General features: G+C 38.4%; 4 protein-coding genes across 4 annotated transcripts in view; 1 reads left to right on the forward strand and 3 right to left on the reverse strand.

Moving 5' to 3' along the window:
- Window positions 1-17,748: 17,748 nt before the first annotated feature.
- On the reverse strand, window positions 17,749-26,019 carry LOC311304781 (stonustoxin subunit beta-like; the record flags this gene model as incomplete). Its single annotated transcript, XM_084432015.1, has 6 exons — window positions 17,749-18,390; window positions 18,476-18,522; window positions 21,061-21,152; window positions 21,257-21,259; window positions 21,363-21,448; window positions 25,989-26,019. The coding sequence occupies 6 exons, from the start codon at window positions 26,017-26,019 to the stop codon at window positions 17,825-17,827; spliced, it is 825 nt and encodes a 274-aa protein (XP_084288141.1). The 3' UTR covers window positions 17,749-17,824.
- A 1,398-nt stretch (window positions 26,020-27,417) lies between these two features.
- Window positions 27,418-52,318, forward strand: LOC311304859 (uncharacterized protein). The gene is made up of 8 exons (XM_084432204.1): window positions 27,418-27,659; window positions 37,804-37,907; window positions 45,901-46,025; window positions 47,088-47,216; window positions 47,688-47,881; window positions 47,968-48,115; window positions 50,436-50,651; window positions 50,945-52,318. Exons 4-7 carry the CDS (start codon window positions 47,112-47,114, stop codon window positions 50,457-50,459), a joined length of 471 nt encoding a protein of 156 aa, XP_084288330.1. The 5' UTR covers window positions 27,418-27,659; window positions 37,804-37,907; window positions 45,901-46,025; window positions 47,088-47,111; the 3' UTR covers window positions 50,460-50,651; window positions 50,945-52,318.
- LOC311304851 (NLR family CARD domain-containing protein 3) lies at window positions 29,167-30,969 on the reverse strand (the record flags this gene model as incomplete). Its single annotated transcript, XM_084432195.1, has 1 exon — window positions 29,167-30,969. The coding sequence occupies exon 1, from the start codon at window positions 30,940-30,942 to the stop codon at window positions 29,167-29,169; it is 1,776 nt and encodes a 591-aa protein (XP_084288321.1). The 5' UTR covers window positions 30,943-30,969.
- Window positions 52,319-68,664: 16,346 nt separating the features above from the next.
- LOC311304838 (NLR family CARD domain-containing protein 3-like) overlaps window positions 68,665-72,089 on the reverse strand; it is a gene marked incomplete at its 3' end in the record, with an annotated part of 50,443 nt that continues 47,018 nt past the window's right edge. Inside the window, exons 6-7 of the mRNA XM_084432166.1 lie at window positions 69,400-69,446; window positions 68,665-69,319 (exon numbers count right to left, since the gene is read on the reverse strand). Coding sequence (XP_084288292.1) covers window positions 68,787-69,319; window positions 69,400-69,446 — 580 coding nt within the window. The remainder of the gene's footprint in view (window positions 69,320-69,399; window positions 69,447-72,089) is intronic.

Genomic DNA, 72,089 nt, shown 5'->3' on the forward strand with positions numbered 1-72,089 from the left:
TATCATCACTAAGTATATAAACAAAATGTAACTAACATCTGTAAAATAGTAGGTAAATATGTACTTACTCTTTCTGATTTCTGACTGTGTTGCTAAGCGCACTCCGAGTTGCAGGCGGAGGTAGTGATAAAGCTACATTCCTTTTAAAAAAAGTTGAAGAATATTATTACATAAATATAACTATAGTAGCATTAGTCTATAATGAATAACTGATGTAAATAATTTTAGACGCGTGCAATAAGCCTATATGCGTGTCAATGGGCCATTACCGGAGAGGCACACCGCAAACATTAGCCTAACACATTTGTGCACTTCATTAACTGGGTATATTTACACATTTCAGCACATTTACACACATTTACAACTGATATTTGCGAGCATGCATCGTTAATGATAATGAGGCGGCATTTATATAGTCAAAATATAATCTAAACACCTACTAGGCCTCCTTTCTAAAATAATCTAAAATATCTTTCATACATAATGATCTAAACATATCATTTAGGCTACACATACAAATACAAATTTCCTAACCAAGGGGTGTAGCATATGTACACAAAAAAAAAAAAAAAAAACATTTTTGACGTTGAAATGGTACGATATATTAAATTCATGGTATAGATATGCACTTTCATTAGATCTGTTGAATATAGGTAGATATCAAATGTCAATACTCTGGATGGCAAGTCCACCCAGTATAATATGTAAGCTCATGTTTTGAATAGCTTGTCAACTAATGCAAGTAAGAATAAATACTTACTCATCCGAAATTCTATCCACGGCTGGATCAATTTGCTCTTCAAAATACAAACGGTCGTCATCAGAGTAGTCGCGCTCCTCTTCTGATGAAAATCTGGACTCTTCGTCGCTAGTATCCAGGACGAACTGAAGGGCTTCCGCACCGGTGTACCGTGTCATCTTCCCAACGCGCAGGTGACTGAATGATGAAACTTGAAGCGTTTAAATGCATTTGCTTGGGGGCGTTTACCTGTTTTGCATAGATGGCTTAGCACATTATCTTGTGAATAGCGCGCTCCGTGAGTAGGCGTGAACGAATTAAAGTCAATGAGCTCGTAATGAGCTCGACTGGAATCGCTCTCTTTTTATACAGATTACAGAAGCTGATAATATTTGTTTTTTATATAAATGACTTCATTTAAAAGCTGCGATCTCAAGCTTTATGCCCGTGGGTCTGTTTGCCTGTTTGACTGCATTTTCGCGGAGTTATAGATCATTTTCGAACGCGTTTCAAATGGGAGTTTACTGACAGAGAGAAGGCAGAAATCGCATCATGTTAAAGTTTCTTTATTTGTCAAAAAGCAAAACACTTTATTTTTATTGTGAGTATACAGAAAAAAAATAGAAACTGAACAGGATCGATTGATGTATAACACGAAAATTAAAGATCAAAATTAACAGAGCATTTTGTGTTTATTTTTCATTGCAAAAAAAAAAAACGAGCAAAACGCGCGGGCGCGTTTTTGGTCCCCAGAGGGTTAAAGACATTTAAACCAGTTTTCATTTTTGTTTTGTACTTTATATTTATTTGCAATAAATTTCGACAAACATTCAACAACACTCTTGGATTTTCTTGGATTCGGGCTGTGAGTCTGACCCTGTACTCGCATTCTCCAGGTGGTTGGAAACAATAACAGGGGGTTACAGGAAAAACCCAACATTGTTTTTGCCACTACATTTCGTCAAAGACTTGCTGTGAATTTATCAAAGACGGATTTATGTTGAAACTACGCGATATGAAGACAAAGGAAACGTCGGTCTAAGCGTGGCAAGCCAAACAAAGAAACACTTCAATGGAGGTATGTGCTTTCAAAGTGAATAATATTTGAAGGATATAGAAACCAATCTCACCGCAGATTTGTGAGTTGGTGAACTGTGACAAACAATTAAGAGTGGTGAAAGGCAGTTTGCCGTGGTGAAAACACAGCCAAATTGGAACGAATGAAATGCAACGGTATGTTGATTTTTGGAAAGAATATGAACTGCTTTCTACATTTTTGAGAACTTTTGCATTGATTGAAGTAAGATAAATACTTTCTGAGTTTTTTTGAGAATAATGGCTGATTCTAACGAAGAAGAAACAAACCCTGTTAAAGACATGAGTGAAACTGTCGCGCAATTTCGCTCATCTAGAGGAGGAAAAATGTCACATGTAACACGGAGAATGAACATTGTGGATGATTTAATGACTAGTCCGGAATTTCTGGATGAAGTTAAACAAAACATGATTAAGTTTAATGAATTTCTTGAAGAGTTCAAAGCCGTGCATGCCTCCTATAGTGAAATGTTGGATGAGGAAGCAAATCAAGAAGACCACAAAACATGGTATCAGCCTAGATGTGTACAGATAACGGCTTTTATGGCTAATGTTGAAAATTGGATTTCAGCCATAGAAAACCCAGGTTCCCAAGCCATAGTTGAAGCCACCTCTTCTGTCACCCAAGTAGAAGATTCTGATATTGATACTGATGCACAATCATTTAGATCACATACATCGTCTGTATCATTGCGCATTAGTGCAGAGGCAGAGAGAGTAGCTTTAATGGCTAAAGCTGCAAGAAAGGCATGCAATTGAGGAGCAGGAGCATATTCTAAGAAAAAAGAGAGAAACTTTAGAGTTGCATTCTGAAATTGAAGCCACTACTGCAAAAATTAATTATCTGAAAGAAGCTGAAATAGAAATGTATAAACCTGCCCAGTCTGATGTCACAGTTCAGATGCCTTTGTTGGGTGCAGAAGCAGATGAAGTGAAGACAAAATCAACAGTGACACATGTACCATTGGATGAAAAGCTTGATAGCTTATTTATTTCCATGACAGGACTTCCCCAGTAGTTAAAACCAGGCCAGGTGTTCAGGTTCAATTTCCTCTTCACAGCAGACCTGTTTTCCAGCCCATGGCTAGCAATGATATCCAGCCACAACTACAGCAGACCTCAGCTCACAGTATTCCCCCTGTCATTCCCCAGCCAGCAAGGTCAGTCCCAGCCATTCAGTCCACTGTACCTCAAGGGCAAATTCCTACACAGGAATTTCAACACAGGAAAGCCACATGATTAAAATTCTGGAAAAGCAGAGTGAATTAACAAGGATTCTTATGAAACAGCAACTTCTGTCTACACTACCGCAAGGTAGCATTCCACTCTTTGATGGACAAGTTCTTGAGTACAAGTCATTCATTCACTCCTTTGAAAATATGGTTGAAAGCAAAACTGATAACAATAAAGATAGATTGCAGTTTCTTATTCAATATACTAGAGGCCTAACACAAAGGCTAGTCAAGAGCTGTGAGTACTTGTCACAAGATAGAGGCTACAAGAGAGGAAAGGAGTTGCTAAAGGAACATTTTGGAAATGAATACAAGATCTCTTGTGCTTACTTGGAAAAAGCCATATCCTGGTCCCAAATAAAATCTGAGGATTTTAAATCACTACAGGATTATGCCATGCTCCTTAGGAGCTGCTGCAATGCTATGGAGGAAATGGAATATATGGAGGAGCTGGATACAGTATCCAATATGAGAAGCATTGTGCTCAAGCTACCATACAAGCTTCGGGAGAGATGGCGTAACAAGGCTTATGAGCTGCAAGAACAACGTAGTCGTAGGGTAAGGATTTTTGATCTATTCTGCTTTATTGAAAAACAAGCTCGCATAACAGCTGATCCAGTATTTGGTGATCTTCAAGATCAGTCGGCTAGTAGAGGAAAGGCTAGATCCCCAGTCAAACCACAGGCCTCGAAGTCATCTGGCAGTAGTTTTGCCACTAGTACAGCTATTGCCCAAAAGCAGATGAAGTTTGATCTTTCTTGCCCTTTCTGTAGCTCAAGACACACATTGGACTTGTGTAAAGACTTTTTAAAGATAACACATAGAGACAAGCTCAGTTTTATAAAGACTAAAGGCATATGCTTTGGATGTCTCTCCACAGGCCACATTAGCAGAGACTGCAAAAGGTGTCTCAGCTGTAAAGTATGTAAGCAAGCTCACCCTAGTGTCCTACATATTGAGGCCAAAGATAGTATCATCAAAAAGGCAGAAAGATCCTCTGATGTTACAGGCAATGCATCAGCAGGGTTATGTGGTCATATAGGGGCCGGAGACCAAGAGAGTGTGCTGTCCATTGTCTCAGTTCAGGTTAAGGCAGCAAAGGGCAGCCAAGTCTTACAGGTGTATGCTCTCCTGAACCCTGGATCCTCCGCCACCTTCTGCTCCGAGGATCTTATGTTTCGGCTCAATCTGAAGGGAAGAAAAACAAACATTCTTCTACGCACAATGAATCAAGAAAAAACTGTTCTAACTCATGTCGTCTCTGAAATGGAAGTTTCAGCACTGGACAGCAATAACTTCTTACCTCTTCCTGATCTCTTCACTCAAAAAGAAATGCCAGTTACCACAAACAGCATTCCCAAGCAGAAAGACTTAGCACAATGGAAGTATCTAAGTCGAGTCAAACTTCCCAGCATTAATTCAAAGGTGGAGCTGTTGATTGGCACAAATGCTCCAAAGTGCATAGAACCATGGGAGGTTGTTAATAGTCAAGGTGGGGGCCCCTACGCAGTGTAAGCTCCAATCACCGGCCCAAAGACGGTGTCCAGTGTCTTGGTTCGAAGGGAATTCAGCGTGTATGTTTTTTCGGGCGCTTCTGGAAAAATCACTTTAATTTATTAAACAGTGGATTTCCAATTTTAATTTTGACTCCATGAATAATTTAATCTGACTCCAAATTTTAAGTGACTCCTTGTTTATTCCAATTGTCTATCTTAACAGCTGATCCGCAGATTAGTTGTGATTTAATTTAGACCAAGAATTATTCTAGGCATCTCATACTTTCAAATATTCGCTCATTACGGACCTAGTGTCACTTTGAGACGTCACGTCGCGACTGCGCGCTCACGATCACAAACTAGCCAGTCCTGAAATAGTCAGAGGGTGCAGTACAAATATTTTACCCCATGCGGCCGCACATTACAGACCCATAGGCATAATTTATATAATATTTGCAGCATACAACATGCTAAATCAGGGAATAGTCAGAAATCAGAAGGACTTTCTAAGATGTGCCCCATGGTCCATTCAAAGTGCCTTCAGTTTGATCTATTCTGGACAAAGTTTTGCGGAAACACCAGACTACACATTAATCTACTGGAAATAATGATTTCAGAAGAATGCAGAATAAATCAAGGTTAACATTTATTTTGCCAGGCAGAATTAAACATCCAATAAAAAGAATTAAAAAGAATACATAATACACAACTGATCAGCATATAATAGAGACAACATTTAAAATGCAATATAAATAAATAGTTTCAAAGAGTCAGCATACCTGGCAATAGAGACACACAGCAACAGTGTGGGAAGTTCTGTTTACAGATGCTTCCTTGAGTGGTTTGCCAATTCCCTTTAAATACCCAAGTGGAATAAAAGAACAATAAACATCTAGCACCCAAATATTTATTCAGCTTTTGCTGGACCCTTTCACGTGCCCAAGTGGTCACGCCTGAGTTTGGGGGATAAACACAAATGGTTATCTATTATCTTTATTGGGGCATCTTCCCACATCAGAAGAACAGGCATTGTTTTCTTTGTTCTGACTGTTCTGCTGCTGCGGGAATGAAACTTCTTTACCATTCGCACCAGAAGTATTTATTTTGACCTCTCATAAAACAACTGGAGACAGTAGGTGTGTGTGTTTTGCATGACTGAATGAGACCTGGGGGGAGAAGATAGTGTGAGGAGTCAGGACCCCAGCATGGGGGGAAGAGACGAGATTGGAGAAGTTGTGTTGTGCTCTCTGTCCCATAGATCTCTTCTTCAGATTAGTGAGTTTTATTGTTTTATTGCGGTTTAGGATTCTTGAATTCAGTCTTAGTAAAAGTCCATCCTTACAGCAGTTAGAACCTTATTGGGGTGGGTTGTAAACGGGCCACTGAGAAGTGCTAATGGCAGTGCAGAGAATGTGACTGTGAATAGGATATCAGTTACAAGTCTAGAACAGCTTCTGATCTCACAGTATAATCAGGATTTCAGTGAAGTAGCATCTGAGGAGAAGACCGAAATGTCAGTTGAGGACAGAAGGTTTTTAGAGATAGCCAATGAGGCGGTCTTACAAGATGGACATTACTATCTGAAGTTGCCCTTTAGGAAAGCTGATGTCAGCATGCCTAACAATCGGCAAGTTGCAGAACAGCACCTCCAAACTATGAAAAGGAAAATGAAAAAAGATGAACAATACAAACAGGAATATTTTGCCTTTATCAATGACATCTTTGAAAATCATTATGCAGATGAGGTCCCAGAGGAAGAACTCACACAGGCACCTGGAAAGGTATGGTACATACCACACCACGGAGTGTATCACCCCAAAAAGAAGAAACTTAAGAGTGGTGTTTGATTGTGCAGCTACTTACAAAGGTGTATCCCTCAACACAGAGCTACTACAGGGTCCTGATCTGAACAATTCTCTTGTCGGAGTCATTTGGAGATTCCGCAAAGAACCCATTGGAATTATGGCTGATGTTAAGTCAATGTTCCATCAGGTGGGAGTAGAAAAATAAGGTGTGGACTACTTGCACATTCTGTGGTGGCCACAGGGTGACACCAGTCAAACCCCAAAGGAATACCATATGCTTGTGCACATCTTTGGTGCAGTGTCCTCCCCAAGTTGCGCAAGTTTTGCATTACGAAAAACTGCTGATGACAATGAAAGCTTTTTTCTCCTTCAGTTAGCTGAAACAATCCGGCACAACTTTTATGTGGATGATTGTGTTAAGTCTGTGGTTGAAGAGTCTGAAGCCATCCAGCTAGTAAAAGACCTCACTGCACTATGCTACAAAGGTGGATTCCAGCTGACTCAATGGGTCAGCAATAATCGTGCAGTTCTAGCATCCATTCCAAAAGAAAAATGGGCAAAAGAAATCAAAACACTGGATCTTGACAAAGACAGCCTACCAATGGAAAGAGCCCTGGGATTGCAGTGGTGTGTGGACTCTGACCATTTCCAGTTTAACATCAATTTAAGCCAGAAGCCACATACCCGCAGAGGCATACTTTCTGTTGTAAGTTCCATTTTTGATCCCCTCAGGTTTCTTGCTCCTCTCATTTTCCCAGCCAAGCAGTTGCTACAGGAGCTCTGCCAGAGAGGCTTTGGATGGGATGAACCTTTGCCCCAAGCTGTAGTAGACAGGTGGGAAGGGTGGACAAACAGTTTAGAAATAATAAAAAGCTTCAGTGTTGCACGTTGTTTGAAACCAAAAGGCTATGGAACAACAAAGTGTGCAGAACTACACCACTTTGCTGACGCCAGTGAGAATGGCTATGGCTCAGTGAGCTACATAAGACAAGCTAATGAACAGGACATTGTACATGTCATTTTTCTAATGGGAAAGTCCAGAGTCCTTCCTTTAAAGAACATCACAGTACCACGTCTGGAGCTGGCCGCTGCAACATTGTTGGTAAAGGTGGACAAAATGCTAAGGAGAGAACTACATCTACCCTTAAAGCCCTCCATTTCTGGACTGACAGCCAAACCGTAATTAAGTACATTAGAAGTGACACTGCAAGATTTAAAACGCATGTAGCCAACAGGGTCTCGCTGATTCGGGATAACTCGGAGCTGTCTCAATGGAGATACGCAAGAAGTAAAGACAATCCAGCTGATGATTCCTCGAGAGGATTGAGTGCAGGTAAATTCATGGAATAAAGGAGATGGATGCATGGCCCAGAGTTCCTATGGAAACCTGAGGAAAGTTAGAGGTGGAGGCATTGGGCTCAGTGTTACAGGATGATCCAGAGGTCAGGAGAAACACTACTGTGTTTACAACAGTGGTTAACACTGAAACACCCACAGACCAGCTTATTTCATACTTTTCAAATTGGATTAGGCTACTTAAAGCAGTGGCATGGTACATCAAACTGAAAAAGGCCTTGATACTGAGAATCAAACAACAAAAGAGCTTTCCATCGTATCAAGTCACTACCCGCTCCCACAGCCAAAAGGTGAGCCCAAACCTTGAGGTTTTCAGGACCAAACCCGGTGGACAGCTCCTCACAGTGGAAGATCTCTTACAGGCAGAAAGGTCAGTTATCTCTTATGTTCAGAGGCAAGCTTTCCCAGCTGAAATTACAACACTGCAAATTACCCCACCTAAAGTGAAAAGGAGCAGCAGGATCTGTAGGCTTGATCCTGTGCTAGATGAAGGCATCTTAAGAGTAGGTGGCCGGATGCATAAATCTGTCATGCCTGATGAAACTAAACACTCCTGTATCTTGCCCAAAGATTCACACATTTCAGTTCTTCTTTTAAGACACATTCATGAACGTTGTGGTCACAGTGGCAGGAAGCACATGCTCTCAGAGCTCCGTAAAAAAATATTGGATTATTAAGGCCAACTCCTTAGCAAGAAAGGTGCTCTCAAGATGTGTCATGTGTCGACGTGTGAAGGGCAAAGCAGGTGAGCAAAAAATGGCAGATTTGCCACTAGAAAGAATCCTACCTGACCTCCCTCCCTTTACCAATGTCGGATTGGACTACTTTGGCCCGATTGAAGTGAGGCAAAGAAGAAGCTCCATCAAAAGGTATGGAGTTCTGTTTACATGTATGTCCAGCAGAGCTGTTCATTTGGAAGTAGCTTTCTCATTAGACACTGACTCATGCATTCACGCTTTGAGGAGATTTGTTTGCAGAAGGAGGCAGATTAAGCACATAAGATCTGACAACGGAACGAACTTGGTGGCTGCTCAGGTGGAGCTCAAGAAAGCTCTGATGACTCTGGACAAGTTGAAGATCCAGGATGCCCTGCTTCTTGATGGAATCGAGTGGAGTTTCAACCCACCAGCTGCATCGCACCATGGCGGAGTCTGGGAAAGGCTTATAAGATCTGTTCGTTATGTGCTGTACTCCACACTCCATCAACAGTCCATCGATGATGAATGTCTTCAAACTCTATTCTGTGAGGTAGAGGCTATTCTAAACAACCGTCCTCTCTCCACAGTGTCCTCAGACCCATACGACCTAGAACCGCTGACCCCAAACCACCTCCTCCTGCTGAAAACTCAGCCCATTATGCCTACTGGAATCTTCCTGAAATCAGACCTTTATGCTAGACGCCGCTGGAAAAAGGTCCAGTATATGGCAGATCTCTTCTGGCATAGATGGACCAAAGAATACCTTCTTCTACTCCAGGAAAGGCAAAAATGGACTGTAGTGAAGAAGAACCTGAATGTTGGAGATCTTGTTCTGGTGGTTGACCCCACTGCTCCTAGAGGGTCATGGCCATTAGGAAGAGTTCTAGAGACCAAGCCTGATCGAAAGGGGCTGGTCTGATCCGTGAAGCTCCAGACACAGACTTCAATCCTTGATAGGCCCATTACCAAGCTGTGCCGAATTCTGGAAAATGAAGAGTGTCCGGTGCCCCTTAAAGATCACCAATAAGGAATGTAATGTATACATATATACATATTTTTATGTATATTTTTTTAAGTATTAAGAGATTATTTGATTTCTGGCTCCTTTTTGTATTTATTTTAAATAATTGATTCTATAGAGAACAATTAGGGGCCGGTGTGTAGGAGCAGCATTTGAGTTTATTTTTGGTTTAAAAATTTACTTATAATTGTCTTTTCTATTGCATTTGAGTGGTACACCTTCTACAGCCAGAGAGGGCGCTATCCTATAAGTTGGAGCATGTAGCGCAGAAGGAGAGACAGAAGGAGAAGGCGTGCCAGCAGATACAGTCTTTGACCTCGGCCTGGATCTGCATTACTGGAGCTTGGCCTGTATGAGAAAGCTGAACTCCAAGCGCTACAAAGGAATGTTTAAAGACATTTAAACCAGTTTTCATTTTTGTTTTGTACTTTATATTTATTTGCAATAAATTTCGACAAACATTCAACAACAACACTCTTGGATTTTCTTGGATTCGGGCTGTTGATACCGCCGACCTCAGGGGGTTAACCAAATACAAGTCTCAAATACAATTCTACATGACTCTTTATCTATTGCTGAAGCATTTAATCATCATTTCTCTTCTGTTTGTTCTACCGTAATACCCGAATCTGATCTGGGTACTGGTTTTTTTAAATAATACTTTGCCCAATCACAATTCTTTTTATTTTAGGAAAATTCAACCAGATGAAGTGCACAGTGCCATAAATGAACTAAAAGGGAACAGTGGTGCTGGACTGGATGGTTTAGATAATAAGTTGATCAAACTAGCATCCCATGTACTTATGTATCCACTTACTGATTTATTCAACCTCTCTTTGTCTTCATGTGAGTTACCAGCTATCTGGAAGTGCGCACGCATCACTCCAATACATAAAGGAGGAGATGTACTAGATCTTAACAATTACAGACCTATATCTATTATATGTTCTATTGCTAAAGTGTTTGAAAAACTCATTTATAATCAACTCTCACACTTTTTTAGTGCAAACAATATATTATCACCATTTCAATCTGGCTTTAGGTCTAACCACTCTACATCTACTGCCCTTCTTAAATTAACCAATGATGTCTTTTCTGCTGCAGATAATGGGGAACTTACAGGTGCAATATTTATTGACTTGACTAAAGCCTTTGACCTTGTTGATCACTATCTTCTTTTAGATAAGCTCTATGCTACTGGCCTGTCTAAAAATGCTGTATTGTGGTTTAGTGCATACCTCCATAATAGAAAACAATGTGTTATCCTACATGGAAATAAATCTAATCTGCTAACTCAGCAAAGAGGTGTGCCCCAGGGCTCAACTTTGGGACCACTCCTTTTTTCTATTTACGTTAATAACTTACCATCAATTCTTAATAACTGTTGTGCTCAACTTTATGCCGATGACACCGTTTTATATACATCTAAACATGATCTTCCACAAATTCAAGCGTGCCTTCAGTATGATTTCAAAATTTTACAGGATTGGCTTTTTCATAACAAATTATTGCTCAACAAAACTAAAACATATTTCATGATTTTTGGTACCAGACAAAAACTCAAATCTGAAACCAATTCTTGTATAATAACTTGTTCTGACCGTACTCCTCTGCCTCAAGTTGACAAATTTAAATATCTTGGTGTATGGCTAGATTCTGAGCTTTCTTTCAAAATTCATATTGGTCATATCTTACGTAAAGTCAATTATGGAATTAATGTTTTATATCGATCTCGTAACTGCTTCACTTATAGTGTGCGCAGGAAACTCGCTTCTCAACTTATACTTCCGATTTTTGACTATTGTGATGTTGTTTACCAAAACTCTGTAAAATCAGACCTTTCCGTCTTAAAACAGCTTATAATAGACTGTGCAGATTTGTCCTTGGATGCCCTTTTCTCACGCATCATTGCACAATGTATTATGCCCTGAATTGGCCATCTTTAAATATAAGAAGACAAATGCACTGGCTTCAACTAATATTCAAATGTATCCATTTCAATTACCCGTTTTATTTAAAACAGTATTTTGTTCCTATTACTTCAAATTATCATTTGAGGCACTCTGTTCAGCTTTATTTTTCTGTCCACCGAGCCAAGAAGACAGTTGGCAAAAGAGCTTTTATGTTCAAAGGCACTTTAGATTGGAATAACTTACCTTCCGATATTAGATCCATCACTTCTTTTGGGATGTTTAAGCATACCTTGTCTTCTTACTTTGTGAGTGACTGCTCTTGTAATGTATGATGCTGACACAATGTGAATTTTTTTTTTTTATATTTAAATTAATTGTATTATTATTTTGTGATCCAAATACATATATATATACTTTATACATTCATTTCAAATGTATTTCTGCCAATTTGATCTAGTGGTTGTAAAGTGCGGTATATTTCGGTTAATATTATTATTATTATTTTTATTTTTTTGTGTGTGTTTGTGGTTCTGTATGTATTTGTTTGTCCAATATGTATAATTGTATTTTTGTTTATTCTATTATTGTTCTTTTGTGATGGTTGTGATGTATTTTAGGACCCCCTTGAAAACGAGATGATGCATCTCCAGGGGTTTATCCTAATAAAATAAATTTGAATGTACCATTCTACAGACTGAATACCAACGCAGCCAAGTGCAGGTGGAAGCAAACCCGGCCAAGAGGGTCATGACACCCTGTCCAGCTGCTGCAGCATCCACACATTCTGCCATGCTTTCATTTTAATGTTCAACCTGTCTTAATGCTGTTATTTCAGGTGACTGGATTCCTGCAACAATCGACAAACACTGCAAACTACAGTGGTCAGCCTATGAACACTCAGAGAATAACACTGAAAATGTGGAAACAGGAAAATGTCCAAAACATGTCCCCTTAGGCCTGATCTAAATCTGTCCCAAGGGTCGATCGCTACATCGGAGAGAGGGCTGTTATACTCTGAAAATTATGCTGAGTTCCTACTGTAATGGTGTGTTCTCATGCTGAAGATTCAGACTTGACAGCCACACTTCCTGGGTCTAAAGTGCCTGGATGCGTGTGGAAATTTTTGGCAGTATGGATGCATTTTGGTGCCAATATGGCAAGCCAAACATGCCTAAATCTGCAGAAGTTTTTCCTCTCTCACTACCCCTGCACATTCAGTGCACGTGGGTAGTTCTGATTCGGGGTGGAGCTGTGCTTAGTGACTGACCGTGATTAGTCACAGCGCTGGCCCTCGGTCAGACGATGTCAACACTGGTGGTCCAGAAGCGCCTCAAAACCGCCCGCTCGGAGTTCGTTTCCCCCACGCAAAGGGTAAGGGAAACGACCCTGAGAGGAGCGACCCGGAGTATGTGATGTCTGCTCTTCGGGAGTGTGTCATCACCACTCCTTCCCCCGGGGGAGGGCCGGGTGGAGAATTTCATTTCTGTTCCGCCGCTGGTCATCCAGTCAGTGGTACCCAAGTTTGAGCAGTCCACTTCCTCTGAGTCACTCACGGGCCCCAGTGTTCACACTGTAAAAAAGCCAACTTACTGAAAGTTCTCCAAATAAACATAAAACAGTCAAATGAACTGAGATATTTTTATTGGAAGTGTTCATGCATCATACTAAGTTGATTCAACAAATTCGTTACTTAAATGATGAAAACGTACAATGTTTTGTTGTTCAAACTAAATCGTTTTAGTTTTCATTGAAGTCCGCGTTTTTTGTTAGCGTGTGCGCAGTTTGAACCCTGAACGCATGCACAGTTTGAGACTCGGCGGTTAGGTCTCTGTCTGCAGCTGGTGAGAAGCATGGACGGGTGAGAAGTCGGTAGCAGAGTGCTGCCTTCAATTCAGCGTTTCTGCAGAATCACTGGTATGTATTAATCATTTTTATAATCGACTGCATGTTATTTGTCATATATGATGTATTGTGCTCTTCCCAAACTGATGGCCTGATGTAATTCACCAGTAGGCCTACTGCCGATTTCGTACACTTTTGGGTGCTTTTGCCAATGCTGATGTTATCCTGCTTATTCAATCCAGCGTTTCTAAAGAGTCACTGGTATGTATTAATGACACACTGACGGGAATATTGCTCTTTGTGTTGTTTACTGTATCGCTTGTTTATATAAGGGGTTTGTTACCGCCGGCGCTCTCTGGAAGACTACTTTACCAATCACTGCCTAGAACTACAGCAAACTACGGCAGCTCAAATAGCTCAAAATACACAGCACGTTTAGTTTTTTTTCTTTTTTTTTCTCGTGGTGACTCTCCCTGCATTCCAAATGGCATAATGTTATGTATTTTTAAAATAATATTTTTTTATTGTGAATACAATTTTTATTTTAGTAGAAATCTGTTTTGAAAGTTTAAAACACTGTTAATTACAATTACTAGGTTAGCTGAAAGAAATATTGTTAAAAAAAAGGTACAAACTAAGACTTGACTTGGCCTTTAGGGACTTGAACATGTCTGGTATTTATCATTTTTATAATCAACTGTATGTTTTGTCATATCAAATGAGATGTTTGCTCATTATGTATTTACACTAGTTGAGGAGTTCAGAGAGAGATGGCCTGCCACCTGCACTTTTTCTAAAGGATGAGGTAAACCATTTAATACAATGTTTTTCTGATGTATTAGTAATAGTTTTAATTTTTTTCCAGAATTGTTTTGGATTCTTAAAATCATTACTGAGGCTATCCTTATAGTAGTTGGATTTTGCATTACGGGTTTTTGTCTTACTCATATTTCTCAGCTGCCTATATATTTCCCAATCTACATTAGCCCTTGTACGCCGAAAAATTGACCATGCTTTATCCCTCTGCCTAAAAAGACTAATAAGTTCAGGGTCAATCCAAGGGAGGTGTTTACCCTTGACCAGGACAGATTTCCAAGGAGCATGTTTATCCAGAACATCAGAAAACTCGGTATAGAGGAAATCCCATGCGTCTTGAACATTAGGTATAAGTTGGTATCTGTCCCAATTTATAGCGATCAGATCATTAAAAAATAAATCTGAATTCAGTTTCTTATATTGTCTAATTTTGATAAGTCTTGGTGGTGATTTGGGTAATTTGATCTTCCACACACAATATACTATCGAGTGATCACTAAAGCAATCAGATATAACACCTGCCCTTAGAAATCTATCTAGATGTGAAACAAGTATCCAGTCAAGCAGGGATTGAGAAGTAGGAGTGATACGAGTTGATTCCTTAATTAATTGTGAGATATTTAAATTACTAAATAAATTTTTCACTTTATGAGATGATTTATCTAACCAGTTTTTATTGAAATCCCCAAGTAAAATAATTTCATTATTACAGGAAATGGAATTAATGGTGGATATCAGGTAATCAAAAGTTTCAGCTGGCGAAGAGGGTGGTCTGTATATGCTCCCGATATTTAAGCTTTTATTTTCATGAAAAATTACTTTTACAAAAACACATTCAAAGTGTAGAGGCTCAACTGTAGGTATGGTAAACTCAGATTTGAGCTCAGAGGAAACATATATAGCCACACCCCCACCTCTGGAACACCTATCAGATCTATATAGGATATAGTTTGGATGATTAATTTCAGTATCTGATATATTACTATTAAGCCATGTTTCGGAAAGAGTAATTATGTTAGGTTTATGTAATGCAACCCATGCACAAAGTAGGTCAATTTTAGGGATAAGACTCCTAATATTTAAATGTACAATTTTTATTCCTTTAGCATCACTCATAGAAAAAGCAAATTTTAGTACTATTACTACGGTCACTGCTGCTCAAACATAACTGTAAAAGTAGTTGGATCCAAAAAAGTAATACATAATTAGAGAGGTTGCAAGAATCATTTGATACAATAAAACAAAAACACGAACACACATTACATAAACCCACATACAAAACTAAACACAAAAAAACATTACCCAAGCAAAGCCCCGCAACCCCAGACACCATGTTCCGGGGAAATTCTGTGAGTAAACAAAATTATGTTGGAAAAGAACATCTATTAGTCTCAAGACTCAGTCTGCATTAATATAAAATAATGGAAAGTGTAGCTCAAGGAGTACTTTACTGGCAGCATTTAAAGTCAGTATAAGGGACAAGAAAAGGAAAAGCAAAAGCAAAACAGTTAGCATGATGTAAACCAACAACAACTGAAACTGAGAGCAATCACCTCATGTATCTAACTATAACACAAGAAGAGTGTCAACACCTCAGAAAAAAAAAAAAAAAGAAAAAAAAAAAAGAACCTTGGCAGTCGCGTTGTCCATATTATGAATAGGAAGAAAAATAAATAAATACTTGCGACACCAAGATGTAGACAAACAACCACTGAAAGCAATCACCCGTAGCATCTAACAACAAGTATCAACAACACCTCAACAAACTTAACAGTCGCGTTGTCATCTTATGAACAGAAAAAAAATAATAATAATTCCTTGCAACAGCAGGATATAAACAAACAACAACTGAAAGCAATCACTCGTTGCATCTAACAACATCAAAAAAAAAAAAAAAACTTTACGGTCGCGTTGTCAAATAAAGAGAAAGAAAAAGAGTGCTAATTTGCCGTTCAACAGTTCTGTTGGTATGCTCGTGCAACAGCTAGCTCATGCATGCCTCACCTCATCAGGTAACTTATGGAGAAGTTAAATTGGACATGAAAGCAGCATCAGCGTCTTTGTGGCAACTGAAACGCTGTTGTTTTCCATCAACAATAACACACAGCGTACAAGGATACCGGAGAAAGTACTTCATATTGAGATCACGGAGCTTACGTTTGACAGGATCAAAGTTCCGACGTCTCCTCGTCAGATCGGCACTGAAATCTGGATAGATAAAGATGCGACTCTCGCTATATTCCAGCGTCTTTTTCTCTCTAGCAAGGCGAAGGATTTTGACCTTATCCTGGAAGTTAAGCAGTGTGATCATGATTGACCTGGGACTGGCTCGATCGCTCTGTCGGACAGACGGAGTGCGGTGAGCCCTCTCAATGATCGGTGTCGTAGGGAAGTTGCTTCGTCCCAGGAGTTGTGTGATCAGCTGAGACATGAAACCGACGATATCACCGCCTTCAGCGGTTTCATGCACTCCCACGAAACGAAGGTTGCAGCGACGGCTCCGGTTCTCCAAGTCATCAACTTTGTCCAGCAGGTAAGAATGACTTTTCTCAAGTTGCTGAACCCGAGCCGCGAACTCCTGTAGATTGTCCTCGTTAGCTCCCACACGCTGCTCTAGTAAATTAACTTGTTCTCCCAAGGTGGTTCGAGAATCCTGAATGCTGCTCAGACTACTTTGTATGGGATCCACTTTAGCATCAAAGCGTGTCAGCATATCAGTCTTGATCTGTTGAATGGCGTCCCACAATGTTTGTAATGAAATGTGGCGCTCCTCCATTGTGGCAAGGAAAAATAAAATCTCTTAACTGTGTAGAACAGCTTTGTTTAATGCTTGACTTGTTTAGATAGAAGTCAGATCACAATCACATGGATCAGTATAAAGGATCACTTAAAAGGCTACTATATCATGAATAAACAGACTTGTGCTTGAGATGCGTTCACTCACGCAGCAGCCATCTTGGATTATGATGTCCTGTTTGTTGATGTCTCACTCCTTTAGACTTTAAAGTCTGTGTAGAGAGAATGGTGTCGTCTTAGCGGCCCCTAATTTAATAACAAATGAACATTGCAATGGAAGCGAATCAATCAAAACTAACTTTAGCTGGAAAATAACTTTATTAAAGAACCGCTATAAAGCCAAAACAATCTCTGTTACCATAAATTATACGTTTATCTCTGTAAAGCTGCTTTGAAACAATCTACATTGTTAAAAGCGCTATATAAATGAAGATGACTTGACTAGGATTTATAAGCTTTTTAGTGCATTTTACCACGCCCATTTATAAATAACCCCATTACAGCCACCCAAATGCAAAAGTTCAAATTTTTTTCGGTAACTATTGATCTAGAGAGTCCAGAGAATTGTCCTAGACTGGTCTGGTTCCGATCGGGCCAAAAACCAGGGACTAGTTCACAAAAGTAGGTTTTGGACAAAATTCGAAATAGCAGAAAATTTCAAACGGTCTAAGAGTTATGAGCGATTTTGTACTTTTGGTTGCTGTAGCGCCACCTATGGGCCAATCGGGGTCATACTCTGATAGATTGTCCCCAAATTGAGGTCTACCATGTGGCCAGGTTTCAAGTCTCTAGGCCTTATGGTTTGGCCTGCACGATGCGTTTTATAAATCCTAAAAATTACAATAGGGTTTCAGAATTGCATGCTTGAACCCCTAAAAAACATTTACAACAACAACAATTATTTTACAGCATAAGTTCCACAATAATGAAAAACATTAATTAAAAATGAATTAATGAAACGGTAATTATGTGAGATTTGATGACTCTGTGTGCATGTGGACGTTAGAAAGAGGATTTACAAGTGTGTGTGTGTGTGTGTGTGTTGTTTAATCTGACACAGAGACACTGAGGAATCATAATAAAGTCTAAATCCAGCATAGAGGGGTTCAGTGAATGTGGTGTTGAATGTGTGTAAGTGTGTGAGTGTGTGTGTGTCAGAGTCGCTGTAGAAGGACAGAGTGCCGGCCGACACGTCCACATACACTCCTGCTCTCTTACAGGATGAACGGACGTCTGGAATATCAGTGACTTTATTATTGTGACGGACAGTGAATCTGTTATCAGAGCAGAACAGACTCCAGGATTTATTATTTAATCCAAACTCACAGTCTTTTCTCCGTCCTTTCCTGCTGATTCCTTTATATGTCACTGATATTTCAGCATTATATCCGCTCCATTCAGCCTCCCAGTAACAGCGTCCAGTCAGACTCTCTCTACAAAGAACCTGAAGATACTCATCAAATCTCTCTGGATGATCAGGATACGGCTGATCCTCAAACACACGCGTCACTGTTCTGTTCTCCTCAGACAGAATGAGACGAGTGTGTGCTGTGTTTGGATCCAGTGTGAGATCACAGGCATCTGAACACAAGAAAAGAAGAGAAACATTTCACTAAATGACACAAATCAACAATAAATCACTAGATGATTGTGTGTGTAGACCTACATTTGTGTAATCCTGCTGTCATTCTGAACTCTCCACAATTATCCACACTATAAAACACAAACATGATTCATATTCAATTTCTAAAAGAAACACAAGAAACAAACACACACACACACACACACACACACACCTCGTATATTTTCAGGTAAAATGAAGCATCTCGTATCAAATCAATAAGGGTTTGTTGGATTTGTCCTGTATTTTACATAAAGGCCCTTTCACACCGGACGCATAACGAAAAAAAAAAAAAAAAAGGGAATAGTTCGCGTCAAAACCATTCCAGATTACAGTGAGGAAAATAAGTATTTGAACACCCTGCTATTTTGCAAGTTCTCCCACTTAGAAATCATGGAGGGGTCTGAAATTGTCATCGTAGGTGCATGTCCACTGTGAGAGACATAATCAAAAAAAAAAAAAATATCCAGAAATCACAATGTATGATTTTTTAACTATTTATTTGCATGATACAGCTGCAAATAAGTATTTGAACACCTGAGAAAATCAATGTTAATATTTGGTACAGTAGCCTTTGTTTGCAATTACAGAGGTCAAACGTTTCCTGTAGTTTTTCAGCAGGTTTGCACACACTGCAGGAGGGATTTTGGCCCACTCCTCCACACAGATCTTCTCTAGATCAGTCAGGTTTCTGGGCTGTCGCTGAGAAACACGGAGTTTGAGCTCCCTCCAAAGATTCTCTATTGGGTTTAGGTCTGGAGACTGGCTAGGCCACGCCAGAACCTTGATATGCTTCTTACAGAGCCACTCCTTGGTTATCCTGGCTGTGTGCTTCAGGTCATTGTCATGTTGGAAGATCCAGCCTCGACCCATCTTCAATGCTCTAACTGAGGGAAGGAGGTTGTTCCCCAAAATCTCGCAATACATGGCCCCGGTCATCCTCTCCTTAATACAGTGCAGTTGCCCTGTCCCATGTGCAGAAAAACACCCCCAAAGCATGATGCTACCACCCCCATGCTTCACAGTTGGGATGGTGTTCTTGGGATGGTACTCATCATTCTTCTTCCTCCAAACACGTTTAGTGGAATTATGACCAAAAAGTTCTATTTTGGTCTCATCTGACCACATGACTTTCTCCCATTACTCCTCTGGATCATCCAAATGGTCATTGGCAAACTTAAGACAGGCTTTGACATGTGCTGGTTTAAGCAGGGGAACCTTCCGTGCCATGCATGATTTCAAACCATGACGTCTTAGTGTATTACCAACAGTAACCTTGGAAACGGTGGTCCCAGCTCTTTTCAGGTCATTGATTGCTCCAACAGTGGACCTTTTTTCACCAAGCTGCTTGGCAATTTCCCCGTAGCCCTTTCCAGCCTTGTGGAGGTGTACAATTTTGTCTCTAGTGTCTTTGGACAGCTCTTTGGTCTTGGCCATGTTAGTAGTTGGATTCTTACTGATTGTATGGGGTGGACAGGTGTCTTTATGCAGCTAACGACCTCAAACAGGTGCATCTAATTTAGGATAATAAATGGAGTGGAGGTGGACATTTTAAAGGCAGACTAACAGTTCTTTGAGGGTCAGAATTCTAGCTGATAGACAGGTGTTTAAATACTTATTTGCAGCTGTATCATGCAAATAAATAGTTAATTGTGATTTCTGGATTTTTTTTTTTTTGATTATGTCTCTCACAGTGGACATGCACCTACGATGACAATTTCAGACCCCTCCATGATTTCCAAGTGGGAAAACTTGCAAAATAGCAGGGTGTTCAAATATTTATTTTCCTCACTGTAGGGGCATGGTTTAAAGAGTATAGAGCGGTCATGTTCAACTAAAGAGGGGAGTGTGTTACATTCCCGTTGGAGGCAGTCATTGCGGGTGGATTTTGTGAGAAAAGTGTGTGTTTTCGGGCATCATGGAGAGGAGATAGTGCTGCTTGGTTAGCCTCTCATTAGCGGGTGTGTCCTTTGGCCTACGAATGCTTTCTCAAGTTTTGAATCAGACTGGAGTTTTGTAGCGTACTCCTAAATGAGAGGCTTGGTGGAGCAGGGAAAAAGATAGGAGCAAGATGGGTTGACACTGCCGATGTTCCCGAGTCACTCTTGACCACCTGTGCTGCCAACTTGGTCAGTGTTGCTATATTACCAGACCCGAAATTCATTAATATATACACACACACACACACACACACACACACACACACACACACACACACACACACACACACACACACACACACACACAGTGCCGTAGATTTAACAAGTGCTAGTTTTTCTCTTGTTTTTTTTTTCTTTCTCTCTCTCTCTCTACTTTTTGAACTTGAAGATATATTGCTACTGTGATTTAAAGAGTGTCGATTAATTAATAAGATTGTTAGATCTTGATGTTGAATTGCCACATCATGTTAATAATCAGATTAAAAGTTGTAACCACTTGACAGCCCTATTCAATATATTGGTAATTAATACATTCTATGAGAATTTATATTTCAAGTTTTGACTGTAAATGTCACATCCAAAATGCTGGAATACCTCTACATCCAAATGAGAGTAACCGACTTGTGGTCAGATTACCTGAGACAGATCTTAATACCAGGTGTAAACCGGGCCTCTTATTGTTCCACATACTTGAGTATCTGCAGTGAGCAGTTTGGATCCTCCAGTTTGTCAGAGAGCAGCTTGACTCCTGATTCTCCTGGGTGATTGAAGCTCAGATCCAGCTCTCGCAGGTGTGAGGGGTTTGAACTCAGAGCTGAAGACACATAACCACAGCCTTCCTCTGTCACCATACAGCCAGACAACCTACAGACACACACAGTCAGACCATCTACAAACACACATCAACATTATGAGTGGCAGACTGTAAATCATCTCTCATGTGTTCTTAAATACCTTAGTATTTGCAGGTGACAGTTTGCGCTTTTCAGTACTTCAGAAATAATCTTCACTCCTGAATCCTGCAGGTCATTGTTATTCAGATCCAGCGCTCGCAGATGTGAGGGGTTTGAACTCAGAGCTGAAGACACATAACCACAGCCTTCCTCTGTCACCATACAGCCAGACAACCTACAGACACACACAGTCAGACCATCTACAGACACACATCGACATTATGAGTGGCAGACTGTAAATAATCTCTCATATGTTCTTAACCCCCTGAGGTCGACGGTATCGCCGGCGATACCAGCTCGCTTTTTTTTTATCAGTGTAAAAGAAACTCATAAATACTCTGTTGACTTTGATTTTCCATAGGAGTTTCATACATCAATCGATTCTGTTAAATGTGTATTATTTTTGTGTATACTCACAATAAAAACAAAGTGTTGTGCTTTTTGCCAAATAAAGAAAAATAAACACGAAGCGAGTTCTGCCTTCTCTCTGCCAGTAAAGTCCATTCTGAAACGCGTCCGAAAATGAACTGTAGCTCAGCGAATACTCAGTCAAACAGACATACAGACACACAGGCATGAAGCTTGAATTCTCTTCTTTTAAATGAAGTAATTTATATAAAAAACAAATATTCTCAGTTCATGTAATCTGTAAGAAAAGAGCGAGATGTCAGTCGTTCTCATCTCATCTAATTACTTGTAATGTGACTCCGCCCTCGGAGAGCGTGCGCTATTCAAACGCAAATGGCTGAGGCAATCCAAGCGCAATCCTGTGAACGCCCCCATCAGCTCGAGAAAACACACAAGTTTATTCAGATCATTACTTGTTTACACCGTCTTGCAGCGCTGTGAGGAATAATAATAATGGAAAATGTCCCTCAGAAGTGCGGGTATATCGAGGAGCGAGCTGAGGAATACTAGTAAGTTTTTTCCTTCTCACGTGAATTTCTTCACGTGGGTTTCTGGTTATGAATGAATAAACAGCAGAGATGCGCGCTGTTTACCACAGCTGGCAAAGACAGTTTCAATTTAAATCGCGTGTGTGAATGAATGATGATGTTTTAGCAAACTGTATTGCTATACTGAGATGAGTAAAAATCGACTGAAATATGTTGAAATAAAATGTAGGCTATTTGTATAAGCAACGTATTAAACTGCAAATTAACAATATGCCCTAATATTTCATGAAAACAACGTTACAGTCAGGCGAAATATGAAAGACAACATTTTGTTTAGTAGATTTGGGTACAGTTTTTACTGTAGAATATACTGCCTCGTCAAATAAGCTTTTGTTTAGCAATTTCTATATATAAAATACTATTTTTGTCAAAAATAAAGTCATCAACTAAGATGTTAGCTGTTCCAATGTTGGCTATATTCAAACTAATGAATACATAGATAAAATGTAGGCCTATAATAATTTTTTTTACAAAGAAAGAGTACACTTGAAATATTGTTGAAATTGTAATTATTGTTGTAATTGTAACCTTTTTAATAAAATAGCAAAACATATTTACAAGATAGATGTAAGCAAAATCTTAAATGGTCAATATAAGTCTTCTTCTAAATATATCTTTTGTCCTTGCATTGTGGCTCAGTCAGAGTCACACCTGAATGAATGGCTAATTATGCAGAGTGGGTGGGACATTGTATTCTCAGGTGTAAACCACTCCTCGTTCACACCCCCCTCGCATATTGGCTTTCCAAGCAAAACCTGTTTTACATCAATTTAAATCAATGTATGGTTTTATGTGAACGATAAAGCAAGACTATTTTCACATAATTTTGAAGAAAAAACTATAGGCGACGACATCCATTAGTCAAAAGTCTTATTGCCACATATTTAGTATGTGTTTTGTGGCCTTATTTAAAAAACTTTAATTTTTAGTTTTTTCGATAACCACGCATAAACATTATTCTCTCAAAAATGAAAACATGTACATACATGTGGCTCACATATTATTGTAGTCCTGTTTGTGCTATATAGAGTGAATTTACACCTTTGCCATTAATATGTTTATAAGCAACTGAAAAAAGCACAAATGTCAGAGCATGTCAGAACACCCCCAGGGCCCAGAAAACCGCTCAGACTCCAGAGGGTTAAATACCTTAGTATCTGCAGCTGACAGTTTGTGCTTTTCAGTCCATCAGAAATAATCTTCACTCTTGAATCCTGCAGGTCATTGTTACTCAGATCCAGCTCTCTCAGGTGTGATGTGTTTGACCTCAGAGCTGAAGACACATAATCACAGCCTTCCTCTGTCAGCGTACAGCCAGACAACCTACAGACACACAGAGTCAGATCTGATCAAAGCTGATGACGCAATTTCACAATCCTGACTAGTGAGATTACAGCCAACAAGACTAGAAGAGAGTAAAAAATACTGCACAATAAGTTTGGGTTCAGGGTGCTTTTCTTTAAAGGGGCAGCAGTAGCACCTTAAAAACTAGAAAAACAGATGAATAAATAATTGGCAATACAAAGATAAAATAAAGTCAAATATTGTGAAATATGTGGTCGTTGTGGAGAAGTAGTCCACATTGGTGGATTAACAGCTTGACATTCACTGTCCATAGGGTTCCCTTGTCCATAGCATAGTTATTCTAAACTGAGGTAGTATCTATTACAAAAAGGTAAAAACAAATATATCACAATTTCAAGTTAATAAAGGACTGTCAAGATATAATGTAGATAGAATCTGTTTCACATGGAGTTGGGCCATGAGGTCAAAGACTGTCACTTTCGGCTCTGACCACACCCCCAGGTGAAGTCACAGGTCCATTATTCCCAGAGGCCAACCAGAGAATGCTTAGCTGGATGGTAAAGTCTCTCTTTCTTTCTTTCTTGCAGGTGATGAGATGGAGGATCGAAGAAGATGGCTGGCTGGCAGGCAGGCAGGCAGATGAATGGGGATAGCGTCTCAGGTAAGGAACCAGGTAAGTGTTTAGGGAGTCTGTGAGTCTTGAATAGTCTTGAATTGTCGTGAATAGACGAGACCAGACGATGACTGAAGGGTGAGTGCTGAATATAAAGGGGTGAGATGATGAGGTACAGGTGATGATGAATACTCAGGGGAGAGTGAGTGCAGGTGTGAAGACACGAGGGATGCTGGGAAGTGTATTGAAGTGAAGACAGACGGTGAAGGTGGTGAATGTGACAATTCCTTATATACTACGATTTTATGAAAACAATTTTTATTTTATTTTAAATGTAACTCCATTTTCCTTAAATCATCCTGGGGACCCAGGGTTTGAAGACATGTACTCTAGGGAACTGAGTTTGGCACCCCTAGTATAAGTGAACCTCAAGGAATATATTAAAACAATTTATTACATGGCTTGGTTGAATTCCAATGTAGAAAAAATACACACTGATAAAATAAATAAATCTTTGCTGCAAAGTTAACACACCATTGCCTTGAAAAACAGAGCGTTGCTATGGAAGCAGGATCCGTAGAGACGGAACGGACTATTTTCTTTAGCGGAAGCAATACAATCGTTTTTAAATCAATAAACTCCTTTTTAAATCAATATTTTGTGTCAAATTATTGATTTATTTGGTGGGTAGCCATGTAATAAGCGGGATAATGTAGAGCGAGGCGGTTGTTATAGCGAATACAACCCCTTCAGGCTGATTCAAGGCTTCGTGTGAATTCGCTATAAAATATTCGCTATAACAACCGCCTCGCTCTACATTATCCCTTACGTAAAAAATCCATGTCATGACTGCCACCTTCAGTGAGGCGAAATAAGGGACACCCATACACGAACCCTGTGAAAAATGTGTCAAGAGCTTGGAGCTGATTATTTCAACATGACACATACATTGTCAGAGCTTGATAGACAGGTAACTATTATATTTCTAGACGTTATTAGACAGATTAATGAATATATTATAAATAATCTTATTTATTAATTTAGCGTTTATAAATATTAATCATATCTATGCATAATAAATCGTGATCCTATCTGTCATACACAATTTATGGCATTTTAAAAAAAGTTTAAAAAGTGCAAAATTATTTAAATAAAAATGGTACAAATAATGAAATAATAATTAAGTCACATTTTAAGTAGTAAATAAATAAAATAATAAATAAAATCATCCCATCCATGCAAAATTGTCAAAAACTTGACTACTGGTTTAGAATGTTTTTATTATCTATATTTATAAATAAATAAAATAATCAAATGTAAAATAATCATATAAAATGTTTTCTGTTGCAAGTTCACATACTTGATCCCAATAGGCCTAACGTTATACCTTTAAAAGCACAGATTTGTCTGTCATGACACAATGCTTTAAGTCAGTCCACCGCGTGAACAAATGAAACTGTGCATTTCGCCTTACGTTCATCATTAGTTACAGGACAGAACCACTGATACCTTTTTCCCATTCAGATATCTGGAGAGATGAGTGAGCTCAACATGTTTTTATAAAACTGCGCATTACGCCTGTTTATGGCGCATGTTCTCGAAACTGTCGCTATGGGGAAAAAGACGCTAACATGCAATCACGCGCTATTGAGCTTCTTTACTATATCTTGTGAAATTGATTTCATTAATTACTATTAGTATTATTCACACTGAAAAATCCTTATTTGTTTACTTAACTATGTGGGTCTATGTAATATACGGGACAAATTGCGTCCTGTATTGGTTTGATACGGGACGCATTGTAGCGGAAGGACAATCTCATGGTGACTTGTAAATTTTAAGATTCAGAAAAAGCTTTTAACCATTTAACCTCATAAATGTAAATTACAGCTTAGCGCCGAAAAGTCTGAATCAAATTGCCCTTTTTTGACACTTTTGTTGCCGAATGAAGTTTGGCAGAACCATCGCCAAGCTCCTCGCTTGCAGTTCAAAAAGATTGTTATCGATTCTCCCCCCTCTCTCTGCAAGCAGGAATCCAGATGGCCAGGAGACCTCCACACACACACACACACACACACACACACACACACACACACACACACACACACACACACACACACACACACACACACACACACACACACACACACACACACACAGACACACAAACTCCTTTGAATCTAACACAGAATATAAATAATTCTGAAATGTATATCCCTGTATGCATGAAAGTTTTATTCCTTTATATTGACATAATTGTGATTTCCTAGTATGTAGTTTGCCTATTTTAAAGAATGTATCCCTAACAGAACGCGGTCCTGTTACCGGACCCCGTTTTAGACTGATAAAAGCTTTACGACCCCAAAAGGAATCTGCAGAGAGCTGCAACAACTTACTCCATTTCTTGTTGAGGATTTTATATAAACCATGTCAATCCTATTAAATATCCACTTGAGGAATATATCTAAACATGTATCTCATTTTTTCATCTAATGATTTGTTTTCTATGTGGTTTGGTCTTTGTGTCCTTGTAAAATTTTGGACTAATGTTTTAGACCCGTTGACATACTAGGGTTAGACAAATCACATGTGTACTGTGTTTTAGGCTCTATAAAATCCATTTCCATTCCCCATTTGTTAATTCACATCAAATTTTGTTAACTTCATGACGCATTAGGATTATAAGCATCTAAAAGATTCATGTGTTAAACATCCAATCAGATTACATGATTCAGAGGTCTGCCCGAACAATGGGTCATAAAACCGTTCCCACCAAAGGAAAATGGTTCTTACTGGTTTGCATACGCCTAGAAGTGTGTTAGTTTCACACTTTAAAGGGGTCATGACATGAGAAACCAAATTTGCCTTGATCTTTTGGTATATAAGAGGTCTTTGGACCATTAAAACGTCCTGCAAGTTTCATAGCTTAAGACGTCCTCCCCATTATAAACGAAGCATTTATTTAATCAAGCTCTAAATACAGCTCGTTCTGGATCCATGGTATGAAGTGACGTCACGGTACGAAGTGACGTAGCAGTCGTTTGCATATGACCGCCTCCAGCGTAGACAACTACGCTTCAAGCGCAAGATAACTACGCCGCCTCATTTCATCATCGCATTTGTCACGCGCTTCACATGTGTTCAGTCGACGTGCAGCAAGTGGGTCTGTTTTTACAAGAAGATTGTGATGTCACGACACGCAGATGTGCTGTTCCTGGCTGTGGACAAACAACATGTTTGGATAATATACGCTGCTGAAAGATCCAGACGTCAAGATGGATGCAGTTTATTTTTCGTGGACGTCCCAGTCACGGCAGTGTTAATTTAAGCGTGTGTTCTCCACATTTCAAGGATAAGTGACAGTTGAGAACAATCGCAGTATGAGGCTGGGTTTGCCAGAAAACTTTTGTACAAAATAAGGCCGTGTGGACTATTCTGGGCTACACAACGACAACGCAAACTGTAAGTAATGTAGGCTATTTAAAACTTCAAACTTTTTTAAAAGGTTAATTGCAGTTTAATTCATTAGAGTCTCGTCTTCTCTCTGTTTTGTTTTGGGTTTTACTTCGCTTTTTGTATTAGTCGTATCTCCGACTTCTTGCTTGATTTAGTCTCGTGTTCATCCAGTTACACCTACGAGTGAAACAAACTTTAAACCAAGTTTCTAGCAACTCTTAAGTAAATCATTTGAACTTCCCACAACTGCGCGAGCTCCGGAAGAATCGCAAGAACATTTCCAGCTAAAAGGACACGCACTGAAAAGGACACGCGCATGTTCAGCTGCAAAGAGCCATGCAAGTATTCTTTCACCAAGATTTAAATTTGTGAATGTTATCTGCCTCTGTTAAGGTGATTGTGGTTCCTTTGCTGGTTCTCCAAGGTTCATTGTCTGTTATTTGTTTGCAATGCTGTGATCTGTTTTCCTTCTTTATGTACTTTCGTTATTATCATATATGTATTCTTTGTTAGATGCAGTTGTACATTTATAATTTCATTTATTAAAACTCCATTATACGCTTGATTGTCTCGGTTTGCTGCTCACGAAACAAAAGCCTTTTAAATGTGTATGATCTTAGCTACGAGCTTTACAAAGTGTGATCAGCTTGCAGGTTAATAATCTCTTAAACAAGAGAGTTATTCCTTGTGGCCAGAGGAATAGACCTCCTTGAGAGTTGATAAGAAAATCGCATGGTTCGTTTAGCGTAGACAATTTTGTGGGCATTCACACATTTGATATATAGCCCATCTGTATATTCATAATTAATTGTAATTCGTTGTGGTTAATTATTTATATATAGATATTGTCATGTGGAGTGCCCGCGTGAGCCACTGGAGGGCACTCTCTCCCTGTATTATGTTTCACCATGGACTCATTATGTTTCAGTTGTGTTTGATTACCGGTTTTTGAGTTCCTTATTTAAGCCTTAGTGATCTCTGTTCTCATTTTGTGAAGTCTTGTTTTACCTAACCTCTGTTTCAGTTTGTATCTCTTGCTACTCAGTATTTTGACTTGATCTCGTGTATTTGAACTTGGACTCTGTACTCGTTTGTGAACCTTTGCTGCCTGCCTCTGACTACTGCTTGTTTGACTACGATTCTGGATTGCCCCTGACATCTTTTGAGTTTGATATTATCTTTAATAAATATCTGCAAATGGATCCGACCGTCTCTGCCTCTGCGTCACAGATATACATCTATATGGGCTTTGTATTCCCTTTTTGGGTGATTTAAAGTGTGTAAGTCATAACCAGTATTATTGGTTATTGATTATTAATAATTAATAATTGATAATTAATAATCAATAATTGTCCCTTCCCCTCATTTGAGCTGGTGTTTACAGCATCATTTTACCTTTAAATACGAGACGATTGCGAATTCTACGGGACGGGTGGCAACCCTAGTTATGACCCCTTTAAAGATGTAAGGTGCATTATTAAAAAGGATTCTTTAGCTATTAATGATTAAACACTCACAGAGCTTTTCTGCAGTTGATCACAGCTGGTACCAGTCTTCTTATACCCTCAGCTGATGTGTTGTATTTCATGGGGTTCAGCTCATCCAGCGCCTCCTCTGAGATCTGAAGCATGTAGGAGATTGTAGAGCAGTGAGACGGAGAGAGTTTCTCCTCTGAGTGTTTGTCTGATTTCACAAACTCCTGAATCTCTCTGGACAGAGTCTGATCTTTCACTTCCAGCAGACAGAGGAACAGATTGATGGATTGATCAGATGAGAGATGAATCACCTTCTTAAAATCATCATCATCATCATCTTTGATCATCTGTTTAATGTACTGTGTGATTCTCCTGATGTCCTCTGAGCTGTTCTCTGTGTGTGTCAGTAGATCCTGTAAGAGTCTCTGATTGGACTCCAGTGAGATGCCCAGCAGGAACCGCAGGAACAGATCCAGCCGTCCATTCTTACTCTCAAGGGCTTTATCTACTGCTGATGTTAGTAGATCATACAGAGGGTCAAATATGGAAAATCTGAATTCATGCAGTTGTTCCTTGTTCTCGATCACATGTGAGTAAAACTGATAGAAAGCAGCGAGAAACTCCTGGACGCTCAGATGAATGAAGCTGTAGACTTTCCTCTGATGAATCACAGATTCCTCCTTAAAGATCTCAGTGCAAATCCCAGAATACACTGAGGCGTCAGTGACGTCTATGCCGCTCTCAATCAGGTCCTCCTCATAGAACATCACATTGCCCTTCATCAGCTGATGGAAAGCCACTTCAGCAAGTTTCACAATCACTTCTCTTTTGGACTGCAGGAGTTTCTCTGGATCTCTCTCTTCATACTTCTGATTCCTCATGTTGATCTGAATCAGCAGGAAGTGGATGTACATTTCAGTCAGAGTTTTAGGGATTTCTGCACTCAGATCTTCCAGGAGCTTCTGAAGCACAGTGGAGGAGATCCAGCAGAAGACGGGTATGCGGCACATTATGTGGAGGCTTCTTGCTCTTCTGATGTGTGAGATGATTCTGCTGGCTTGATGCTTGTCACTGATTCTCTTCCTGAAATATTCCTCTCTCTGAGGCTCATTGAATCCCTGAATCTCTGTCAGACGGTGGATGTATTTGGAGGGGATCTGATTGGCTGCTGCTGGTCTGGAGGTGATCCAGATGAGAGCCGAGGGAAGCAGATCTCCTTTCATGAGCTTTGACATCAACACACCCACTGATGAAGTCTCAGTCACATCAGAAACTTCCTGAGCGTCTGAAAACATCAGTGTGATTCTGCTTTCATCCAGACCATCAAATATGAACACAACTTTACACTCCTCATAAATCTTTGAGTCCAGATCTTGAAGTTCAGGATGAAAGTCCAGCAGAAGTCTGTGAAGACTGTACTGATGATCTCGGATCAAGTTCAGCTCTCGAAATGGAAGCACAAACATGAAATCTACATCCTGATTGGCTTTTCCCTCGGCCCAGTCTAGAATGAACTTCTGCACAGAGACGGTTTTCCCGATTCCAGCGATGCCTTTAGTGAGAACAGTCTTGATCTGCTCTTTCTCCTGGCGTCCTGGTTCAGGAGAGGCTTTAAAGATGTCATTGCAGTAAATTGGAGTGTCTTGTGAGTGTCGTGTTCTGGCTGTTTTCTCCATCTGTAAAACCTCATGTTCTTCATTCACTCCTCCTCTCTCTCCCTCTATGATGTAGAGCTGTGTGTAGATCCTGTTCAGGAGGGTTTCATTCTCTTGGAGTTTCAGTCCCTCAAATAATCTCTCATACTTGTTCTTCATGCTGGCTTTGTGTCGGTCTTTGACTCTCTGTAGTTTATGAAGACTGAAGACTGAGGCAGATCGGTCTCTATTTATTCTGCTGAAACAACAACAACAACAAACAGATTAAAAAAATGATATAAAGGATTTAAATGTATAAATAAAATCTAGATATAAACCATATAGTAAAATAATATATATGTCAATCTTGTATGACATTAATTATACAGAAAAATACATTTAACCCCCTGGGGTCGACTATCGCGCCAGTGTGATAGGCTCGCTTTTTTCTTATCAGTGCAAAAGAGACTCAAAATACTCTGTTGACTTTGATGTTGCATACAAGTTTCATACATCAATCGATCCTGTTAATCATTTTAATTTGATCCTTTAATCATTTTTGACTTTTCAGTCTTAGTTAAATCTCTTTTTTGGCTTATTTTATCTGAAAAAGAAAACTTGCCTAATAATTCTGCACACCTGAAAATAAGGCATTTTTAATTTCCAGCCTTCATGAACAATTATATATCACTTATACATGATTAAATACAAAATTAATAGTAGTTATTAAGATTAATATGGTTTGGAATTGGCAAAATGTTCCTGGGAATAAAATATGATCAGAAAATCAACGTGCCTAATAATTCTGCACGGCCTGTATATATATATTTATTTTTTTTGCTATTTTATTAAAAAGGTTATACAATTAAAACAACAATTACAATTTTAACAACAACAATTTTCCAGTGTAATCTTTCTTTGTAAAAAACTAAAGTATACATTTTATCATATTAACAAACACTATAACATCTTAGTTAGGGCTGGGCAAAAAGATCTATTTTTCGATTAATCGTTTTTTTTAAATGTGGTCGATTCAAAATCTATTCTCAAGCGCCAAGAATATATTTTTTTCCCATCTTTATGTATTAGTTTTCCTCCACTGCACATAGGCTTGCAAACTCAATTTTATAGCTAATGCTGTAGATTTTATGGTAGCTTTATCTAAATCATAAAATAACCTCAATTAGTGCTGCACGTTTAATCATATCGCAATCGCTATGACAAGCCTATAAGCAATTAGGCTATATGACCAAAATTCTGCCAAAATGCTGTTGTGACTGTGACACAGAAAAACTTGCGATGATATCGTGCGTGTGCACAAGACAGCCCAGAATAGAGTTATCTTTCGCGCTTGAACGAACAATCAACACACACAATTATGCCAAAATGTCTTTTTGTTGAGTATTTTCATAACATAAGAGCAGTCTTATGACGAACGTGAAGAGTTGTGACTCGTGACAGAATGAGGCGCGTGAGTTCCGCGTCTCTGTCAACAGCGGCTGGTCTTAAAGGGACAGTACACTGTAGCCACTAATTATCTCTGTCGTTTAAGTTAATCAAAGAACAAAGGGAACAGAGAAAAACACTCACTGCTCTTGACTAAAGAACTTTTGTAACTTTGATTAGTCTATATATAATTTATAATTAATGCAGCACAGACTGTTTGATAATTTTATTCAATTTGTGTATATGGCCTAGCTGTTAGACAGGAAGGGCACAGATAAAAATTATATGCAACGTTTTTATACGTGGGTTTATGTGAGGATTGTTAACCAGGGCCCGGTTTCCCGATAACGCTCACTCTTAGCCTGCTAAGAAGACTCGAAAGATATATCTTACCAAATTTGTTTATTTTCCTAAGTGTGTTCCCCGAACTATACCTTAGGAAGCCGCTTAAGATATACCTTCTTACGTGGGACGTGACCAGGCGCTGTCCGTGCCAATGGTGCTGAATTGTTTGAAATCGATGGCTCGAGAATCAATTATTCTCTCGTGCAGGGGCTGTTTATGTGAAAAAGCGGTCATCTTTATAAAAGAAGCACTTCAGAAATAGTTGAAATTTCAATTTATTATGATTATTGGATATTATAAAAAATAATTCAAACTATAATAGCCTATAAAAGCGTAGCCTACATATTTTAAAATTGTAACATATAGCCTATTGCTGCCACAATAACCTTTTCAAAAATTTACGTGCTGCCTTTTCTTTCCCATTTTTGTTCGCTGAGGTGGAGCTGCGATGAAATATTGTTCTTGTGTAAATACTTTCCAGAATTTCAGTAATAAAAGTTTACATCTTGCGTACGGTGCTCGGCAGTGATCAAAAAGGATTTAAACCATGAATTTTGAATCTCTTGTAAACTCGGAGATGTGGATTCAGACGGCAATTAAATTACCACACGACCTGTTTGTCAAAAAACAGAAGGTACTAATTTGGCCAGGGCCAAAATTAATTTGGCCACTGATATTATGGATTCGGACGGCACTAAAATCACCGACTTACCCCTGTAAATGTTTAAAATACCGGACGAGCCCATGAGAAACAATATTAGCGTCCGAATAGGACTTAACTGACAGTAGCCTATGCTTTCACTGGCCTTTAAAAGAGCGTTTTAATTCAATTAATAATATTGTATAATAATATAATTAAAAATCTAACAACAATCAGTGTAATGACAATTTTATTCTTTGCATGAAAACACTTGAATTAGCCTAATGTAATACTGTCTGGGTGTATTAAAACTTCAGAATTATATTCATTTAGACCTGCAACAACGCTAAGAGAGAGCTACGAATGGTCTAGACCAACCTTACGAAAGTGTGACTTACAAAAGATATACTTAGCGTACGAACGTTTCGGGAACCGTCCCATAAGGTTAAGAGAGAGGTTAAGGAATAGGTTAAGAACTACTTAGAGATAAGAACGCTTTGGGAAACCGGGCCCTGTTTGATCAAGACATGCGACTGTTCTGACTTGTCCAATTTTCAGCATTCATTTTTCATCTTGCATCAAAATCCATTCTATTCATTGTATGCATTTGAAATATAGAGTTGGGTTCTGTTTTAATGTACCCAAGTGTACCTAAAATAAAAAGTTTAATATACAGGTTTGTAGCTCTTAATTTCTTTTTATTAATTAAACACTTGAAAACTTATGTTCACTTTTTTTCTTTTCTTTTTCTTTTTTTTTAATAAATATAGGATTTGTATTTAATATTCATTGAGTCGAATCGAAATCTAATTTAGAATCGAAATCGAAAAATCGAATCGAGAATCGAAATTGAAAATCGAATCGAGAATCGAAATTGAAAATCGAATCGAGAATCGAAATCGAATCGAATTGAGAGCTTGCGAATCGAAATTGAATCGAATTGTAACATCTGAATCGATACCCAGCTCTAATCTTAGTTGATGACTTACTTTTTAACACATAATATATATATATATATATATATATATATATATATATATATATATATATATATATATATATATATGAACAGAAATTGGCAACATTATAAGCTTATTTGATGTGGCAGTATTTTACAGATCTCTCAGATTTGTCTAGTCGATTTTTACTCATCTCAGTATAGCAATAGAGTTCGGTAAAAGCTGTTCATTCATTCACACACAAAAATGCGATTCATTTTGAAACAGTTTTTTTGCGTGTACAGACACTATTGCGATTAGAACAAAGCAAATATATAACTGACCAGGATTTTATTATTTTCCAGGATTATTATTAAGATAGTATTATTCCTCACAGCGTCATAAAGTACATGAGTCTGAAAGTGAACTTGCGGTGTGTGTTATCCAGCTGATGTGGGTGTTCACAGGTTTGCATGGATTGCCTCAGATCATTTGCGTTTGAATAGCACGCGCTCTCCATGGGCGGGGTCACATTAAAACATTAAGAGCTTAGATGAGAACGACTGACATCTCTCTCTTTTCATACATATTACACAAACTGTGAAGATTTGTTTTTTATAAAAAATTACTTAATTTAAAAGAAGAGAATTCAAGCTTCATGCCTGTGTGTCTATATGCCTGTTTGACTGAGTATTCGCTGAGTTACAGTTCATTTTCGGACGCGTTTCAGAATTGACTTCACTGACACAGAGTAGGCAGAACTCGCATCATGTTTTATTTTTCTTTATTTTTTCAAAAAGCACAACACTTTGTTTTTATTGTGAGTATACACAAAAATAATACACACTTAACAGGATCGATTGATGTATGAAATTTGTTTGTAAAATCAAAGTCAACAGAGTATTTTTGAATCTCTTTTGAACTGATAAGAAAAAAAGCGAGCTGGTATCGCCGGCGTTACCGCCGACCCCAGGGGGTTAAATCCCCCACTACATGTTTACCCTCACCTGGGGTCAGAGGTCACTGCTTCATCACTGAATTTAGGAGGATAATCCATGGATGTGTCACTCTTCATAGACATACAACTGGGTTCTGGAGATGAAGATTTCTCTCTGCTCTCTCTGTTCTCCATAATGAGAAACTGACTTCAGACCTGCATATGGAAAAATAAAGAACAAATCATATATAATATTGTATATTGTAAGCCGGTCTAAATTGGTCCAATGGCAGTTTCTGATAGAACGGGTGAAGGTCTCTGCACGTTACTGTCTTTTCCGTGTGGCAAAGTAATTTAGTTCCAATTAAACTTATCTGACTCCATTTTATCATGACCTCAAATTTAGGTTAGAATGCCAATCGGCTAATGGTCATTTATATAATAGTTTACCAGCACATTTGATTATTCTTTTCAACTATTTACCCATTTATATTTGGAAAAAATGTCGCTCAGAGGTCCTTACGCCTTCTGTTTAATGCTGGTCTCACGATCACAAGCTCGCCAGCTTCGGTCAACAGAGGTAATTGGCTATATACCTGAGATGGTCACATTCACGCTTATACAATCAAAGATACTTTTGTACAACCCCCATGGCTTTGCATACACTTGAATTTAAAGTAACGTTTACTTCAGTAGAGGCATGGCCACTACTACAGATATAAGTCTACTAACATTACTTCTCTTGTAATAGCTTTGGATTGGCCATGCCGTGGTTTTCCACATACACTTATTTAAAGTAACATTAAATTAAAACAGAGGTCAGACACACCCATATTTAGATTGGTCAAGCAGCATTTGCTGTCCTAAATGGAAATTCACTTCTTCTCTTTGCGAACCAAGTACACTTGAATTAGTGCCAAATATTAGTTGTCACTAATCTGACGCAGATTTTGCGGTAACATACGAATCCGTTTAATCTACCTGGGAAAACAATTTCAGAGCAAGTCAGAATAAAATCAAATGTTTACAATTTTATTATGTCAGGTAAATGTATCATGCCAATTTCATAATTAATACAATAACATCAAAATGCTCAGAGATAAAGAGTAAAAGATGTAGGCTAAACCTCACATAAACCTGAGACATTTCAAATGATACCAAACACATGTAATACTGTATGATAATTATTCACATTAAACCATGTAGGCCTAGATTTTTGGGTGAATTTCAGGTGATCTCAACATGAGAGAGAGAAGGAACCCCTGTTGAAATGGGGGGTCAAGGGAAAGAGATTTAGATTAGGATGATTCTGACTTGCATCTCAAATGGTGATGCTAACATCACAAGAGAGAAATGTTATTTCCTTTGTTTTCTCAGAGTTGCCCTCTCTTCCAGTTTTCCAGTCTTACAATATTTAGACTATTTTATTAAAGTAGTACAGTAATAACATACTACAATGAAATCTAGAGATTTAGAGTACAACTGTGTAGTAGCAGCAGTTTGTGGAGGAAAGGATCCTTTTCTTCTGAAGTCTATAAAGTACTGGTTTACTGTGGAAGAACTGCTCTGACTGCACAAAGCCCAGATCTGAACCTCTGATACCCCTTTTCCACCAAGGCAGTGCTGGTGCTGGTTCGGAGCCAGAGCCTAGTTTCAAATCGGTTCTTTGCTTTTCCACCCAATTAAACCTGGCTCTGGGCCAAGAAAACAGGTTCCAACTCAGCACCAACTTTGCGCTGGTATAGAGATAAGAACCGGTTACGTCAGGTGCTGGGGGCGGGATTATCGTTTACGTTCGAAAACAAAAACTTTGGGTGCCATTTTTAAAACACCGGTCAGCTGTTAACTTTAGCTTTGGGCATGGACGGAAAACAAAAACAACCGTGGTCTGTGGAGCAAACGAACTGTTTGCTGGCTTTGTGGTCCTCCACCGAAATTCTAAATAAATTGGATGGAGCAGTATGGACAAAACCTGTCTTTGAAAAGCTACAGAATGAAATGTCGATAGCGGGTTACCAGAGGAGTGTAGACCAACTGATAAATAAAATTTAAAAATTTAAAAAAATTATCGGGACCAAAAAAAGGAGCGTAGCAAGCTACCGCTAGTAAACTTAGCTGTTTACAGTAGCTAAACGTTGACGCTGTATTAACGTTACTGTTTTAAAACCATTTTAACAGTTTAAACGGTCGGTAGCTAACATTAGCAGATAAGCCCATTGACAGCGACGTTATTGTTCATATTTTTGGCACAATGTTTCTGACATAGTGGTCTTAAAGTGACTAAAAGTGTGATGTGAGATGCTAAAACGAAACTGCACGCCGTTTTCAGGCAGGTAACGTAACTTTGACTTCTGTGCTCATCAACTATTTAGTCCATACCTGTACATCAGATTTTGATTTGACTTTTATTCACCAACAAAATTTTCTGTTTGTGCAACACTTTTAAAAGCCAAACCAACATTCAGCTGGAGGTTTGCTCACTGATAAAATAATACATGCTCTGTATGCAGTCTGCAGCTTACATCAGGGGATGATTAGGAGGAGCAAACACGCAACCACTTTTATTTCCTGTTGTGAATTTGAAGATTTTAAACAACAACTAAATCGCCTCATGTTTTTTTAGGCCAAAGAAAAAAGAGGGATGTTTCATAAAGGTGACTCAGGTCTTATTATGAAAAGTGTGCCTTGAATGAGCTTTATAAACTAAACCTGCTCCCTGCTTTGGTTGTCTATAGAGTTGTCTGTAACTGGGGAGGAAGGGGATGTTGAAGATGACACGGAGCTTGGTAACTCGGTATCGGCAACTCGTACAATCTGTCATCACGGGAAGCCAGACAAGGTAAGATATTTTGGGTAACACTTTATATTACGATCCGCAAACAACTGCGTAAGTAAACCGGTGTACGTTTCTGTAATTATAGTGTACTTCCGTGTAGGTATAAGGGAACAATATGTTAAGTTTTGGGTAATAAAGGGGTAACAAGCAGATATACAACCTGCAAAGAACTTAGTAAGTAAACCGAAATTACGGTGTACGTTTCTGTAATTATAGTGTACTTCCGTGTAGGTATAAGGGAACAATATGTTAAGTTTTGGGTACTAAAGGGGTACAACCAGATATACAAGCAAATTATTTATAATGTAATTATTTTAAAACTAACAGGTACCTATTCTGTTAATATATTCCAGGCAAAAATTGTACGTCTGTTGTATATTATCACATTTCTGGCAAAATATGTTCTTGTGCAATGTAGTTACAGGGTAATTTTGACATCGGTGGTTTGTAAATTAAACTTTTATGTATATACATATATATATATATATATATATATATATATGGCTGTATGTAAGCACAGTATGATAAAAATGTAATCTGAAACAATTTTATAAACACCTGATTTCGAAAAAATATATATAATGGGGGGATATAATGTGTTACTTTGTTGTTTGAGTATACTGTAGAAAAGACAATGTTTTATTAAGATGAAAAAGTGTTTTGAATTTTTTTTGTAAAATAAAAGTCAGAAATTAAATGGGAACCTTTATTGTATTATATTTACTGCACTTACCCTGTAACTACACAGAAAAAGGGGGTAACAAGCGCCACTTTAATTTACAGCCCGCAGGAGTTACACTTACCCTGTAAATACACAGTTGAAACGGGTAACAAACACTACTTACTATGTAACAATACGAAACAACACTATTTGCACAGTAATTACAGAGAAAGGTACTCTTATTAAAAAAAAAAAAACAAAAAAAAAAAACTTTTAATTACACAGTATATTTGCCCTGACATTTAAGTGTCATTGCAATACAATGTGATAAGGTAAGTACTAAGTACTACATGGTACGTTCTAAATTAAAATCATAGCAGAAACTAATTTTTTTTTGGCTTAACGTTAAGTAGTTTAGTAAGAAAAGCCAATAAATAGCATTGCCCATGTTATTGAAAAAAAAAAGTTTAATTTACAACCCACAGATGTCAAAATTACCCTGTAACTACATTGCACGAGAAAATATTTTGCCAGAAATGTGATAAAAACTTTTATATACAACAGACGTATAATTTTTGCCTGGAATATATTAACAGAATAGGTACCTATTAGTTTCAAAATAATTACATTATAAATAATTTGCTTGTATATCTGGTTGTACCCCTTTAGTACCCAAAACTTAACATATTGTTCCCTTATACCTACACGGAAGTACACTATAATTACAGAAACGTACACCGTAATTTCGGTTTACTTACTAAGTTCTTTGCAGGTTGTATATCTGCTTGTTACCCCTTTATTACCCAAAACTTAACATATTGTTCCCTTATACCTACACGGAAGTACACTATAATTACAGAAACGTACACCGTAATTTCGGTTTACTTACGCAGTTGTATGCGGGTCGTAATATAAAGTGTTACCATATTTTGTGCTATGTATTAAGCGTTTCCTTAATGTTTACATGTTCTACATAGCCTCATAGCTTACATCAGAGTCCTGCACGGGTCCATTTTTGGAGACCCGCCCCCACCCGTACCCGCAAAGTTCAGCACCAGATCCGACCCATCACCTGTGATAATATATCAAAATTCAATCCGCACCCGCCAGACCCGTTAATATTTGGCCCGTTACCCGACCCTTGCCCGCGATAAATCACACGCTAAAATCATTCCAATTAAAGTGCTTTATTTTTTATCTCGCAGACTCGCACCTCTCAACATCGCAACAGCCTAATGAAACAGGCTAAACTAAAGTGCGCTTTGCTCTGCGCCATTCAAGTACACAATCGGCACCTAAATAGGCTATGGAACCTAATAACATAGCCTATACACAAAGACCTATTAGTGAAAGAAAAAAAAAGAACAAGAAAAAATACAACCTGCTGAGCCTGTCGCTCACAAACAATAGCCTATATAGGCCTATGCCTATGCATTTACTTTCCCTTAAGATTACTGTGCAGGAAAAGGATATCGTCCACAGTCCCAGGTTTAAGTTGCGTTCTCCATTCTTGAATTACAAATCCAGCTGTGGAAAAGTCTCTCTCACTCGCATCGCTCGATGCTGGGATGGAGAGAACATTCACAATCATTGCCAGGTTGGGAAATGTTTTCGCTTGCTCCTTCCACCACAACAAAACATCGAAAGGATCCCCCTTGGGTGGCTTGAACTCGATGTATGCAGAGACCTCGTCCTCGGGCAGCACAGTGTCATTGCTGGAGTCCTCTACGTCTGACAAACAATCAACTGTTGAAACCAAACAAACTCTCTTCGCAGCTGGGCCCGCCGACATGCTGTGGCCTGGCAACAGATCTTCACGTTTCTCCTCGAGTTCTATTTAAAAGAAATAGACACATGGATGTATTTATTTAAACCCAAAAAAATATTAATTTTCCAATTAACAATAATTGTAATTTTTTAAAGACAAGCAATGGTGGAAGTACTGAATCTCAGTACTTAAGTAAAAGTACAAATAACCAGAGACATATTTACTTTAGTAAAGGTAAAGTACCACAATGAAAACCCTACTTAAGTAAAAAGTACCTGATTTTAAATGTACTTTAAGTAATATACTTGCATTACAATTTATTCTCTTAATGTCTATATTCTAATAATTAGGGCTGTAAAACCGAAATCACGACACACCCCTATTTGAAGTTAACATTAGCCTAAATAGAAATAGAAATCACAAAGCCTTTCTTTAAAGTTAATTTCATTTTGTAATAAATTGTATCTTAATTTTAAGCAATATTTCATCAACCAATTGCCTGGATTTAATAAATATAGCAGACAATAGATGATCACGACACGGATGCGAGCGCCGCGTGAACATACAATGAACATGGAGATTTTTTTCAATTCCTGTTTTGGCAGGTGGAAAAACTGATCATAAAATGTTTTTTTTTGTTTTTTGTTTTTTGTTTTTTTAAATAAGTATTTGTACTTCGTTATATTCCACCACTGAGGACAAGTAGCATATTCGTTTGTGATTGAATAGCTTACCTTTCACAAGACGCCAATTTTAAAGAAGGTTGGTAATTAAACAGTTGCTGGTCCCCATTGACTTCCATAGTATTTTTTTTTTCCTACTATGGAAGTCAATGGGGTCCATCAGTCGTTTGGTTACCGACTTTCTTCAAAATATCTTCTTTTGTGTTCAGCAGAAGAAAGAAAGTCATAGAGGTTTGGAACAACTTGAGGAAGAGTAAATGATGACAGCATTTTCATTTTTGGGTGAACTATCCCTTTAAGCAGTCACATCTCCAGAATTAGGGCTGGACTGGCCATCAGGCAAACCGTGCATTTTCCCGGTGGGCCGACGTGCTTTTTGGGCCGATACATCTCATCTCATACTCATACATAATTTTTATTATTATTATTATTATTATTGAACGGCCCATAAAATTTGTATATCGGCGGCCCATTTGTTTTGTTATGTTTTGCTTAATTGGCGGCGCTGGGTTTGTGCCGGAGTAATGCATTGGTCAAAAAAAGTCAGTGTTAGTTTTTTTTTTCCTGACAGACCGGCCCATGAAACATGCAGATCAGCGGCCCATTGGTTCTTTTCTTGATTGACACTGGGCTGGCCCAATCACAACTTTAAACGAGTGAGCGAGCGTGCAGCAGTGTCAGTGTGTATCTGTCAAAATAGTCAGCGAGATGGAGAAGAAACGCAATGAATGTGCAGAGAAACAGCGTGAAAAAATAGAACCAGTGCCCGGTTGCATGTCGGGGCCCAAATTTTACAGTACAAAGTAGCCCTGGGCCCATTCAAATATTAGCACTGTATTGGTTTGTTGATCTCACCCTTGGTTTGATTTGTATTCAATAACTAAATGAAATCCACTTGCAGTTTAACAGTTTATTATTCATGTGTCTGTAAGTAGTTGATATCAGACACCACATGTCAAAAAATGATTGATTGACAGGTGCCACACCCCTTCCGGCGACAGGTACCCGCCCCTTTTGGCATAGGATCAAAGGGATCAAAGAAGATGAGATGAGATCAAAGGGGTTTTGAAGTCTTTTTGACAGCTAGTTTTGACCTATTGACCCTCCTAACCCTTGATCATGTAGTTATTGACAGCTAGTTTTGTGTTTTGAAGTCTTTTGATGCCTTTTGATATTGACAGAAAGTGTTTTAATAATTACATCATGGCTATGACAGCTAGTTTGAAACCTTTTGATATGGACAGAAGGTTTTGAAGACGCTGTGATTAAATAATTATGTCATCTAGTTTTAATTGTTTGATGCCTTTTGAACATGACAGTTAGTGTGTGTGTGTGTGTGTTTTTGAAGACACTGTTATAATAAAAGTCATGACAGCTAGTGTGTGTTTTTGAAGTTGGTATCACACACGATCCTCCCTACATATTCCTGAGCGCATCCGGGCTGTACTGTGAAACTGATAAGGATAAACTGTGGAAGTTTATCTCACACACAAATGTTGAAAAGCCATTCAGTTATTTTAAAAGAATATAAATGATTATACAATAAATAAAGTTCTTACTAAAACCTCACACCAAAAAAGTTTAAATAAAATGGAGTCACAAAAATTGCAATGAGTCTCTCAAAGCGTGTGTGTGTGTATTATTTGTATTATATTATTTGTGTGAAATATACATTTTTTTATAAAATCTCTGTTTCTCACTATCACTGTGCTCTGGAATGTGGAGGAGCAGACGGAGGGGGATGGAGAACCAATATGTGATTTTATATTTAACGCATTTTTGTGAGCCCATTCATAAACTGATTGTAATTTTGTGACATTGTTTAATCACAGTGTCTGAACAGCACGTTTCAGATGTCAGAGGGGAATCCCGTGACACACACACACAGATGGTCACATATCCTCTAATGTCTGATCTCCACGCACATACACACACACACACGCTTAATATGTAGGGAGGATCGTGTGTGATACCAACTTCAAAAACACACACTAGCTGTCATGACTTTTATTATAACAGTGTCTTCAAAAACACACACACACACACACACACACACTAACTGTCATGTTCAAAAGGCATCAAACAATTAAAACTAGATGACATAATTATTTAATCACAGCGTCTTCAAAACCTTCTGTCCATATCAAAAGGTTTCAAACTAGCTGTCATAGCCATGATGTAATTATTAAAACACTTTCTGTCAATATCAAAAGGCATCAAAAGACTTCAAAACCCAAAACTAGCTGTCAATAACTACATGATCAAGGGTTAGGAGGGTCAATAGGTCAAAACTAGCTGTCAAAAAGACTTCAAAACCCCTTTGATCTCCTTTGATCTCATCTCATCTTCTTTGATCCCTTTGATCCTATGCCAAAAGGGGCGGGTACCTGTCACCGAAAGGGGCGTGGCACCTGTCAATCAATAATTTTTTAACAGGTGGTGTCTGATATCAACTACTTATGTAAACCTGCACATACAACAAGATGCCAAACACACAACATTTCATGGAACAAATCAATCTGCATCAAGCAGAAATTTAAAGGCACAAGTGGGAGTAGGGGAGCAGTGAACACTGTGTATGGACCCTGTCGAATGGAACGCATCTCAGATGTGTAAAAACAAGTGGAAAGCGCGAGCGCGCCGCTGTCTCGGTCAGGGTATATTCTGGCAAACCGTTTGCCAATCACGTCTAGCAATCGGCAAAGCAAACTGTGGCACACGCCATTTACCAACAAGCGATGGGTAATTCGCAAAGCACAATGTTATTTTCTGTTTCCCAGCACGATACCATAGAACGGCATAAAGTAAGAGGTTTGAGAAATAAGAGGCGGGGCACCAGTTAAAAATTTTCAAAGTTAAAGTTCACGCAAACAGGTATTAATAGACTAGGTTTAGTCAAAAATTGATTGTTTATAGCTGAATTAGTAGAACGCAATTATATTTGGAACATAGAATATAGCCTATAATCCAATAAAGAAGATATAAGATATTGGCATGAGCAACCCCATTCTTATGTAATATCTTAATAAAATATCGAATTTAATATCTTTAAGTTCACACCTCCATTTTGTAATATAATTGTAAAGTCCGTTAACACAGATTTTAGCCTAATAGTGGTTCTCAAACTGGTGGCCATGCTGTAAAGCTTCCAGATGGCACAGGGTGAGCCACATTTAAATGGCACAAGCATGGAAACATATTAATGTACTTTAAATATTTGTATTATCTTAATGGGCCATGATGAAGCATGTGATAAACAAATATAATGTGTAATATAACCTTGATTCTTTTCCAAACAAGATGACTTGAGCCAATAAATATCTCTGTACACCAGACAAAGGAGACAGTTTTATTTTTCACTTTGTTTTGATTTAATAATACAGGTTTGTTGTAAATGTCATTTTATTATGTTTTATTTGAATATTTGATTGAATGTGTCAGTTTCAAAGGCTGGTACTGGGATTGCATGAGCTGACCAAACTTTGATTTGTGGGTTAAGTGTGTTAATGTGTTTGTTTAAATAAATGTGTTTTTGCTAATTATAGGCCTATGTCATATATGTTATTACTTCTCCTTCTCTGTGGATAAAACTTCAAAACAGAATCAGTTGCTCTTTTGTAATATTATTAAAATTTAAACTACTCTCATGATTTACTTTTATCTTTGATGTTTACAGTAAATGTGCAAATTACTACATGGACTATTATTTTAGCCATTAAATAACTGCCATTAATGTGAAAAATTTAATTGTTATGAAAAGCCTTTAGAATAAAACTAAAACATTTCCTTGTGAATGTACTGTAGGTTTGCTCAATTCACAACTTGACCAATTCAACATCTCCATATCTCCATATGTTGTGGTAAGCTTGTAGAATTGAACCTAAAGCTTGTGAAAGTGCTGCAGGGTTGCTATTGCACAATCTCACCTTGATTCTAACCATAGAGCATTGTGTGTTTTCTGTAAAAAGTTTGGGCACCCCTCAGAGACTGCATAATAATTCGCCCTGTCTTTATAAGAAAAGATTGTGGTGATATGCCATTCAGTTTCTAGAGAAAGCTGGATAATGTGTTTTTTCAGACAAGTGTAGCAGTATTGAGTTGCAATAAAATCAGCTTTGCAATAGTTTGGGTATTGCATTTGAATACATGTAGTCACTTAATACTAATTGGCTCAATACACCTTACACTGCAAACACAAGTGCAACAAATCATGATATTTTTATTTATTTGCATTAATACATGTCCTTATGTCTTGAAGTTATGCATGCTATGAAATGAGAAGGACAAAAAATAATCACAAAACTAAAACTTTATTATGCCACCAGATACAAGTCATCAAATGAAATTAGCCTACTAAAAGACCATCAATGCAAATTAGAATTAAAACAAAAAAACAAACAAACAAACAAACAAACACGATGGCTGTTGGCTCATTTACAAACGATAGGCCACTAACAAATCAGTAGCTGTAATCATTAAATTATATTCATTGTGTACAAACTATTGATAACAACAGTTAGACTATCAAAAAAGAAGCTTAACTTCATTCAACGCTGAAACGCAGACGAGATAACTTTATGTGATCATAGGAGAGAGTAGTTACACTAATATTTTCAGTGGCGCTTTAACCCAAAACAGGAAACTCGTGAATATTCATGTAAGCTCCGCCCAGACACCGATTGAGATTTTACCGGAAATTCGAAGGGGGCGCGCAGTGCATCGAGTAGCTGCTACGTAAACCGCAGGTAACCCGCGTAATTTAAATGCAGTCTACTTAGTCGGTAGCTCGAGTCGTTACCATGAGTTTATTAGCTTATGAAGACGTTATAAAGAGCATGTATGAAGATGGACACACAGATACGGAAATTTCATATCGTTTATCAGAGCTTGGTATGCAGAGGGGAAATTCAGAGTGAAATGTCCGGAAATTCCGCTCTGAAAAAGGCCTTAAAAGAAAATGCCTCTCCGAAGACGAGCTGGAGTTGGCGGTTTCGCAAGCTGTTGTAGAGGTGAGATTTTTTATTATCGCTACTATTTGAACAAATATTTAAAACTCTTGCTACAGAGAGTTGTTCAAATAAAATGTGTTATTGTATATTAATAGAGAATGTGAACCTACGTCACATTGCGTTGAATGCTGGGGCGGCGCCGCCATTCTGGGAGGAATGCCCTCTGTTATTAATTTGGCTTGAAAAAGCAACTTACTGATATTGTATAATGTTACCGGTAAACATTATTCTTCTTCTTTTTCTTCTGAGCCAAAAGTTTGACTGTATCTCTTCCTAGAGCTTTAAAGCTACAACCAAACTCGGCGCAGACCTTCAGACTGCTCTGACTTGATCTTTTCTAACTGATGGTTTTTCTTAAAACTGCTGATCTAAACTTGGAAAATCTCCCATTGACTTTCAATGATGGAATGTTAAGATTTTTCAACGCGATCGGTGTAGACATAGTACAACCATCTACTGTACCAAGTTGTATACCTTTATGTGAGTACACTACTGTACTTGATACTGTAAGAACTGAAACAAAATGACGTAATATTTAAGAAATGTCATCAACTGTATACTACTGTACTGTTAAAATACTGGCTTAAACAGTCTAATAAAATTGATAGTTCACTTCTTTAGAATGTAGTGAGCACTTTAGTTTGGCAACCTCTGTCATATTAAGGTCTCTGTTGTTTATGGTTCAAACTTGGTTCAGTTTTTTTCCAAATACATCAGCAGTACTGATGAAAGGTTTGCATATTCATTATGTGCTGTTATCCTGTTTAAAACGTAAAGCCCAAATGATTAATTGATTAACCAATAAAATCCATTAAAATTAACAGGGACAGACCTTAATGAAGGTTTTACTTGCATTGCATTAATTTTCAATTACCACAATTAAGATATATCTAGATGAAACATTTATTAAAGATTTATTATAAATATGCCTAAACATCTGAAAATATATTTGCCACTTGAAAAAGTGAAATTGAGTTTTGCAATGAATTGCTTTACATTTATGTAATCATCTTGTATCTAAGTGACTATTATTGGTTAATTTTTACTTCTTTGTGTGTACAGACTGGACCATATTACAGTCGTAAAATGATGACGGGCTATCTTGCTGCACAAGGAGTTCGTGCATCAGAGGTTCGAGTGGGCCGGACATTGTCACAGATGCATGAACCTTACCATCAAGCTCGATGCCAGGTAGACTTGGGTGCCATAGTAAAAAGCAATTATCATTAAAAATAATTATCATGTGTTAGCATCTAAATTATTAAACATTACATAATCATGCATCAATGTCTATTTAGTCTTTAACTTTCAAAAGTAGAGATAAAACCTCCATTTGAAAATGACATGGGTGCAGGATAGGTATAGGCTTGGTTCCCTGGACAAGGTTTCCATTAAGCCCGGACTAGACCTTAGATATATTAGGACTTTTAAGTAGTTTTTTACAAACATACCTTACAAAAAAACATTATTGGTGTGCATCTTGAGACAAAACAATGGAAATCATATATTTTAAGATATGTCAGCTCAAACATGCATTTTAGTCTGGGACTAGACTTAAACCCTGTCCAGGAAACCGCCACATAGTCTCTCTACACCAGTGCTTCTAAAACTGGGGGCTGAATACTTTCTATATGTAACCTAATTAAATCTGTTTTGTTTCAGGGTGCACGCAATTTAAATCCGGTCCCATATAATGCTGAGTATGTGGGTCACAAACTGCATATGGACCAGAACGAAAAACTGTGCATGTTTGATGTGACCCATGTCATAGCCATTAATGGGTTTAGCAAAAAAATTGTTGGACATTCTACCATGCCAATAAAAAACAATTTTACAATTTATGAAGAGGTGTACAAGTAAGTCTAAGATTTTCTACTCTAATCTTACCATATTTTTGCTACACTCAATAACATCAAAGTTTAATTATATTTTATTTTTCTAGAAATGCTGTCCTTTCCCATGGGATGTGGGATCAGGTCAGAGTGGACCATGGTAGAGAGTTTTATCTAACCCTCTTCATGCAAGACATCTTGTCAGAATACAGGCATAACCAGCAACGACTGCCTTACCTCCAGACAACATCAACTAAGGTGAGATTTAATTATTCTTTATAATCATTTGTATGACATGTACGTTTCTAGGGTTGGGTATCGTTTCAATTTTAACGATTCTGATTCTGCTTATCGAATCTGGTTCTTAACGATTATTGGTTTCGATTCCAATATTTATTGGAGAGAAAAAAGAGAGCAAATACTTGTAAAAATTCTACCTTTTATTCTTGTCACATTTAGGCTATTACCATTAAAACTGTGACAATGCGTCTTAATTTACAAAACACTCCTTAAAATGTTATAAAACACTTTAAGGAATTATAGACTCAACTTGTATTAATTGTCTGATGTATTTATTCATGATCTCTATTTTAAACAAAACAACTCAACAAGAACAATTTTAAACAAAAATGGTTCTCATTTTATCCAGAATTATGCAGCTCTAATTTGAAGACGAATGCCCGCTCATCTGTGTTTTGTACTGAGTGTAAGAGACTGCTATTGCTGCTGCTAGTAGCTTTATCTGGTGTGGTGAAACCTGTGGTACTGCTGCTGAGAGATCGCACCGAATCAAATGCACTGCATTCCTTCAAATTGGCTCCGTGTTGAAGCAAATGTTTCATCATATTGGAGGTGCTTCCTCCCTTGCATGAAATGTCTTTCTTGCATGTGATACAATTCGCTGTATTTTCATCTTTTTTTGAAAAGCTTTACCAAACTTTCGAACGTCTGCTGCGCTCTATAACGTACAACGCATGTGCGGCAGGCAGGTCCTGGCAAATCAATACAACTGTAAACAAATGCTCACTGCGCGCGCGCGAGCATCACCAAAGTAAGGAATCGATAAGTGGAATCGAAATGCGCGCGTCTTATCGAATCTCCGGTTTTTGGCATTTTAGAACCGGTTCTCGATAACCAACCCTATACGTTTCTGAGTAAGGTATTGGTAACCATAATATTGTATTTGTTAAAGGGCACCTATTATGCAAAATTCACTTTTACATGGTGTTTGAACATAAATGTGTGTTGGCAGTGTGTGAGCAAAACCACCCTAGAATGATAAAAATCCACCCAGTGTTTTTTTTTTTACAATCTCCATAAATCATAAGCACTGTCTAAGAATGAGCTGTTCTAAGATTCGGTGCAATGTGACGTAGAATTGCACAAGCCCCGCCCACGATGGTTGATTGACACTGGAGTTTGAGCCTAGACCTGCCCTGAGTGAGCGGGACACAGAGTCCGCCATTGTTTCGACGCTGAAGCAGCTGTAGACAAGAATGTCTCCTAAGTGATTGAGGTGTGCTGTTGTTGGATTGTAAGAATGAACATAGCAGTCTTCATTTACTCTCGTTGTTACTCGAGGATGGATCTGTACAACTGTTCGTGATCCAGCTTACAGTCTCGGAGCGACAGGACTAACGTTACTGATCACGGCAGAAGTGAAAGTAAGAGTGCGCACTATCACAGCTCATCGAGTCGTTTTACGAATATAAGGTTTACCAGTTTATTTAGCACCCACTGAAAAGGTGTGTTTATATTTGTTTACTGTTAGTTGTTTTGTGTACTTCGCTGTGTATGTTGTTGATAATGAAAGGAAGAGAGAGAGAGAGTTTATGGATAAGACTTTAATACGCACATCTTATACTGTGTTTATTCAGCTCTTACTGGGATTTTCTAGAGTAAAACTAACGCTTCATCTTTTGTGTGATGTACAATAAACTTCACTGAACTCATCAGTATATTTTGATCATCATTCGGACAGGGTCTGCTACAGCAGGCTTGTATTAATAGTGGATAAAAGCAGATGACAAGTAAATTATAACCATAATTAAACTAAACTATACCTGTTCTATCTCCATTCAGCATATATTCTCTGGCTCTGTGGGCATTATTGTCCGACTCCGAGTCGAAATGAACACCGCAACTGAGAGTTTCTGTTCTGATATTATCAGATGAGATTGTCCTGACTGAAGCGCGAGCTCATGAGGCTCCGCCCCCTGGGCCGTGCAGCAGCAGTTAATTTGCATTTAAAGGGCACACACTAAAACAGTGCGTTTTTCTGAGCCCCAAAAAATGACAATTTAAACATGCTGTAAAAAATGATCTGTTGGGTATTTTGAGCGAAAACTTCACATACACACTCTGGGGACATCAGAGACTTATTTTACATCTTGTGAAAAGTGTCATAATAAGTTCGCTTTAAAAATTAGTGGATGCATTAGCTAACATGAGTTAAAAATGAACACTTCTACAGCATTTATTTATCTTTGTTTGTTGATTTTAAAAATCAGAAGTTGAAAAGAACTAACATGAAAGTGTATTTTGTACTTTATACTTTAATTTGAGTTGTGCTCAACAGTTACTCGACAGAACCACACCGTAGAGAGAATATGGCCTGAAGTCAATAAGCGGGTCAATTTTCCAATCAAGACTGCACTTATTCAGATGATTGACCAGGAGGCTTTGGATATGGAGGATGGGTTGACCAGATACTGTGTATCCAATCTCACATGTGAGATCAGCCAGATTGGGGTACAGAGATTTGTTCAGGCATGGAATAGCCATAATATTCTAGGTATGTGAGATATTGCTTTGACATCATTTCTAAAATTGTGTTTTAATCTAACTGCCAATATATACACAATGTTCTGGAGGGCCAGTTCCTGCAGAGTTTAGCTCCAACCCTAATCTAACCTCTAAACCTAAACCAGAACCAGCTAATGAAGGTCTTCAGAATTACTTGAAAATTAGTTACAGTAGGTGTTAGAGCAAGCCAGGACCTGAACTCTGCAAGACTGGTAAGATGTTCTTACAGTATTTAATAAAGTATTTGTTTTTTCCTTACAATTCAAATGTTTCTATTTATAGGCAAAGGTATTCCCAATCTGCTGGCCAGAGATGGCTGCAAGGCAAGAATTTCAGAGCAACTGCTGCCGAGGGCCTCAGAAGCTGCTGAGCTATACAGACAGGAAATGGGAAACAGTTTGACCACTCCATCAGCATTTGGCATTGACCCATTTCAGTCTGAAGAGGACAAAATTAGGGCAGAGACAGAGTTTAATTCACTTTATTTTGACCTTGGAAATGTATTCAACTACACTGTAAATGAGCATTACAGGTATTACCAAGACTGTGTGACTGAACTAATTAACATTACAAGAAGATGTGCATAGAACTTGCTTTATCTTGTACCACTTCCTTGACTTCCAAAACTGATCTTGTCATGTATTTTTTTTAAAGGAGTCATAACCTGCAATTTTCACTTTTCCACGAGAATCAATGTATGTTATGATCGACTAATGATTATACACTGGCCGGGAAGCCGATATTTAAAAGTGAAGCGTTTGTTTACTTCAGGGTAAATAAACCAGCGCGCGTGCACACGCACTCAAATACGAGATTTTGATTTCAGCTCCCTCTTGACGTCATGAGGTAGTAGGATATACCATATATGGACACCGCAGCAGGAAGCCCCCCCTTCCCCTCTCCCCCTCATATTCAGTTCAGTCGGGAAAGCTGGAGAAACCGAGTGCACACCGGACTTGCTCTGTGGTTGATTGCCATAAAAAACATGTAAGTGTGTTTTATCTCCCAAAATCGGACGAAACTATCAGGGACCAGTGGATGAAATTCATTTTTAATGACGCTGTACCAACAACCCTTTCAACTGGCGTGCAGAGCCATATAGAGCGTCCACGACAGCCAAAACATCGCATTGATCTCGCGAGACAATAATGCCTTCAGAAATAAGGGTAAAAGTAGGTCTGTGTTTATTTTTTTTCCACTTTTCTTTTTTAGAAGGGCCTGAAAGACTATAATACAGCAGTAGGTATCCAATGTAATACTAGGTTATGACTCCTTTAAATACTGTAGCATGAACTGCATGCTATATTAAGAGTTATATTAATTGAAAAAAAAATAATAAAAAAAATAAATAAATAACTCTTCTGGTGGCATTCAAACATGCACTTCAATATTAAGAGAACACAATTATGAGTTATATTAATGAAACAATGAAAATATTATTCTAGTAGCAACTGAACATTTGAAACTACCACAGCAGCAATCTTAAACAGATGTGAACTGCTCTTCTATGGCCCTGATTACATTTAGCACTTCAGAGAGGCCAGCTACAGCCACCAGGGATTCCCCTGTAATTGCAGACCGACATTTAACACATCCTTGACCCTGCTGAAGTATAATGTCGACACATAGTCGACAACCAACCAAACTGCGACAGCAGCGTGCCAGCACAGGACTGTCCATCACTCCTGTAACAAACATAATACATACATAATTAAGAATCAGTTTAAAAATACCATTTGCTTTAATTCAATAAAAGAAAACTTACAGGACGTTATTACACAGCTCTTTGTGACATTTGATGCTGATGGTCATTTGTGACATTCAGCAGATATCTTTTCCTGGACAGGGTTTACGTAGTCCCAGACTATAATGTCTGTCAGAACTGTCTAAACTGAAAACAGCTTGCTCTGACATATCTTCAGTGCCATTGTTTTGTTTCAATATACACAACCTGTAAATGTTTTTTTGTAAGGTAAGTTTGTAAAAACTCTTTAAAAGTCCTAATAATACTAACGCAAAGTCCTGGAATAATCTAAGCCCTTTCTGGAAAACCACAAAGTGTCAGACTAATGATCCAGGTAACTGACATCAGTGCTACTATAAATCACTTGTTGGGATCCTGATCGATCATCCATTTGGGGTTTATTTTGCAATAATGACCAGATGACAACACTGTCCCTTACATACTGCCCATATAGATTTATAGGCAATATTATGTGTATGAATGGGTGAATGTGAGGCAAAATGTAAAGCGCTTTGGTGGCCATTGGTCTTTGAAAGCGCTATATAAATGCAGTCCATTTACCATTTATAGGCAATATTACATGAAAGTGCTTACCCATGGACCAAAGAATGGTTGCTCTTTTAAAAATGTCTTTTAAAATACTTGCCTCTGCATATGCTGCACTTAAATGAGGTCCTCAGAATTTCGCTTTGCTGCTCTGTGAGGCCCTCACTATGCTTGCACAGCTCCCTGAGCTTGGCTGACACAGCTTGTAAACCTTCTGATGCAAGAAGGACCTCCTCAATTTTGTCTCTTATTTCAAAGAGCTCTGATCCATCGTGTCTAGAAGCTTGCCTTTAACGGTTGAAGGACAATCAACAGATGTACAGAAGAATCTCAAACCACATTTAGACATTGTTTTCAACAACATTTGAGTTACCATTCTTATCACCTGACATCAGTGATTTTGTATTAGTGAGTTTGCCAAAAAGTATGTAATTTGTAACAGAATTTTTATAGAGATTGTGCAAGAAATAACAGACTTGGCACATTCGGATGGTATTAAAATGAGAAACTATGTATGTAAAACAAATTTCTCTAACCACGTTAATTAGTTTACTAATATTTATCCTGATTTGAAATTACTTGTTTTTGTTTATGTAATGTGCATTCATCTATTAACCATGCGGCTTCTCAATGTCTCCATGGGCTTAACAAATCAGAATAATGAAACTTGGAGGAATGGCGTAACCTACTGATCTCTGTTAAAGTATAATTATTGCTGCATTGATTGTGGGATCAGAGCAGCCACGGAGTGTCGAAGCTAACTTCTGCTTAGTGAACTGCAAAGAATTCTCTTCCAATCCTAACTTGTACATAAAATCACAGATGTCGATTGATAAGAAATGACAGTCTATGGACTAATCGCTACAGTACTTCGATTTTTATTTGCATGAATATATGAAAAGTTCAAAGAAGACTAGGTTCTTCTGGTGAGAGCATTCATGAACTTACCCTAGTTTTCTTTTTTTCCTTCTTCCCATCTCTGCAAATACATCCTCTTTGACAGCAAAAAGGCGTCTGGAGCTTTGCTTCCAATAAGCAGAACCTGTGACAGGGGGTAAATAGAATAATGAAATTCAGAATGGTAATAAACTAAGTTGTAACGTGCATGTTAATGAGCTGTAATGAATATCATAATAAACTTGTTCAATGCTCATTCTAACCTAAAACCACAAACCTTTAGTGCCAGGGGTATCAAGGAGTAGGTTTCCTTGACTATCGGTTAAAATGATGTTTTCATCAGCACCCATAGCAAGGGCTTCTTTTACTTCTGTTGCCATAGTAGACAAACAGGCCTCAGACTTTTCAAAAGGGATAACCATTGCCTTGTCCTGTACTATTTTGTCACCCTCAAGTTGACCAAGGAAAATAGTTCTGTGAAAACACACACAAGCACATTGTGTTTAACACCTTTTTTTACACATACTCTAAACACTGACATTTACATTGCTTTGAAATTGCAACAGAAATAAATGGTTTCAGCTAACTGTTTATTTCTGCAACCTAGAAACCAGACTCATACATTCTTGGGTAACACTTTACAATAATAGTACATGAATAATCATGTACTAATACCTGAATTAATAATTACTTTACTATGAACTAATGATGAGTTAAGACATGTATTAATGAGGTACTAACCTTAATTACGACATGAGTATCATGAATTCCTACATGAATATACCATCTTAACTACGCGTTAGTACATGCTTGTTAATTAATGTATTAATTAACATTTCGAGGTAAAGTAAATCAAACATGCTCTAGATCAGAAGAAAGATGTACTAAAAGGGCACAATGTTAAATTGTTCATAAATTTAACACCATCAATTGTCACATACATCATTGAATGACACAAGATGTCTTGAAATATTTATATTAAACCTACTCATTGAACACACATTCCGTTTTAAGTGATTCCACTGCTGCCTTCAAGTGTAAAATACCTACTACACTAGCATATTCATTAAACAGATGCAATTTTCAAAATTAAAATCAGTGTTAGCACAGATGATGGTTATTTTCTGGATTTGTTTACTGTCTTTCTGTCTCTATCATAATGCATTCGGATGTTAGTCTTGTTTGCTGGCTCTTCTTTGGGGCCACTATTGCCCCTTCAAAATTTGTCCACTTTTTTCCTACCGTTCAGTTCCTTCTCCATCTAATTCAGGCACAGCACCTCTGCTCTTCCACTTCTTTACAAACCACCGACAAGCACCAAATGATATCTGATTTAGAAGAGCTGAATATGTATAAAACATGTGTAATTGATACATTTTTGAAGATTTACTCTTGGAGGGCCAACACAAGAAATTACATGATACATTAACAAATCATGAATTCATGTTACTTTCCAAGTAATTAATGATGAGTTAGTAATGATGTGCCCCCCCAAGTAAAGTCATGACATTATGATACATTAACAAGTCATGAATTCATGTTACTTTTACTTCATGGAGGGGCACATCATTACTAACTCATCATTAATTACTTGGAAAGTAACATGAATTCATGACTTGTTAATGTATCATAATGTCATGACTTTACTTGGGGGGGCACATCATTACTAACTCATCATTAATTACTTGGAAAATCCAAGAGTAAATCTTCAAAAATGTATCAATTACACATGTTTTATACATATTCAGCTCTTCTAAATCAGATATCATTTGGTGCTTGTCGGTGGTTTGTAAAGAAGTGGAAGAGCAGAGGTGCTGTGCCTGAATTAGATGGAGAAGGAACTGAACGGTAGGAAAAAAGTGGACAAATTTTGAAGGGGCAATAGTGGCCCCAAAGAAGAGCCAGCAAACAAGACTAACATCCGAATGCATTATGATAGAGACAGAAAGACAGTAAACAAATCCAGAAAATAACCATCATCTGTGCTAACACTGATTTTAATTTTGAAAATTGCATCTGTTTAATGAATATGCTAGTGTAGTAGGTATTTTACACTTGAAGGCAGCAGTGGAATCACTTAAAACGGAATGTGTGTTCAATGAGTAGGTTTAATATAAATATTTCAAGACATCTTGTGTCATTCAATGATGTATGTGACAATTGATGGTGTTAAATTTATGAACAATTTAACATTGTGCCCTTTTAGTACATCTTTCTTCTGATCTAGAGCATGTTTGATTTACTTTACCTCGAAATGTTAATTAATACATTAATTAACAAGCATGTACTAACGCGTAGTTAAGATGGTATATTCATGTAGGAATTCATGATACTCATGTCGTAATTAAGGTTAGTACCTCATTAATACATGTCTTAACTCATCATTAGTTCATAGTAAAGTAATTATTAATTCAGGTATTAGTACATGATTATTCATGTACTATTATTGTAAAGTGTTACCCATTCTTGTAATGTGTTTTTTTCTCAACACACACGTACAATGCACTATTGGAATTTTTTTTCATTACATCTTTGTAATTGGCAGACGCTTTGAGCCAAAGCCAGTGCTTTCAGGCTTCACATTTTATCAGCATGTGTGTTCCCTTAGTATCACATCCATAAACTTGGTTACTAACGAATGCCCTACCAATTAAGCTACAGAAACAGCAACAGGTATGCATGAGCAAAATGATGTATTTGTGTGTCAGTTCTGCTGGACTTTTTTAAAGTTGGGTTCTTTTTCCTAAACACTTTCTTGATACACTTCATTAATGTGTATTTTATCTTGATAATTTTAATTAAGATCTTTTGTTCTTTGCATCCTTTGTCAGATTTTGTTGGTTTTCACCATCTTAGGTTAATTATTTTAGTTTCTGGTTTTGTAGCTTCTTCTGTGTCCTGTTGTTTTGTATACTATTAATACATATCTACTGTACTATTACAGGTTATAGACGACTCAGAGATGTTATCTTGTGAAACATAGGTTGCACAAAGTATTAAATGAAGAATGTCAGTAACTGTCACATTGTGGTTTCATTAATTGGTTTATTTTAAATCGAGATGGGATTTTTGTGAAAACGTTGAATGAAAACCAAAAAAAAAAAAAAAAATCCAGTATGTGTTTCTTATATTTAACAATGCTGACCAACTGTCATCTACCAAATAGGTAGCAACTTACCTTTGGTACATTTTTGGACTAGTTGCAGGATGGGGTGTGCGAGTAGCTGTAGCAGTGGCTGATCTTGAAAAACTAAAACGAGGTCTACTCTGTCCAGGGTTTGGGTGAAATGGGGTTGTGACTGGGCTTGGTAATGCCCCGCACATTTCATCACCCATCACCTGGAAAGTACCCCCATCATTCATGAGATCCACACAACTAAAGAATCCAGATGCAGCTGGAAAAATTTAAACCCCTTGATCATTGATCAAGTAAACACTTGACTGAGATACCTACAGAGAAATCAAGGGAACAGAACAATATCAGAATAGGCCTACAACACAATAAGCATAATGAATTTAATCCATACTTTTAACCAACAAGAGTTGGTTAGTTTTCCAGTCCTACATGATTACTGGATTTTCATTTTTAAACTCGGGCTATATATTATTCTCAGCATTTAGCCAATAAAACATTTTAAACCTGTACATAAAAATAGTCATTTATATTTCACTATTTATTTTACACTTAAAATATTTGAAAATTATTACCTTTTCTATGAGGACTGGACAAACTAAACTGGGGGGGGGGGGGGGGGTGGGGGGGGGGGGGGTGGTCTTTTAATATCAAAGATTAAAACAGTTTAATGAGAACAAACCTTAAAAATTCTCGCCAAGTTGTCCATTGTAATGTCATCCTCTCGAAGTACTGCACACAAACTGCCCCTTCTGAGTGTAGGCCTATAGGTTGTTGCCAAAGACATCTTTAACTTGCAGCAGGACCGCGACAAGAAACCGCGACAATTTAAGCAAAAATAACCGCCTTGCGTCACATTACATCCATTTGACGTGCGATAGCGCCAGTACGCCGCTTAGAGGTCGTTTTACGTCAATACTTTGGTAAAGCATTTGACTGAAATAATAGCTATACCATTGTTTATTATGACTATACAGCCCTTGGACTGCATTATTTCTTAAATGATTATATAAATTACATTTTGACCATTTGACCACAAATGACCTAGACATTTACAATACGTTGGCATATGTTTGTAAATGTATATTCGCTTATTTAACCGATTTAAAGAACTTTAAAATTTATTTTTACATGTCATTTTACATTAGCCTACTATATTCTGCAACAGTAACCATACACACTGTAGCCTATGCCTGCCCTCTAGTGCAAATGTTTCGTATTCTTAAAGCTTCTACGTAGGAGTCTTCTATGGATCTGAGAGCAAGGAAAAGACAAAAACTTAAAAAATGTGATTTTTGTATAACTTTATGTCTGATAACTTTCAGTATAGTCATGGACCAGAAAAGCACGGACACAATTGGAACAAATCACATACTGTTATTAAAACTATATTGACAGTCAAAAAAGCGTCTTGAAAAAGTTTTGCTTATAAATGTATGCCACCCCCCCCACACACACACACACACACACACACACGTGCCCCCTCCCACAGAAAATTAATGACACAAAACTATTTAAAACTTACAAAACATTCATGAAATAATACAATATAATGCGCTATGCATTGATATTCTGTTAGTCGAAGTCTTATTTATCTGATATGGCTTATGAAAAATTATAGTTCATGTCAAGTGTGGCTCATGATCACTAGTTGAGAACCTATTAGGTTTAAATCTATGGACTGTACAATTACATTACTGGAGGTGTGCACTTAAATACATAAGAAATTCGATATTTTATTAAGATATCACAAGAATTGGGTTATCATGCCACTATATCTTATATGATACATGATATTCTTTATTGGATTAATAGCTATATTCTAATGTTCCAAATATAATTGCGTTCTAATAATTCAGCTATAAACAATCAATATTTGACTAAAACTTTTCTATTAATACCTGTTTGCGTGAACTTTAACTTTGAATTTTTTTAACTGGTGCCCCGCCTCTTACTTCTTAACCCTCTTGCTTTATGCCGTTCTATGGTACCGTGCTGGGAAAACAGAAAATAACATTGTGCTTTGCGAGTTACCCATCGCGTGTTGGTAAATGGGGTGTTTGCCACAGTTTGCTTTCCCGATTGCTAGACGTAGTTGGCAAACGGTTTGCCAGAATATACCTGACCTGTCTCCTTTCCACAAGCGCTTGCTGTCCTGTAGCGTCTGTCGTTGCTATGCAACCGTGAACTGCGCTCTGCATGATGACAAGGAAGTATCAGCAAAAGATTAATTGATTTCTAGCTTTAGAAATTTTTAATCTAGATTTCTAGATAAAAGTACTATTGTTGAAATTCTCAGATGAAGCAAACTTCAACGCACCCTTATCCACTACCTGCTCACGTTAGTGAACCGCAGCTCGATGGTGTTTTAAGCCCCCAATGGCTCCTTAGAGGCAGCTAACCCTACCCTCAACCTTAAACCTACCCATCCCCTCGCTGCCTGGAAGGCGCCATTGAGGGCTTAAAACACCAAACACCGTGAACCGCACCTGAGCAAGCACACTTTACAGTTCCTCCGGAAATGCATTTTTCTAGTTAAAACTATTAAACAACTGAGTAAGGGAAATAAGAAAAACTGGTAAGGTAGTCAGAGTTGTGTTAATAGATTAAGTGTTTTGTTTAAATTTCATTTAAATAATATTAATTATTTATTAACTATTAAGCCTCTTTTTTCCCAAAATGTCTCTGCACATCCCTGGCTAGCGATATAACAGTTAGCATAACCGTTAAAACAAGACGGCATTGTTAAGAAGAGGCATTGCAACAATGTTTACAAATATACATTGCAACGCTCGCTGCACAGATAATGCAGACGCAGACCGCAATGATTGACTGACACACACACACACATTGTTAAAATCGTCCACTGGATGCTTTATTAGTCTACATGGGTTTAGTTAGTGATAGGGCTATAATTAGACCACGTCGGCTATGTAATTGCTGACAACCGGGACAATTTCATAGTGGTTGGTGTAAACCGGGACATTTTAGCATCCTGACACGACAGTTTTTTCTCTGGACTCTGGACACACAACTCAAAATCGGTTGTGTCCCGGTCAAACCTGGATGTCTGGTCACCCTATTTTAAACACACAACATTCATTTCATAACTTATAATTCCCTTTATGAGTACATGACAATACACTTGAACTTGAACTAACGTTATACCGCTAGTGATATGCTATAGATGTTGCCATCGCAAGCCAGCAAAAAAATATAATAATAACAGTCAAAACATGCAAGATAATTACCTTTCTTTTTGAACGTATCCTCTGTCCATAGCGGTCACGATGAGCTGTCAATGCGCGTTTTTGAATTCCAGTGTTAATTTGTAAAGCCAGGAGCAGGAGTATTATATTGATATGTAGTTCTCCATTGCTGACTGTTATGGTTGTCATGACGCGTTGCTAGGACAACGGAGGTAGCCCTACTCTGGCTCTACAGTCTGTGGAAAATCGAGCTGGTTCTTAGATAATTGGAGATAGAACCAGCACCGAACTGGCATAAGCACCAGCCCAGAACCAGCACCTGGTTAGCATTGGTGGAAAAGGGGTATGAGAAGAACTAGATCAGTGATTCAGAGCCCAATCTTCACACAGGTCTTCAACAGATCACTGGAGCAGTGTGAAGTTTCCTGCTGTTTCAAACACTCTACTATCATCCTGGCCTCCAAAAAACACTCTGGACTTAGTGACTACAACCCTGTCACTCTCACGTCTGTGGCCATGACGTCATTTGAAGGACTGGTGAAAGACCATTCTGAATTTGCTCTAAGTATTGAAATTATGCAAGGGCAATTCCACGCAAAAGTCATTCTTACCATTTCAAAAGATCAAAACCATTTTTAAGTTGTCCATTTAGCAATAATACTGTATTAATGTCTGCAATATACTGTATTAATGTCTGCAATATACTGTATTAATGTCTGAAATATACTGTATTAATGTCTGCAATATACTGTATTAATGTACTGTATCAGACATTTTAAGAAAATTGATTTGTTTTGCATATCAACAGTGCATATCCAGTAATCACAGTAATCTTTGTGCTTTGTTAGTTTTAATATGAAAATATTAATATGAAATAAAAAACTTAAGGTTATTTTGAACAAATATGTCATGTCGACATAAACTAATCTTTGTATTGATAGTTTTGTAAGACTGCCGAGTGCCGACTCTGTAGAAGCGGCAGGGAAAACGAATGTCCAGCGAATATCGAATCTAAACTAACTTTACTGCAACCCGAAACCATGCCAGCAAACGAGTTAAAGATGCACGGATCTAATGACGCATGTGTGATAATATGTAAGCTACACATAAAATCAGAAGCACATAGCTGACCGTAAAGTGTGACATTTGTGAGAGTCTCCGAAATGGCGTCTTCTCATCCATGAGTTTTTAACTTGTTTTCGTCAATCTGTTTCCTGAAGGAGAGTCATAATACCTGTTCTACCTGCTCCTGATCACTTGACCCGGTTACATGAACCCCCTGAGGCGGAGTGACAGAAGAGTTCTACACGGAGAGAGACTGTATTTCACAGCACAGCGAGTTAAAGTGAACATTCTGAATTAATGTATCCTTCCCGTCAGAAATAGTGAAAAATACGGGAAAAGAATATAGAAATGTGAGAAATGGCCTTAAGAAAAAAGTACTAACTTCACTTATTTAACCATAGAAAAAGTACATTTCTTATGTGTGTTAATTTTTCATCTTTATTTTTTGGTGTTTATTTTAAATTAGACAAATTATTTTTATAATTATAATAATTTTAATTATTAATTTTTATAAATAATTAGATAATAATAATTATTTTTTATTATTTTATATCTCTGATATTATTTGTTATCTCCAATATGTTATTTAACAGTTGATATGGTTCTTTAATGCTTCGCTAACTAGCAGAAGACACTAGCAGGGTTTAAACCCCTGCTGGAGCCGATTGCACCAACAGGGCTTTAGTAAGCCTGGTCCTAACTGCTAAGTAGGTCTTAGTTAAGACCTGGGCTGCGTTCAGCCCAGACAAAACGTTGCACAACGTTTTTTAAACAGAAACGGTGATGCGTTGAACACACTGTTCTGATGACGCAAGAGTTGCAACTATGGCAGCTGAGAAGGCCTTTCTTTGTGTTCTTTGTGAAGAATTTTCTGAGCCTGATGAAGTCGGTATAAATATGTGTTTAATACTACAAAATATGCCCGATGTCACAGTTACTGCACTTGCCGCCCAGAACAAAAGAGAACATCCCAATCGAGTGAAGGGATTTGTGGAAACTGAAATGGAAGCACACATCTTACCTAATTCAGACTAAAACACATCTATTTAGCCTCACATACTGACTTTATTTATAGTTCATACTGTTTTAATACCCTGTATTTTCTTTCTCATTTTTAGGAAAATCACTTAATTACCATTGTTTATTTCTATACCACTTGCAATGAAGATAAAAATATAAACAACTACATCATTATGTTGATATCCTATATTTTTACAATAAAACAAACATGTCTTCTAATATCCTCAGTTGTTGCGTATACCGAGCTGCATCGAACACATTTGTAAATTACTCTCCTTGAACCCATTGTGTGAGTTCACTTTAATACCGCGTGCTTTATATACATGTTGCTGCTGATTGGACTGCAGTTCTGACACACCCACCAAACCAGAGAAAAGGTATCTCTAACCCCGTTGCACGCCGGTGCACGCCGTCTCCAGGAAACATGACGTTCAACCCAGAAACCGTAGCAAAACGTTGCGCACCGTTTTGAACTTGAACATTCAACATTTAGATTTAGATTTAGATTTAACATTTAGATTCAACATTTTGATTTAGATTTAGATTTAACATTTAGATTCAACATTTAGATTTAGATTTAACATTTAGATTTAGATTTAACATTTATATTTAGCATTTAGATTTAACATTTAGGTGTAACATTTAATATTTAGATTTAACTATTTAAAGTATCTCTAAGTTGACAAATATTGTTGTAAATGTGCTAAAAAGTGACCGTCAAAAATTCATACCAGTTTTTAAATGATGTTTGAAGCTAAATGTGACAAAATGTTGCTGTTATTTTCAGTGTGAGCCGCTTTACAAACGGCGCCCCATATACGGTTGCCGTGGAGACCTTTGAGTTTCTGTGATATGACTACGCTATCTCACGACCAATTCGTACGAATTCGACGAGTGTGGGAAAATTGGCTAGTTAGTACAAATTCATACGACCTCACTCGTACGAATTTGAACGATTTTTCTAAACTCACGTGATGGGTAGGTTTAGGGGCGGGGTCAGGGGTAGGTCATTCGTATGAATTCATACGAATTGGGTAAATCGTCAAATATGCACAATTTAGGAAAAATCTTACTCATTCATACGAGTGAGGTCGTATGAATTTGTACGAATTAGCCACCTCGTCGAATTCATACAAATTGTCGTGAGATCAGGCTGGATATGACGATAGTTTTTTCTCAAATGAAACAGTAAAATGCTCATGAAGTGACTCTCAGAGCGGCTCTGGAGATGAAGTTCATCATGTCATCATATCGTGAGGCAGCAGAGACTGAAAACATTGCGAGCATCACTCGTGCTTCAGTGTGTGTGTGTGTGTGTGTGTGTGGCGTTCCGGTCTATGAGCTGTGATTTGTGCATTTACTTTGCAAACTAAGCAATCATCGTGTCGATCGTCACGTACCTTGCCATGACCAATGACGTATGATATCGTGTGGATAAACGCCTGGATAACGTCTGGATTAATACTTAGGCTATATTCTATTATCTTTACTATTGTACCTTTTTAATTTGGGATATGATCATAACACACACGTTTTCATGCTGTTGTGTGTTGGGCAACAGTGTAGACACTATTACTAATCAGTATAATAATAATTAGTATATTTATATTTAGTATAGCAACATTTAATATAGTAAGACTGCAACAAGTGTTAGCTATATTACATAAGGCTAGTTAGAAAAAGGTAAATCAATTAATTAAATCTTGCAGTTGGTATTTGACAGATTTTACTGTAGCCTTACTAGCCTACAGCAATTTTATAAAACTATACATTTAGTAAACATGGCTAAATGAAATGCCTAGTTTAAAAAAGGTGTTAAAAATGACCCAGAAGCGAACCCAGTGATGTGGGAATATCACTGATATATCTGTATAATGTTATGGGCTCTCACTGAGCTTTGTCATGATTCCTGTCCTGTGTTTCCCTTGTCTTGTGTGTACTTTTGTTATTTCCTGTTCTGTGCCATGTTGTGTAGTCCTTTGTAGTCTTTCTTGTTTATTAGTCTCCCCAGGTGTTTCTTATTAACCACGCCCCCTTGTTACTTAGTTAAGCTTGTTTGTCTCTGTGTATTTATAGCCCTTGTGTTTCACTTGTTACCTTGTCAGTTATTGAACATGTAATGGTTGCCTCTGTGATTCCCTGGTTTTGTTCCTTTGACCTTTGAGTTCTGTGTTCCTTGATTCTTTTTACTTTATTAAATACCCTGCGTTTAGATCCTTGTCTTTGCTTGTCTTCCTCAGCAACGTTACAGCTCTAAAATGCCTCTCCACCTGAAAAAAGCCAGTACTGTATTATAAACAGTATTAGTATAGTATTAAAAAAAAATCAGACTTACCACGAGTAGGCTATCCAGTATCCTGATAGCGACGATGACTAATGATAATGATATCATTCATCTGTACTATTCCTTCTATAAGAAATCATCTCAACAATATAGTGTAGCAGCAAATAAATACAGATATAAACTTAATATCATTAAAATGAAATAGAAAGCTGCGATTACAGATAAACACACCACTGACGTCTTCACTTCCAGGTGAAGAAGCTGTCAGTCAAAACCTCAGTAGCCAATGAGAACACACTGCCTCTAGCCCCGCCCCCACGAGAGAAATGTGCCAGAACAGCAAAGGAAAACTCCAGAAGCGTAAATGAAAACTCTGGAAGCGCATTTGTAAGTTCAGATCAGCGATTGAAATATGAGAAATAGTTAGCAAAACATGCAGTGTATTAAAAACGAAGTCAAAAAAATTGCCTGTGATTTATTCTTTTTCAGTTTCAAAGATATTTTATTCAGTTTCAATTTATATTTTCATTAGTTTCTTGAAAAGCTACGTTCATTATTATTGGCACAAGAATAATTCCATATATTTACTGTATAGGATAGTACAGAGAGCGGACAAATGCGTTCTAGCTCAGAACAGAATCATACCAAACCAAACAAAACTGAATGCAAACTGTCAATCATCATTAATTGACGATGGTCCTGACAGGAAAAGAAAAAACACTCAACATTCAGGCTGATACATAATGAGTCTTATCATATCTAATTTTAAATGATTATAAACAAAATTTGATAACATGATCCAAAATGTTACATAAAAAGGTTACATATATTATTATTTTTTTGTGTGTGGAATTTATGCAATTTATTTGATTGCACTTTTATTGCAGTTTTATCTAAACTGTTTCTGCTGTGGCTGAATTGACCCAAAACAGAACAGAAATAAAGTCATAGTAAATAATTTATGAGTTTAGTTATGTAAGAACCACCCATTGGCCCAACGACGGAATCCAACGGCCTGGCGAAGGTTTAATGCGTGTATGTCTTTTCAGCGCTCCAGTGAAGTTCACTTAATTTATTGGAATTTAGTTTTAATATTACTTTAGCTCTATGCGTAATCTGACTCCAATTTCAAATGATAATCGAATTTAGATCGTGTTTCTGATTAGAAAATAATAATAAATATTGATTATGAATTAAGTTAGATCTTTGATAATTCTGGGCATCTCATACTTTCAAATATTCGTTCATTACGGACCTAGTGTCGCTTTGAGACGTCACGTCGCGAATGTGCGCTCACGGCACAAACTAGCCAGTCCTGAAATAGTCAGAGGGTGCAGTGCAAGTATATGTATACGGCCTTGGACCAGATGTTTGGTGATTTCCACACTGCGAGACCACAGACGACAAAGAACACAAAGGGAGAGAGCTAAGGAGGACATGTTAAAGTACAGAGAGAGGGATTCTTTAGGTCTGAGTGGTGACGTGCTGCAGTGGTGGAAAACACAAGAGGATCTTCCACTGCTTTCAGCCTTGGCAAAGAGCGACCTCTCCATCCCAGCTACAGGTGTTCCCTCTGAAAGAGTGTTTAGCACAGCTGGAGACACAGTTACTGCACAGCGCATCCCTAAACCCTAAAGTAGGACATTTGAGTTAATCTGGTTTACAGCAGCCTGTGACTGCCAATAAGAGTTTATATATATATATTTTATTTATTTATTTTTAACATTTGAAAACAGTTATAAAAGACCTGTTTGTGAAAGTTTATTTTATATATATTTTTTATTGTTAAACCTGCTTTCTGCTCACTGAGTTAGTGTACCTGCTGAAATCACATTAGCCTGCTGGCAAGTTACGGAACATTTCTTCATTGTTTATCCCTGAGCATCCTTAAATTGTTTCACTGTTAAATGTGTGAGCTGTTAAAAGTGTAACTGGAGTCAGGACAGGAAAAGAATGTCTGTCTTTATTTAATCTTTTGGTATTGTGAAAACCAAATCTTTTGTTTGTGAAAGAGCCATGCGTTAAAAGTCAGAGGCACTTAAGCTACTTTATGATTTGCTGTATGTCTGAACAAAATAAATAAAAGTTAACTATCTATACCATATTGAATTGCATAGCATCATCATTTTCTCCATTGCATTGTATTACATTGAATCGAATCGAAATCGGATCGCACCGCATCGTAATAGTAGTGAATCATATTGCATCGCATCGGTAGCTGCTTATATCTTTAATGTTTCGTATCGTTGGCTATGCATCGAGATGCGCATCGCATCGGCCTCAGTTATGGAGATGCACATTTGCACAGTTATGGAGATGCACATATACAGTCCTATACTCGACTGCAACCTGTCTTTCGAAAATCATATTTCATATGTTACAAAAACCGCCTTTTTCCACCTTAGAAACATTGCTAAGCTACGTAACATGCTATCAGTTTCTGATGCAGAAAAGTTAGTTCATGCATTCATGACCTCGAGACTAGATTACTGTAATGCTTTATTAGCCGGTTGTCCTGCATCCTCAATAAACAAGCTACAGTTAGTCCAAAATGCAGCCGCTAGAGTTCTTATTAGATCAAGAAAATATGATCATATAACACCGATTTTATCATCACTGCATTGGTTACCATAAAGTTCCGTATTAATTACAAGGTATTGTTACTGACTTATAAAGCCATAAACGGCTTAGCTCCAGTCTATTTAACGGATCTTCTATCGCCCTATAATCCATCGCGCTCTTTAAGATCACTTAATTCAAGGCTTTTGGTCATACCTAGGATATCCAGAACCACCAAAGGAGGGAGAGCATTTTCACATTTAGCTCCAAAACTCTGGAATAGCCTTCCTGATAGTGTTCGTTGCTCAGACTCGCTCTCCCAGTTTAAAGCTAGATTAAAGTCGCATCTCTTCAGCCAGGCATTCATATAATATTTTTAATCTTACAGTTCAAATTACAATCCGGCCTCTAGTTCATAAACGCCAGAGGAGAACTGGCCCCCGACTGAGCCTGGGTTCTCCCAAGGTTTTTTTTTTTCTCCATTAGGTCACCTGATGGAGTTTTAGGACACCATTAGGTCACTTGATGGAGTTTTAGGACACCATTAGGTCACTTGATGGAGTTTTTCGGTTCCTTGCCACTGTTGCCTTTGGCTTGCTCAGTTGGGGATATTCTGGGGATAATTAATTTGATTTTATCAATCAATAAATTCCACTAGAAACAAACCTTGTTGTATTATTTTAATTTAATACTGTGAAGCTGCTTTGTATTGTGAAAAGCGCTATACAAATATACTTGACTTGACTTGACATCCCTAGTCTATATAAATATAAGAAGCGCCATAATACTTCTTTCTTCTTCTTTTGTTTAATGGCGATTTACATTCTCAGTGCATATCGCCCCCTACTGGGTGCTTTTGCTATTTTTTTTATCTTATCTTTTAATCTTTCATTATTATTTTTTTATTACTGTGAACAGGAATTATATTGTTTATTTAATGCTAAATATATTTATTTAAAGAGAGATGAACTGACCTGAAAAAAACAGTCTGTGCTTTCAAAGATAAGTTTATTTTTTATGTTTAGCCATTTTACTTCCACATTTGTTGTGAGATGTATCATATATGCATTTTATTATAGAAATACATTATATAGAAAATGTCCTATTTTCGGTCAGAAACCTTTTGAATGAACATCTGCGATGTGTGAGAAGAAAAATAAAATATATAAATTGGAGTAAAAACATTGCTTTACTAAAACTTTCTTGATGTTATTATAATAATTTGAGTTACTGGTTCTTATTTTAATCTATGGACACTCGTAGTGTGTGTAAAATATGAACAACACTGTGATTACTGTGACGCCTGTGTGAATGTGTTCGGCTGTTCATAAATAACACAAGAAAACATCGAGAATAAACTCGTAAACGTCACTAATATTACTGTACAATCTATACGACTCAGAATCATCTTTAGACTTGATTTGATCAACTTTATTAATCCTGAGGGGAAATGTACATGTCACAGCAGCACATAACACACAATAATAATAATAAAATATAAAAAACATTTACAACAATTATTTTACAGCATAAGTTCCACAATAATGAAAAACATTAATTAAAAATGAATGAATGAAACTGTAATTATGTGAGATTTGATGATTCTGTGTGCATGTGGACATTAGAAAGAGGATTTACAAGTGTGTGTGTGTGTGTGTGTGTGTTGTTTACTGACACAGAGACACTGAGGAGTAATAATCAAACCTAAATCCAGCATAGAGGGGTTCAGTGAATGTGGTGTTGAATGTGTGTAAGGGTGTGAGTGTGTGTGTGTCAGAGACGCTGTAGAAGGACAGAGCTCCGGCCGACACGTCCACATACACTCCTGCTCTCTTACAGGATGAAGAGACGACAGGAATATCAGTGACTTTATTATTGTGACGGACAGAGAATCTGTTTTTAGAGTAGATCAGACTCCAGGATTTATCATTACATCCAAACTCACAGTCTTTTCTCCATCCTTTCCTGCTGATTCCTTTATATGTCACTGATATTTCAGCATAATATCCACTCCATTCAGCCTCCCAGTAACAGCGTCCAGTCAGACGCTCTCCACACACAACCTGTTTATACACATCAAATCTCTCTGGATGATCAGGATACGGCTGACGTTCAGTCACACGCGTCACTGTCCTGTTCTCATCAGACAGAATGAGTTCGGTGTGTGCTGTGTTTGGATCCAGTGTGAGATCACAGGCATCTGAACACAAGAAGAGAAACATTTCACTAATTGACACAAATCAACAATAAATCACTAGATGAGTGTGTGTGTAGACCTACATTTCTGTGGTCCTGCTGTCATTCTGAACTCTCCACAATGATCCACACTATAAAACACAAACATGATTCATATTCAATTTCTAAAGGGAAGAAACACAAACAAACACACACACACACAGACACACACACACACACACACACACACACACACACACACACACACACACACACACACTCTGTTCTATGACCAGTTTTGTTGAAAACATGTCGAGATCACATCCTCCCTTTGAACGCAAGTGTGTGTGTGTGTGTGTGTGCATCATCCTCCCTTTGAACGCAAGAGTGTGTGTGTGCGCGTGTGTGTATCAGTGTCTCCAGATTTAGGGCTGAATGGGGAAAAGGAATCATTGGGTCTGTCCAGTAACTCATGATGAACACTTTACAGAGAAGCTTCATTTGCTCAGACTGTCTGATGTAAAGCACATCTGCTCCTAAATCTGAAGGCCTATTGTTTATTATAGGCTATTATTTGGATAATCTATTATTACACTTTTAGACATTAATTCAATGTTAGGCTCTATAGATTAGGTCAGCCGGAACCTGGAACACTTCCCATTAATCCTGATGTACTTGTTACATCATAAGAAGAATGGCGTTGTTACATGTATGGTGTTCCTGAGTTCTGTTTTGGTTCCGTTTCCCCCTGTCTTCTGTGTATTTTTGGTCTAGTCCTTGTTTCCATGGTTTTTGTAATTAGTTCATCCGTGTCACCTGTTCTGCCCTCGTTAGTCTAGTCAGCTGTGTCTTGTTTCCCTGATCCGTTCTCTTGTGTATTTAAGCCCTGTGTGTTTCAGTCTCCAGTGTCGGTTCTCGTTTATGTAACGTTGAGGTATAGTGTGTGTGTACTGCCCGTTGTTCCTGTGTTTAGAGATCTTTTGAATTAAACTCCTTGAATTGAAGAGCTCTGTCGTCTTCACCTTCCTCCTGCACAACACTACCGTAACAGAAGAACCGACCCAAAAACGACGATCATGGATCCAGCAGTGAAGATCCTCCTACTTTCCCAGGAGGATCAGTCCCTCGAGGCCCACACACAGAGGTATCTGGACTTACAACCTCATGTTCATTATGATGACATCAGCCTCTGTGTGTTCTTCCGGGCAGGTCTCAACGCTGAGACCGAAGCACGCCTGCCCGGAGATGGGCCTCGAGGGAACTTTATGGAGTTTGTGGACTGGGTACTATGGCACAATGGGTGTCCCTTCACCGTGTGCCCGCCAGAGCCAGAGCCCGTCGCCTGCCCGCCAGAGCCAGAGCCCGTCGCCTGCCCGCCAGAGCCAGAGCCCGTCGCCTGCCCGCCAGAGCCAGAGCCCGTCGCCTGCCCGCCAGAGCCAGAGCCCGTCGCCTGCCCGCTAGAGCCAGAGCCTGTCGCCTGCCTGCAGGAGTCTATGAACGTCGAGACAGAGCCTTCATCTCCGCTGGTCCCGTCCAGCATAGTGCTTCCATCTCCGCTGGTCCCGTCCAGCATAGTGCTTCCATCTCCGCTGGTCCCGTCCAGCATAGTGACTTCCTCTCCGCTGGTCCCGTCCAGCATAGTGCATTCATCTCCGCTGGTCCCGTCCAGCATAGTGACTTCTTCTCCGCTGGTCCCGTCCAGCATAGTGACTTCTTCTCCGCTGGTCCCGTCCAGCATAGTGACTTCATCTCCGCTGGTCCCGTCCAGCATAGTGCATTCTTCTCCGCTGGTCCCGTCCAGCATAGAGACTTCTTCGCCGCTGTTCCTGCACAGCTCCGAGCGCTCTTCGCCGCAGTTACTGCACAGCTCCGAGCCCTCCTCGCCGCTGTTCCTGCACAGCTCCGAGCCCTCTTCGCCGCTGTTACTGCACAGCTCCGAGCCCTCTTCGCCGCTGTTACTGCACAGCTCCGAGCCCTCTTCGCCGCTGTTCCTGCACAGCTCCGAGCCCTCTTCGCCGCTGTTACTGCACAGCTCCGAGCCCTCTTCGCCGCTGTTCCTGCACAGCTCCGAGCCCTCTTCGCCGCTGTTACTGCACAGCTCCGAGCCCTCTTCGCCGCTGTTCCTGCACAGCTCCGAGCCCTCTTCGCCGCTGTTACTGCGCAGCTCCGAGCCCTCTTCGCCGCTGTTACTGCGCAGCTCCGAGCCCTCTTCGCCGCTGTTCCTGCACAGCTCAGAGCCCTCATCGCTGCCCTGCACCGAGCCCTCTTTGACACCCGGGACTTTGCCCAAGTATTTTTTGGGGGGGGGCCATATACCTCTGTCCTGGCATTCTGAAAAAGATTCCCCGCCATGGCCGCCCGAGGGGGTTTCCCCGCCATGGCCGCCCGAAGGGGTTTCCCCGCCGTGGTCACACCCACAGCCTGCTCCGCCGTGGTCACACCCACAGCCTGCTCCGCCTGCTCCACGCCCACAGCCTGCTCCACGCCCACAGCCTGCTCCACGCCCACAGCCTGCTCCACGCCCACAGCCTGCTCCACGCCCACAGCCTGCTCCACGCCCACAGCCTGCTCCACGCCCACAGCCTGCTCCACGCCCACAGTCTGCTCCACGCCCACAGCCTGCTCCGCCCTGGAGGCTTCCCACTGTGTCTCCCTTGCCTGGTCTCCCCTGTCAGCCTCCAGGGCGCCCACCCTCCCACCCCTTTGGATGTTATAGGCGCGAGGACGCGCCTTTGGGGAGGGGGGGAGTAATGTTACATGTATGGTGTTCCTGAGTTCTGTTTTGGTTCCGTTTC

This window comes from Rutilus rutilus (assembly GCF_951802725.1).
Source record: "Rutilus rutilus genome assembly, chromosome: 15".
Lineage (NCBI taxonomy): Eukaryota > Metazoa > Chordata > Actinopteri > Cypriniformes > Leuciscidae > Rutilus > Rutilus rutilus.

Coding starts and splice junctions, on each gene's coding strand:
- LOC311304859 (XM_084432204.1), top strand. CDS start 47,112: ATGATGACGGGCTATCTTGCTGCACAAGGAGTTCGTGCATCAGAGGTT. Junction 47,217..47,687: donor ACCATCAAGCTCGATGCCAG/GTAGACTTGGGT, acceptor GTTTTGTTTCAG/GGTGCACGCAATTTAAATCC. Junction 47,882..47,967: donor ATTTATGAAGAGGTGTACAA/GTAAGTCTAAGA, acceptor TTATTTTTCTAG/AAATGCTGTCCTTTCCCATG.